General features: G+C 50.0%; 2 protein-coding genes across 2 annotated transcripts; one reads left to right on the top strand and one right to left on the bottom strand.

Annotated features, from left to right (window-relative positions):
• Nucleotides 1–30018: 30018 nt before the first annotated feature.
• HAS1 (hyaluronan synthase 1) lies at nt 30019–41087 on the top strand. Its single transcript, XM_068993132.1, has 5 exons — nt 30019–30027; nt 33526–34269; nt 35885–36110; nt 36868–37000; nt 40412–41087. Exons 1-5 carry the CDS (start codon nt 30019–30021, stop codon nt 41085–41087), a joined length of 1788 nt encoding a protein of 595 aa, XP_068849233.1.
• Nucleotides 41088–44004: 2917 nt separating this feature from the next.
• Nucleotides 44005–53242, bottom strand: SPACA6 (sperm acrosome associated 6). The gene is made up of 10 exons (XM_068992104.1): nt 53029–53242; nt 52724–52801; nt 46666–46734; nt 45939–45962; nt 45490–45567; nt 45246–45352; nt 45164–45166; nt 44638–44794; nt 44308–44518; nt 44005–44038 (listed from the first exon to the last, which is right to left on the bottom strand). The coding sequence occupies exons 1-10, from the start codon at nt 53240–53242 to the stop codon at nt 44005–44007; spliced, it is 975 nt and encodes a 324-aa protein (XP_068848205.1).
• Nucleotides 53243–66710: the final 13468 nt, after the last annotated feature.

Here is a 66710-nt window from a genome sequence, read left to right as displayed (position 1 = left end):
CTGGGGAGCAGGCAGCCTGCAGGTCCTTGAACTCACACCAGTCCTGTGAGCACCTCCACTAGATGACCCCCTTCCTTGAGATCAGCAGTCTTGCTGAACCCCAGGGTCTATTGCACAGGCCCCCCTTCAATGACACCCTCAGATTTCACCAGTATCCTGCTCCTCTGGTTTGAATGGACTCATCCATGTTCAGCCTGGGGAGCCCACAACACTTCACCCAGGGTCCCTTAGAAAGGCCTAAACCCCAAGTACTGGACCTTTCTCTGCCTGGTTCTAGCCTGACCTCCCTCAGAAATTCCCACCCTAAACCCTACCCTCCTGAGATGTCTCAGCTGTGCTGAGTGAGAAGGCTCAAGCTCAGGGCTCCTGAGTGTGGGTCTTGGGGAAGAAGCATCAGAACAGAGAACTTGCTAAAGATGTATTTAATGACCCCACCTCAGACCTGCAGATTCATAACTTCTTAGAGTGGGGACCTGACCTCGAGGGGTTCATAATCACTGAAATGGTTCAGAAAGAATCTGAACCATTGGCCAAGTGATTTCCATCTGTTTCCCATCAGGGTCACGTGACCAATGTTAGGCAAGGACCTCCCTGGTGCCTTCCCCACAGAGTTCTCTCTTGGTTGTGTGGGGGCATCAGTGGGAGAGCAGTTTTACTAAATTAATTAAAATGTCTATATGTTATCACAGATTCTTTAAGTGCTGGAATCCCTGACACACACATCCACAATACTATTTATATCCTTTATTCATTTTTGCGTGATTTTATTTTATCTTATTGTAGTTTGTATAGGTGTCACCCACACTAGGCTCCCTGCCCTTTGGAACAATGGTCCAGGTCAGCTAATTTTTGTAAATCTGTGCACTGACAACCTGTCCTGGCATATAGTCTAAGAAGAGTTTTTTAAATGAAAGATAAGAGTTTATACCTTGGAACTTATGACCTCAACACATACACTGAAGGATTTGGGTAATGGACTAAATAATGAACCATTTTGCATGGCTGTGTGAGCATAAGCAGACATACGCCAAGATGGCTACTCTGAGTGGTGATTTTGAGCTCATTCCTGTGGGCTCCCCTCCCCAGAACTATGAATCTCTATCCTCAGAAAGGGAGTTCCTAAGGGCCCAAGACTCCCTAGCAGAACTGGGAATAGTGGAGCAAATCTGTGACTAGTGCTGTCACTCTGAGTTCTAACTTCATGACCCTCAGGTTCTTTTCTGAGCTCCTTCCTCCCATGATCTCATGAGAATGATTTTTGGTGACTCGATCCTGAGGCTTCTCTTCCTGGTCCAAACGGGGCTCGGGGTCCTGGGAAACACCTTTCTGCTCTCAACTTACGCTTCTACATCCTGCACTGGCTGTGCCCTGAAGCCCGTACACTTGATTATCACCAACATGGCAGTGGCCAACTTTTTGGTTCTTCTCTTCTTTTATCTGGGGAATGACACACATCCTGGGCAACACGGGGTGTAAACTTGTCTAGTACATCCATAGACGAGCCCGAGGTCTTTCTCTCTGCACCACTTGCCTCTTGAGCAGTTTTCAGGCAATCACCATCAGCCCCAGAACTGGTGGGTGGATGAGGCTCAAGGACAGAGCTTGGAAGAACATCCTTTCTTCCTGCTTCCTTTGTTGGATCTCCAACCTGCTGATAAATGTCTTTGTCCCTATAAATTTAGAGGCTCATCGGCATACTCACAATTCAACCAAGCTACGGGATTATGGGCTGTGTTCTTCGAAAAATCCTGAAATGTCTAGTGCTGCAAAATACACCATTATCATGACTTTCCCAGATGCTGTGTTCATGGGACTCATGATTGGAGCCAGTGTTTACATGGTGCTTCTCCTGCATAGACACCACCAGCGAGTGAAGCATATTCACACCCTCAGAAACTGCCACAGCTTCTCTCCTGAAGCAAAAGCTGTTCAAACCGTCCTGCTGCTAGCAAGCACCTTCATTTTGTTTTACTTGACCAATTCTCTCCTTACAATCTATAATGTTTTTTCCAAGTCTCACCTCTGGGTGCGGCACACTACCACCTTTCTAGCTGCATGTTATCCCTCCCGGAGCCCCCTGATATTGTTGCTTCGAGATCTCCAGGCACCAAGATTCTGCTCTTAAATGGTGAAAAGAAAAAATCCCAAATGACTCATGGCCCATTCACAACAGTTTCTCTTTTCTTCAAATAATCTGGTTATTCACTTATTCAAAGCAAAGATATATGGATATCTAGCACGTGACACATACACTCAAGATACTGGAATGTATCTTGATGACGATGGAAAGATTTAGAAGACACTGACTTAACAATATAGAAGCTTTCAGCTTCACTAAGAAGGCAGACAAATAATCAAATGAATATAATTCTGCATAGGTGTTAGTATAATCTTGATGCTTTGTGATTATTTTTTCTTTGAAACAGTTGATGAAAGGGAAGTTGGATAGACATAATTTGGGGACACATCAAAATTTTGAATGGTTTACTAGGGCAATTATTCAATTGTATTCAGGGTCTTCCCCTCCAGTTAAGACTGCCTCCCAATGCAAGGAGCATGGATGGGTTCAATCTCTAGTTGGGGAACTTAAGTTGGGGGACTAAAGATTCCACATAATGCACAGTGTGGCCAAAAATAGTAATAATAAAATGTCTAGCTTCAATAGAAAGTTGTGATACACAAAGCACAGGAAAGTATTTTTACCTTTACACAGGAAAAAAATCCATAGACATTGTCACTGAGCAGTCAGATTTACTACACAAAGACATTAAATCAGCAATTATAAATATAGTCAAGGAACTAAAAGAAACCATCTCTGAAAAACTGAAGGAAGGTATAACAATGATGTTTCATGAAATGCAGGATATCAACAAAGAGATCATGAAAAAAAAAAAAAAGTTTACTGGAGGGGCTTCACAGCAGATTTCAGTTGTAGCAGACAGAATAGGTAAACATGAAGACCAGTCAATAAAGATTATCCATTGTGAGAAATGGAAAAGTCAAAGAGAAAAAAGTGAAAAAGTAAACAGAGCCTCAGAAATCCATGGTACACTCTCAAGCATACCAACATATGCATAATGGAAGTCCTAGAAGCAGAGGAGAAACAATAGTGGGCATAAAGAACATCTGAAGAAATAATGACAAAGGGAAGTCCCAGTGGTTAGGACTCTGCACTTTCACTGCTGCGGGCCTGGGTTCAGTCTTTAGTTGAAGAGCTAAGATCCTGCAAGCCACCCAGTGTGGCAAAGAAAAAAAAAAAACTTCAAAATTTGATGAAAACAATCTATGTATACAATTAGGTCAGCAAACTCCAAATAGCATTAAATTATTTTCTTCCTCAAAGGTTTTAATTTCAGGATACTAAACAGGAAACTGGTTCTTTCCAGAGATGGGTACAAAATGGGTTCTTATTGGATGAATGCTGAGAACATTTCTACAGTGATCTGGGGTATAATAAATAGAAACTCTACTTTCTTCTCCAACTTCCTGCCGCACAAAAAGTATATCACTTCCAAATCAGTTACGTATCATCCAAAACCAGTCACCAGTAGCTTCTCACAAGTTTCTTATTATAAAAATGTTCTTACATATATAGAAACTCATAATACCATGGACATCCTTATACTATCACATAAATTCAATAAATGTTAAATTTTGCCATTTTGTTTTGGGTATATCTTCTAGCTATCATGTATCTATCCATCTCCCTCTGTCTTCTATCCAATTTACTTTTGGCTCAACTATTTTGAAAGTAAATTGCAGACATCACGATCCTTCACCCCCAAATACCTCAGTTAGAATCTCCTAATAATAAAAAATATTCTCCTACAAGCCACAAGGTCTTCATGATGCCAGTCTTTTGAGAGTGTGGTATTGGGAAAGAAAGAGGACCAGATACTGAAGAACATCTGCAAACTGAAAAAGAGAAGCCTAGTTTCAATAAGAATTTTAGCCAAGAAAGCCATAATGATGCTTCCTGAATCCAAAAAGGCAAAAATAAAAACCAAATATACCATGTAAGGCAACAACAGAGCCTTCATTATATTTGAAAATCATCCAACCAGGTTCAGAATCAGGCCCCCCAATATGTAAACTTCCACGTGGTTATCAGATCTTGGGACCGGACAACCACAGTCCTTTAAGTTGGTCAAATTGAAGACTGAAGTTCTCTAATGCCTGTAGAAAAAGACTAAAACAATTGAGTTCATCACTGAAGACCCAGCAGGTGAAAGAGAAGGAGGAAAAGTGGTAGATCTTAGGATAGTATTCCCTCTCTTTGTTAAGATTTTTCTTTTGTAATATTTATTTATTTGGCTGCTGAAATGCTAGATGGAAGTGCCCAAGATGAAAAACGTCAAAGATAAAGAATCGCTTGGATTGGCACTTTGCCGGCCTGGTCAGCCCGAGTATCCAACTCAGCTCTTAGTAGGTCACGTGATCCCCAACGGCCACGCACTGGCCCAAATGGCAGCTCCCATCAACGTAAGGGCGTTGACGAGGCCATATTGCCCAGCGCTAGTTCCCTCCAGGCGTCAGAAACCATCGCTCACTTCCAAAGTGGCCTGGAATGTGAGTGACAGCAGGGACCTGCCACTCACTTCCGCGGAACCGGAACTGTCGGAAGCTTGGCTTCCCCGAGCTTAAGGTCGCGGAATTGGTCTTTGACGTTACTTGAGATTTCCGCGAGCGGCTTTTAGAATCCCTCGTAGTGGAAATTCTGTGGCTTGAGATGTGGTGTGTGGTGGGTACTTGTGGATGATTATTGTTTAAGGCGTCCCCGGAGTTTGAAGGGCGTTTTGGGTGGTTTGGGCCGGCATCAGTCTTGGGGAGTGGGGTTGAGGAAGACACCAGAGACCGTTGCTGTTGACAGTGACAGGTCGGCGCCGGCTCGCACCTCCTAGTCCCTAAGCCCGCAGCCTCCAGGCAGTGGAGAGAGGCAATGGAAGAGTCAGTGATCAAGGGGCCCGTCTGGCCTGTCAGGATAAGGCTTGGGGGTCATTCATTGGAATACCCGTTGTTGGGGTTTGAGCTTCAGAGGGCCTAGTGGTCCGGATGAAAAGAGGTGGCTGGGGAACCGTGAATGGGTACAACAGTCAAATGCAGGGTGGGGAGCTGTGTGGGCTTAGGAAAGGTTGAGAGGGGTTGGAGGTAGAGACCTCAGGTGGACAGATATTTGGGTGTATACTGAGCACTGGGGTACTTTATTTCCCAACATTTTAGACTGAAGAATTTCAAGCATACAGAAAAATTGAAGGAATAGCAAAATGTTCTCCAGTATAGCTGCCACTTAGATCCATGAATTGTTAAAATCAACAAAGGTCCGTCTAGTCAAGGCTATGGTTTTTCCAGTAGTCATGTATGGATGTGAGAGTTGGACTATAAGGAAAGCTGAGTGCTGAAGAATTGATGCTTTTGAACTGTGTTGTTGGAGAAGACTCTTGAGGGTCCCTTGGACTGCACGGAGATCCAACCAGTCCATTCTAAAGGAAATCAGTCCTCAATATTCATTGGAAGGACTGATGTTGAAGCAGAAACTCCAATACTTTGGCCACCTGATGCAAAGAGCTGACTCATTTGAAAAGACCCTGATGCTGGGAAAGATTGAAGACAGGAGGAAAAGGGGACGACAGAGGATGAGATGGTTGGATGGCATCACCAACTCGATGGACATGAGTTTGAGTAGACTCCGGGAGTTGGTGATGGACAGGGAGGGCTGGCGTGCTGCAGTCCATGGGGTCACAAAGAGTCAGACTCGACTGAGCAACTGAACTGAACTGCCATAAATATATGAGTTTAATGTGTGTGTGAGTCAGCCAGTATACACATGTGTTTGTAAACGCTTGAAATCAAATGAATCCTAGCTTTTTATGTCAGTTTTTCCACTGGTTTGTGTGACTTTAGATAAAGTATCAAGTTCTATAAGTCTGTTTTCTCATTTGAATAAATCAATTTCTACCTCACCAGTCCTCCTGAAGGCTCTGTCTTCCTGACCTGCCTGCATGCTCACTTAGTCATGTCATGAAGCCAGGCAAAGCCACGAAGACCCAGAAAAGTCAATAAATAAATGTTATTTTTTTAAAAAGCTAGTGCAGTTGATCCTTGAACAGTGCAGGGTTTAGAGGTGCTGATCCCCTATGCATTTGGGAATCCATATATAACTTGATTACCTCAGAACTTAACTACTAATAGATTTCTGTTGACCAAAAGCCTTACCAATAACATAAATAGTTGACTAACCACATATTTTTTATGTTTTATATACTAGAGAAAAGAAAATGTTATTAAGAAAGTCATAAGGGGAAATTTCCTGGCAATCCAGTGGTTAGGACTCCTGCACTCTTACTGTTGAGAGCCTGAGTTCAATCCCTGTAACATCCCACAAGCCAGAAGTGTGGTCAAAACAAAACAAACAAAAAACACCTGTGATGATAGGCTGATACGCAGTTTCTCCAACAATGAAAGAGAAGCAAAGTTATAAATCAGAAAACTAACACATTAATTTTATACTAAATATCACTCATCTTAGGCCTGTGTAAGGATAGTCTGTCCACTTTCGGTCTTGCACATGATATTCTGCGTGATGAATACTTAGGCAACGATAATGGTGATGACATAAAAACGTCTCACAGTTCTTGCTGTCTCATTATTAGATACGGAGAAGGCAATGGCAACCCACTCCAGTACTCTTGCCCGGAAAACCCCATGGATGAAGAGCCTGGTAGGCTGCAACACATGGGGTCGTGAAGAGTTGGACACAACTGAGCGACTTCACTTTTCACTTTCATGCATTGGAGAAGGAAATGGCAACCCACTCCAGTGTTCTTGCCTGGAGAATCCCAAGGATGGCGGAGCCTGTTGGGCTGCTGTCTGTGGGGTCGCACAGAGTCGGACACGACTGAAGCGACTTAGCAGCAGCAGCAGCTGCATTGTTAGATAACTGAGTACTACTCAGAAACCTATATACAGAATGGATAAACAAGGGCCTACTGTATAGCACAGGGAACTCTATTCAACACCCTGTGATAAACCATGGTGGAAAAGAATATGAAAAAGAATGTAACTGTATGTATAACTGAATCACTTTGCTGTACAGCAGAAGTTAATGCAACATTGTAAATCAGTTCTACTTTGGTAAAAAAAATTTTTTTTAAAGAATGCATGTTTAATCATTAACAGAGTAGAACCAGGATGTGTGTCTTCCAAACCAGTCAAGGGCAAGAGTAAAGAGCAAAAATAGAATAACTAAAAAATACTGTGAACCCAAAGAAAGGCTAATAAGCAGAGTACAGGGAACCTCAGAGATACTGCAGATTTTTCCAGATCACAACAATAAAGATAATATTGCAATGAAGTGAATCACACAAAAGTTTTGACTTCCCAGTGCATATAAAAGTTATGCTTGGGGAGTTATTTGGTGGTCCAGTGGTTAGTTAGAACTAGGCGCTTTCATTGCCACGGCCCTGGTTTTAATCCCTGGTCAGGGAACTAAGATCCTGCTATCATGACAAAAAAGAAAAAAAGTTATGTTTACATTATATTGTAGTGGGTTAAGTGTGCAACGGTATTATACCTTAAAAAGCAAGTTACATACCTTGAGATTAAAATATGTTTTTTGCTTATCTGAAGAAATTATGTATAAATATAACTAAATCACTTTGCTGTATACCTGAAACAATATTGTAAATCAACTATACTTCAATTAAAAATGATTTTTCACTTAAAAAAAATACTAACCATCACCTGAGACCAGCAAGTCATAATTTTCTTTTCAATAGCAACATCAAAGATCACTGATCACAAGGACTTCCCTGGCAGTCCAGTGGTTAAGACTTTGCACTTCCACTGCTGGGGGTGAGGGTTCAATTCCTGGTCGGGGACCTGAGCTCCTACATACCACACAGCACAGACAGAAGAAAAAAGTCACAGATCGCCATAAAGTGTATAATAATAATTTTCATCTGTCTAGTAACAGTAAGTTTTTGGGTGAGGTGAGGGCCAATCTCCTGAAATACATTCCAGATAAGGATATTGGGATTTCTTGGAAGGTTATTTATTCTGGAGGTCCCTGAATACTCACTCTGGAGAAGCTGATGGAGACTAAGGTTCTCTCAGTGACATTTAGCAAAACTTCCTTAATCATGTGTCCTAGCTCCAAGCAGCCACTAGGTGGAAGTCAGTGAAGGTCGCTCAGTCGTGTCCGACTCTGCGACCCCATGGACTACACAGTCCATGGAATTCTCCAGGCCAGAATACTGGAGTGTATTCTGTAGCCTTTCCCTTCTCCAGGGGATCTTCCCAACCCAGGAAACAAACCCAGGTCTCCCACATTGCAGGCAGATTCTTTACCAGCTGAGCCACAAGGGAAGCCTAGGTGGAAACTGAGTTCTAATCTGAGTTTTCATCCACTCTTGGGACAAAGAAAGGTGACATGAGTGCCATCATCAGGTCACACCAGAGCTGTTTTACTTTTGCTGTCTTTTGATCCTCTGGGTTTCTAATTAATTTATTTTTATCTTTTGGTCATGACGTGAGTCATGTGGGGTCTTAGTTCCCTGACCAGGGTTGAACCCATGCCCTCTGTAGTGGAACTGCAGGGTCTTAATGACTGGACTGCCAGGGAAGTCCCTAACCTATATTTTTTAAAAGTACCTCCCCGGCTTTCCCTGGTGGTAAAGAATCCACCCGACAATATAGGAGACAGGGGTTCAATCCCTGATCCGGGAAGATCCCACAGGCCAGGAGCAACTAAGCCCGTGCGCCACAACTATTGCGTCTGTTCTCTAGAACCCGGGAGCTGCAACTCCTGAAGCCCATGGGTCTTAGAGCCTGTGTTCCTCAACAAGAGAAGCCAAAGCAATGAGAAGCCTGCTACCACACCTAGAGAGTAGCCCCGCTCTCCATGAGTAGGGAAAAGTCCACGCGGGAAGGAAGTTCCAGCACAGGCAAAAATAAATAACGTAATTAATTAGTTAAAAAAAAATACCCCCCCCAGGCGATTTTGATGGAGCAGCATTGGCTGTAAATCAACTTTGGGAGACAGTTACCGGGATGGTAATTGCCACCTGGAGAGGCATGAGATGGGAATGTGAGGGGAAAAAACACAGTTGAACAATCCACAGCATCCTGAGATTATGAAACATTTACCTAAGTTCTCTCTTATCTTGTAGCCGTGGTAACTCTTAGGATGGGATGAGATACTTGAGAGATCTCCAGTCTCTGGAATGTACATTCTGGAATGAAGGGGACTTCCTAGATTACTTAAAAAAAAAAAAAAAAGTTCCTTGGATAAACAAGGTCTTATTGTATTGCACTATTCTGTGATAAACCATAAAGAGAAAGAAAAAAAAAAAAAACGTTTCTCGTTCAGATGCACTTAGAGATTCACTCTAGAAGCTCCCATGGAAAATAATTTAACTCTCCTAAACGTTCTCTCCCAATGAAGTCGGAGAGCTGTTCTTGTTTGTTATTCAGTCGCTAAGTTGTGTTCGACTCTTTGCGACCCCATGGACTGCAGCATGCCAGGCTCCTCTGTCGTTCACTATCTCCCAGACTTGGCTCAGATTCATATCCATTGAGTCAGTGATGTTATCTAACCATCTCATCCTCTGTCACCTCCTTCTCCTTTTGCCTTCAATCTCTCCCAGCATCAGGATCTTTTACAATGAGTGGGCTCTTCGCATCAGGTGGCCAAAGTTTTGGAGCTTCAGCTTCAGAGAACTGAGGGTGAGGCAAGACTCATATTTCTCTGCTTTGTGTCTTAGGAGCCACCAGGTGGCACTCGGGTCCTAACGAGTTTTCATTACCCATTGGGACAAACTGAGTGACACCACACCAAACCTAGTCATGCCAGGACTGTGTACTCCTGCTGCCCTCAGCTCTCCCCGTCCTAATTATGAATTGATGTGATACAACAGTTGCATCTCATTGCTTGGAATGAATGCTCAAACTACTGCACAATTGCAATCATCTCACACGCTAGTAAAATAATGCTCAAAATTCTCCAAGCCAGGCTTCAGCAATACGTGAACCATGAACTTCCTGATGTTCAAGCTGGTTTTAGAAAAGGCAGAGGAACCAGAGATCACATTACCAACATCCGCTGGATCATGGAAAAAGCAAGAGAGTTCCAGAAAAACATCTATTTCTGCTTTATTGACTATGCCAAAGCCTTTGACTGTGTGGATCACAATAAACTGTGGAAAATTCTGAAAGAGATGGGAATACCAGACCACCTGACCTGCCTCTTGAGAAACCTATATGCAAGTCAGGAAGCAACAGTTAGAACTGGACATGGAACAACAGACTGGTTCTAAATAGGAAAAGGAGTATGTTAAGGCTCTTTATTGTCACCCTGCTTATTTAACTTATATGCCAAGTATATCATGAGAAATGCTGGGCTGGATGAAGCACAAGCTGGAATCAAGATTGCCAGGAGAAATATAAATAACCTCAGATATGCAGATGACACCACCCTTATGGCAAAAAGTGAAGAAGAACTAAAAAGCCTCTTGATGAAAGTGAAAGAGGGGAGTGAAAAAGCTGGCTTAAAGTTCAACATTCAGAAAACGATCATGGCATCTGGTCCCTCACTTCATGGGAAATAGATGGGGAAACAGTGGAAACAGTGTCAGATTTTATTTTGGGGGGCTCCAGAATCACTGCAGATGGTGATTGCAGCCATGAAATTAAAAGATGCTTACTCCTTGGAAGGAAAGTTATGACCAACCTAGATAGCATATTCAAAAGCAGAGACATTACTTTGCCAACAAAGGTCCGTCTAGTCAAGGTTATGGTTTTTCCTGTGGTCATGTATGGATGTGAGAGTTGGATTGTGAAGAAGGCTGAGCACCGAAGAATTGATGCTTTTGAACTGTGGTGTTGGAGAAGACTCTTGAGAGTCCCTTGGACTGCAAGGAGATCCAACCAGTCCATTCTGAAGGAGATCAGTCCTGGGTGTTCATTGGAAGGACTGATGTTGAAGCTGAAACTCCAATACTTTGGCCACCTCATGTGCAGAGTTGACTCATTGGAAAAGACTCTGATGCTGGGAGGGATTGGGGGCAGGAGGAGAAGGGGACGACACGGGGGCAGGAGGAGAAGGGGACGACACAGGATGAGATGGCTGCATGGCATCACCAAATCGATGGACATGAGTTTGAGTGAACTCCGGCAGTTGGTGATGGACAGGGAGGCCTGGCGTGCTGCAATTCATGGGGTCGCAAAGAGTCAGACACAACTGAGCGACTGAACTGAACTGAACTGAACTGAAAGGTTGGCTGAGAAACCTATTGTTTTGGGCAGATGAATTTCTACCCATCTGGCCATAAGGAAGAGGCATGAATATTGAGCAGGAAGCTGCCAGTCTGTACCGCATCCTGCCCTTTTGTCTACCCAGCATCTTTATATACTCTTCTCCTCAAATGGAAGTAGACCCATCCTTCCTAAGGGGGAGAGTGCCAAAGTTTTATTTTGGAGTTTTAGACTCAATCAGGTCTAGAAGTTACTCAGTTGTGTCCTACTCTTTGCAACCCCATGGACTATACAGCCCATGCAATTCTCCAGGCCAGAATACTGGAGTGGGTAGCAGTTCCCTTCTCCAGGGGATCTTCCCAACCCAGGGATCAAACCCAGGTCTCCCACATTGCAGGCATATTCTTTACCAGCTGAGCCAACTTTGTGGTGAGTATTCTATACATCACTTTGACGACAAAGGCTCATATAGTCAAAGCTGTGGTTTTTCCAGTAGTCATGTACAGATGTGAGAGTTGGACCATAAAGAAGGCTGAGCACCAAAGAATTGATGCTTTCGAATTGCAATGCTGGAGAAGACTTTTGAGAATCCCTTGGAAAGCAAGGAGTTCAAACCAGTCAATCCTAAAGGAAATCAACCCTGAATATTCATTGGAAGGACGCATGCTGAAACTCAACCTCCAATACTTTGCCCACCTGATGCAAACAGACAACTCACTGGAAAAGATCCCGCTGCTGGAAAAGAATGAGGGCAGGAGGAGAAGGGGGAGACAGAGGACGAGATGGGTGGATGGCATCACTGACTTGATGGACATGAGTTGGAGCAAACTCCGGGAGATAGTGATGGGCAGGGAAGCCTGGCATGCTGCAGTTCATGGGGCTGCAAAGAGTCAGACATGACTTAGCGACTGAACAAAAATAGCCAGTTCATGTTGTTGTACAGCAGAAATTAGCACAATATTGTAAAGCAATTCTACTCCAATCAAAAGAATACTGGAGAGGATAGTCAACAAGTGCTATTGTATTGCATCCAAGGCCAGCGGACAGGGATTGTAAGAGTTCCCTGCCCTGGCGGCCACTTTGGAAGCACTTATTCTCCTATACAGAGGATGTACACACCATCTTTCAAGCCTCCTAGTTTGCTCTCTCGTCTTTATTGTTGTGGTTTAGTCGCTAAGTCATGTCTGACTCTTTTATGACCCCATGGACTGTAGCATGCCAGGCTTCTCTGTCCAGGGCATTTCCCAGGCAAGAATACTGGAGTGGGTTGCCATTTCCTTCTCCAGGGGATCTTCCTGACCCAGGGATGGAGCCCTCGCCTCCAGCACTGCCAGGTGGATTCTTTACCACTGAGCCACCAGGGAAGCCTCTTGTCTTTATTGTTCCTTATTTTCTATAGCCACATCTTAGTTGGGCATTGAAGAGAATACATTTCTTGGAGTCGAGAGTGCAAATGAGATGGGTAAACTTCTGTGCATTGAAAATGCAAAAACTTTAGGGGTGACATGGAGGGGGAGAAGATGATGGAGGGAAAACAGTGGAGTGGGTGAATGACTTTTGATAACGAGACCAGGTGATATTCATTTTGAGTTCTTTCTTTTGCCGGTGTATTAAGAATGTGCGTTACACAATGAAGGGCAGTTTGTGAGTGATCCTTTGCAGAAAGCAAGGGAAAAGACCAAGTCCTTTTTCAGACTGATTTGTTGCCAAACAAAGTGGTCAGGCAACCAGTTAGGCAGGGTACTTTGCCAGGCACAGGGGCTGACCTTGCCTGAAACAATGCATTCTTTGCTAATAATCCCCACCTCCTTGCCCACAACCTCCACCTTTAAAAACCTTTCCTTTTCTGCGGCTCATTGAAGTTCCTTTCCATTTGCTAGACAGGATGCTGTCTGATTAATGAGTTGTTCGAGCAAGCCAGTTTGATCTTTAAATCACTCAGTTGGATTTGTGTTGTTCAACAGCACAGAAAACCTTTTGTTCAGACCTCACCCTGTGTGTCTCTAGCTGTTGATTCATATTCTCTGTAATAACCCAGTAATGTCATGAATAAATGGGTGTCCAGAGTTCCCTGAGCTGCTCTAGCAAATTAATAAACCCAGAGAGGAGATGCCACAGGAAACTCCGGGTTATAGTCAGTCGGTCAGAAGCACAGGTAACAACCTGGAGTTGGGATCAGTGTGTGAAGTGGGGGAAAGAGCAGTCTTGAGGGGACTGAGACCTTCTTAATATGATGGAATCCGATGTGGAATCTAGACCATGTCAGAACTGAACTGTAGTGATGGGCCTCTGCAAACAAGTGCCAAATAAAATGTTGGAGACAGAGTTTGGGGTGAAGTAGAAAAGAGTAGCTTTATTACTTTGCCAGGCAAAGGGGACCACAGTGTGTGTGTGTGTGTGTGTGTGTGTGTGTGTGTGTGTGTGTGTGTGTGTGTGTAGGATGTCTGGAAGGGGGCAGTGGGAACATTCTGCTTCTCTGGGTGCTAGTTCTTCAGATGTGTTGAAATTGTGAATATTGAATCAGTTCAGTTCAGTTCAGTTCAGTCACTCAGTCGTGTCCAGCTCTTTGTGACACCATGAACAGCAGCACACCAGGCCTCCCTGTTCATCACCAACTCCCGGAGTCCACCCAAACCCATGTCCATTGAGTCGGTGATGCCGTCCAACCATCTCATCCTCTGTCGTCCCTTTCTCCTCCTGCCCTCAATCTTTCCCAGCATCAGGATCTTTTCCAATGAGTCAGCTCTTCACATGAGGTGGCCAAAGTATTGGAGTTTCAGCTTCAGCATCAGTCCTTCCAATGAACACCCAGGACTGATCTGCTTTAGGATGGACTGATTGGATCTCCTTGCAGTCCAAGGGACTCTTGAATAAGTGGAACATTTATGACATGCGCAATGGCCTGTGTGTATATTACAATTCAGTGAAAATTTTACTGAGAGGAAAAAGGAGGGAGGGGGAGAGAGGTGAGAGACGAGAGAGAAGCAAAGGAGTGAGGGAGAGGAGATGGAGGAAAGAAAAAGGGAGAGAGAAAAAAGAGAGGGAGGGACAGAGGGATGGAGAAGGGAGGAAGGGGTGGAAGAAGCTATTTCCTGGAACAGCGAATGTAAAGGGCACTGAGTTTTAGCATCTTCCACAGCTGAACGGATGACACAGAATGAGTGGATACAGGCATTCAGTAGAGTCTGTGAAAATACTTTCATATCCTTCCCCACCCCAGCCCCATCCACACACCTGGAGGCTGGGAGAAACACCAGCACCACAGACAGAAATAGCCGAGTTCCGAGCACAATCACCAGTGACCTGGGGCAGCTGGACAGTGCCCGAGGCAGAGAGACCACTGTGGACAAGGGTCCTCTGTTGTCAAGACTATTTCCAGGGGCTGGAGCTGGACTCCATCTCCCAAGCCTCAAAGTAGCCAGGGCACATGACTCCTGGGACTCCGACATGACGGCCACCCGTGTCTTTCCCCCTCCCACCCACCCACTCATATATCAGAGGGGGCAACACCAGCCGTGTGTTGAGATGGCTCGTGATGGCTTCCAGACAGCCGTTAACATGTCAGGAATTTTATGAGCCGCTATTAGAAATCAGTCTTGTAGAGACATCTCTGGTGGTCCCTTGGGTAAGACTCCTTGCTCCCAATGCCAGGGGCCTGGGGTTCAACCCCAGTTCAGGGAACTAGATCTTACATGCAGCAACTAAAGATCCTACACGCAAGCCTCCAGGAAGATCAGAGATCCTGGGTGCTGCAACTAAGACCCAGTGCAGCCAAAAAATAATTTTTAAAAATTAAATAAATATTTTTTAAAAAAGAAATCAGTCCTATAAAATTACAATGAAGAAGTGATAGTCAAAACAAAGGTAACACATTCTCAGATTCAGCCCTTCCTAATTACTTTGTTACATTTCGATGGACCCTTGAAGTTTCAACATCCATATTCCGTGTTTCACATTTGCCTCTTATTAACATAAACAAAGATACCAAGAGACACTCACATCATCAGTTGTAAGAAGTAGCAAGTTGCCCAGAAACCACCATGGTATGGAATTTACAGTAGAGTATTGTGTGTTGAAGTCTGATTTGTAAGCTGTGTGCTTTGTTGTTATCATTGTTTAGTTGCTAAGTCATGTCCAACTCTTCTTCGACCCCAAGGACTATTAGCTCACCAGGCTCCTCGGTCCATGGGATTCTCCAGGCAAGAATACTTGAGTGGGTTGCCATGCCCTTCTCCAAGGGATCGTCCCAGCCCAGGGATTGAACCCGGGTCTCCTGCACTGGCAGGTGGATTCTTTACCACTGAGCCACCAGAGAAGCCCCAAAGTATCTGCTACGTATCATTTATAATCAGTAAAATTTATCATAAACATACATATTTGTATACAGACCTACTTTTTTCCCTTGAGAGCTGGCTGTTAATGTTTACCAGAATACCACAGTCCAGACAGCACCTGTGCTTGGGATTCTGGAAGAGCGCATTCAAACCCTGGCTCTGTTAGTACTCGTATGACCCTAGAGACCTCATCCTCCCTTTTTTGAACTTCAGTTTTTCTCTTCTTTAATATGGAAGCTATTATAACTGAGGTCGATGTTTTGCTGGAGCTAATGTCATATACGGATGTGAGAGTTAGACCATAAAGAAGGCCGAGTGCTGAAGAACTGATGCTTTCGAACGGTGGTACTGGAGATGACTGTTGAGATTCCCTTGGACTGCAGGGAGATCAAACCAGTCAATCCTAAAGAAAATCAGCCCTGCATAGTCATCAGAAGGACTGATGCTGAAGCTGAAGCTGAAGCTCCAGTACTTCGGCCACCTGATGTGAAGAGCTGACTCATTGGAAAAGACCCTGATGTTGGGAAAGATTCAGGGCAGGAGGCGAAGGGATGAGATACTTGGATGGCATCATCGACTCAGTAGACATGAATTTGAGCAAACTCAGGGAGATGGTGAAGGATGGGAGAGCCTGATGTGCTGCAGTCCGTGGGGTCGCAAAAAGTCACTGAGCGACTGAACAACAACAACAACGTTGAATACGAAGTGGGTATGTATGTATTCCATGCGGACTTGATATGTATCGCGGCATCCCTCCACGGTATGGCTATTTCGACTTGCAGGAGACAAGCCTGCTCTCCTTCTTGCCTTTTCAGCCCTCTGAGGTCCAGACCACAATGACGTGGCCCTTCCCCCTCCTCCCCACAACCTTCCTTCCTCCGGCCCCACCCTTCGGCAGTCAACACAGGGACAAATCCTTCAGCAGAATTTACTGTGACTCCTCAGACCTGGGGAGGGAGGCAAGGGAAAACCTTCCTTGTAACCCATTCTGGTCCCTGCTGCCTGAGAAGAGGAAGGTCCCCGTGAGCTTCTCCAGGGCAAAGACCGGTTCCTGGTTTACTGCAGGCCAGGCATCAGGCTGATGTATTGGTCTGCTAGGACTGTTGTAACTCATGACCACAAGCCGGGTGGGTTCAAACCACAGAAATGTATTCTCTCACAGCTCTGGGGCCTAGAAGTCTGAAATCAAGGTGTGTGTGTGGGGTGGGAAGGGGTTCTTTCTGATGGTTCTCAGGGAGATCCGTTCGAGACTTCCTCCTCCTTTCTAGTGGTTCCCAGCAATCCTTGATGTGATAAATTAAATTGTAACCCCTGCTCCTCCAAATTCTTAAGTTGAAGTTCTAACCCTCCAGCACCTCTGAATGCGACCTTATTTGGATATGAGGTTGTTGCCTATATAGTCATTTCAGTTAAGATGAGGTCATCGTGAAGTCTGGTCAGCCCTTAGTATGACCAGATGTCCTTAGGAAGAAGGAAACCAGCACACAGATGCACACACAGGGTGAACGTCATGTGAAGATGAGATTTGGGTGATGCTTCTGCAAAACGAGAGAGACAGAGGTTGCCAGCAAACCACCAAAAACTCAAGAAGGCCCAAAAAGACTCAGAGCCTTCAAAGTCACAGTTCAGTCGCTCAGTCATGTCTGACTCTGTGACCCCGTGGACCCAGCATGACAGGCTTCCCTGTCCATCACCAACTCCCAGAGTTTGCTCAGACTCATGTCCATCCAGTTGGATGGTGATGCCATCCAACTGTCTCATTCTCTGGCGCCCTGTACTCCTGCCTTCAGTATTTCCCAGCATCAGGGTCTTTTCCAGTGAGTCAGTTTTTCACATCAGAAGTGGCCAAAGTATTGGCGTTTCAGCTTCAGCATTAGCCCTTCCAGTGAATATTCAGGACTGATTTCCTTTAGGATGGACTGGTTGAATCTCCTTGCAGTCCAAGGGACTCTCAAGAGTCTTCTCCAACACCACAGTTCACAGTTCAGTCACAACCTGTCCAAAACCTTGACCTCAGCCTTCCAGCCTCAAGACCTATGGGGCAGCAACTTTCTCTTGTTTTTAGCCAAAAGGTTGTGGTAAGCTATACAGAAGTCCTGGAAAATGAATACACTTGGCTGACAGACACATCCCTCCAATTTCTACCTCTGTCTTCACATCACCTTCTCCTTTCCGTCTCCTATTTACTAATCTCCCTCAGCCTTACTCTTTTTTTTTTTTAATTTGGTCACTCATTGTTTCTAAAATTTTATTACTGGAATATAGTTGCTTTACAATGTTGTGTCAGTTTCTGCTCTACAACAACGTGAATCAGCTGTATGAATACATATATCCCCTCCCTCTTGAGCCCCCTCCACCACCACCCCCATCCCACCCCTCTAGGCATCACAGAGCCCCAGGCAGAGCTCCCTGGGTTGTACAGCAGCTTCCCTCTCGCTCCCTGCTTTAAACATGGTAGTGCATATATGTTGATACCACTCTCTCAACTCATCCCACCCTCTCCTTCCCTGCTGTGTCCGCATGTCTGTTCCCTACCTCGGCGTCTCATTTCCTGCCGTGCATAAGGTCCATATGTATTTCTAGAGCCCATATATTACACATTAATATACGATAATTCTTTTCATTAGAGTATAACTGCTTTACGATGTTGTGTTAGTTTCTGCTGTACCACAACGTGAATCAGCTATATGAATACGTATATCCCCTCCCTCTTGAGCCTCCCTCCACCACCACCCCTGTCCCACCCCTCTAGGCATCACAGAGCCCCAGGCTGAGCCCCTGTGCTATTACAGCAGCTTCCCTCTAGCCATCCATTGCACACATGGTAGTGTCTATATCCCCACGCTACTCTCCCAGTTCGTCCCACCCTCTGCTCCCCCCCGTGTCCCTATGTCCTTTCTCTATGTCTACGTCTCTATTCCTGCCTTGGAAATAAATTCATCTGTGCCATTTTTCTAGATTTCATATACATGCCTTAACGTATGTGCCTCACTCTGGAAAGGATTCCAGCATTGGATTTAGGTAGGGGTGATCTCACATAAAAGTCCTTAACCTCATCACACCCACAAAGACTTTTCCCACCTGAGGTCACACTCAGAGGTTCAGGGGGTGAGGACTCTGGGGAGGGGGTGGGCACCAGCCACCCCAGGATACGTAGGGACTCGACCCTCTCATGGAACTGCGCTCCAAAATGATGTCTGAGGCGGAAACTGAGGCTATGAGCGAACAAATCACTTTTCCAAACCCACACGCTTCGGTCGGATGTGGGCTTAGAATACAGGTTCCTCCAGCACGCGGCAAGTCCTGAAGCCGGTTCGCCTAGAGCCCGCGCTCCGCAACAAGAGACGCCCCCGCAGTGAGAAGCCCAGGACCCCAACTAACGCACGGCCGCCGCTCGCCCCAACGAGAGAAAAGCCCACGCACAGCAACAAAGACCCCGTTCAACCAGAAACTAATTCATTAATTTAAAATAAAGATTTTCCTTCCCTTTTTAATTGTTATTATTTTTTTTCTTAAAAAGACGGACTTCCCTGGTGGTCTAGTGGTTGAGTCGCCTGCCAATGCACGGGACACAGGTTCGATTCCCGATCCGGGAAGATTCCACAGGCCTCCGAGCAACGAAGCCCATGAGCCACAACTACTGAAACTGTGGGCCTAGGGCCCGCGCTCCGCACTAAGAAAATGACCGCAGTGAGAAGCCTGAGGAACAGAGTGAGAAGTATTCCTGGCTCACTGCAACTAGGGAAAAGCTCGAAGCAAGGAAGACCCACCACAGACAAAATTAAATAATTGTTTCTAAAAAAAAAAAAGAATACAGGTCCCTCCAACCTATTGCTCTTCCATGCTCTGTCCCACAGGAGGCCTTGGTAACAGTGTCTGATGAGTGAGTGAATGTGCTGGGCTGAGTGGCTCAGTTGTGTTCAACTCTGTGTAACCCCATGGACTGCAGCCCGCCAGGCTCCTCTGTCCATGAGATTCTCCAGGAAAGAATACTGGAGTGGGTTTGCCATTTCCTACTCCAGGGGATCTTCCCGATCCAAGGATGGAACCTAGGTCTCCCGCATTGCAGGCAGATTTTTTACCATCCGAGCAAGGATGAAGCAAATTACTCACAGGCCCAGAAAGCAATCTTGTGCAACTGTTTCCTGTAAATAACAAATTATCCATGAATTTGGGAGCTCATTTAAGGCAGTTTCTGGGCTTGGGACCTCCAGCTCTCTGCAGAACATTGAGTATATCAAGACCTTAGTTTATTAGTAAAATGAGGATTATAATACTTGCTTCAAAAGGTTTTCAAAGCAGTTAAATGAGGGCAAGCACATAGATCAATGCTAAGCATGAAACAAGAGCCTGGGGAGGGTGCAGGGGTAATGCCACTTCAGAAGTCATTTTTTCCCTAGTCAGATGGTTCTCAAACTTCACAGAGTCTAAGAACCCTGTAGGGTTTGTGTGTGTGTGTGTGTGTGTGTGTGTGTGTGTGTGTTTGCCACACTGCACAGCTTACAGGATCTCAATTCCCCAACTAGGGATTGAACCCAGGTCACAGCAGTGAGAGCCTGGAATCCTAACCATTAGGTCACCAGGGAACACCCTGATGTTTTGTTGTTCAGTTACTAAGTCACGTCAGACTTGTTCCAACCCTGTGGACTGCAGCACACCAGGCTTCCCTGTCCTTCATTGTCTTTGCTCCAACTCATGTCCATTGAGTTGGTGATGCCATCCAACCATCTCCTCCTCTGTCGCCCCCTTCACTCTTTCCACCAGTTGGCCCAAGTATTGGAGCTTCAGCTTTAGCATCAGTCCTTCCAATGAATATTCAGGGTTGATTTCCTTTAGGATGGACTGGTTGGATCTCCTTGCAGTCCAAGGGACTCTATGGGGCATATGTTTGAGTCATTTGTGGAGTCCTGAGCTCACTGAGTCAGAATATATGGGAGCAGGGCCCAGAAATCTATATTTTTAGCAAATCCACACAGTGGACGCTCTGAGGCCCCTAGACCACTCTGCAGGACGCTTGGATGGATGATAAGAGCAGACGTTAGAGCAGGTTTCTGGGTCTGAGCTTTGGGTGCCTTTCATCAGCTGGTCTGATCCCCATGTCTGTGCTGAGGTTGCCAGGGGAAGGTCGGGGGCCCGCCTGCTGCAGCGTGAGGCAGTCATGCAGACCCTCAGCTGTGGCTGGCTCAGGAACAGCTAAAACTGACCTCCAATTCCATATGCTCTCCTAACCTGTAGGGCTGTCCGTGAGGGACCATTTGTGTGTGTGGACTCAGTCATGTCTGGCTGTCTGCAATCCCATAGACTGTAGCCTGCCAGGCTCTTCTGTCCATGGAATTCTCCAGGCAAGAATACTGGGGTGGGTTCCCATTTCCTTCTCCGAGGTCAGATGGAACCTGCGTCTCTTGTGTCTCTAGTATTGCAGGTGGATTATTTACCCCTGAGCCACGAGGGAAGCACAGGGGACAACTTGAGATGGTCCCATTTTACAGATGCAGAAAGAGAGGCTCAGGGACTCAAGAACACACAAGTGGCCGGCTCCCACCTGGGGGGCCCAGGCGGTCCCTCCTGGTCCCCATCATCCTGTCTTCTGACTCTGATCGTTGTGTGTCTCTACTGGGAGGCTCTTCAGGCCCTAGTCTGTGTGTAGGCACAGGCAGGACTCAACGTGGACAATGGGAACTTTGCTCGGGAAGGGAGCCAGGGAGGCACAGAACCAAAGTCATATGTGCGGAGTGACCCGGCTCCAACAGTCCTGTCGGAGCTCAGAAGGTGATGGACTTGAAGGGCCAGGGTCCAGGACTCCTCTTCAGCACGCACGAGTGCAGATCCTCAACGCCTCCTTCCTCAGTCCCAGGGGTCCAGACCCCCAGTTCCCTCCCCCCTCAGACCCAAGAGTCCTCCTCCCCAGCCCCTCCTCCCTCCAGTCCTCCCCCTGATGGCCTGTCCACCGGCCTCTGCTGTCCCCAGGCTGCATCCCTCTGACCAGGAACCAGCTCCTCCCAGGCCTCAGTCTCCGTCTCTCAAGAGGAGACTCCTCTCTTGTTTTCCTGGAAGAAGAGCGAGCTGCTGACCTGGGAAGCCTGGCCCTGTCTGTCTGTCTCCCTCTGGGAGAAGGGTAGTAACAAAGACAAGCAGCGGGGCTGGGAGTGGGGGTGGGGTGGTGTCTGCAGCTGGAGGGAGGGTTACAGCCTGACAGGGCGGCCCTCTCCTCGGGCCTCAGAGGCCCCCCAGCTTCTCCCAAAGGCAGAGGGCGGACCTGCAGCCATCATCCCCTTCCCTCCGCCCTCCCCTCCCCATTCCAGGATTTCGGCAGAATCTGGAGGCCTAGGCGTTGATTTCGGCGGAATCTGGAGGCCTAGGTGTTTCCCAGAACGCGGCTGAATGGGAGGAATGGCCAGCGGAACCAGCTGCAGCCTGTCCAGGGCTCAGCTCAGAGCGCTGGGACCCAGCCCTGGAACTCCTGGAAGGCCACCCACCTGCTTCCGGATTTGAATACTCACTCATCCTGGGAAGCCTTGTCCAGGGTCCCACCTTGCTGGGAACACCTCCTCCCATCCCTCCAGAGCTGCAGGTAGCTGGGGGGTCCTCAGCTCTGGGCTTTCTCCCCCTCAACCCCTCACTTTCCCGTCTCCCCCCATCTCCCTCCTCCTCCTCTGCCCTCCTCCTTACCCCTCCCCCTCCCTTTCCCTCCTCTCCTTCCCTCCTTTCCCTCCTGTCCCCCTCCCCCTTTTCCTCCTCTTCTTTCTCTCCCCTTTTTTATTTTTCTTTCTTTGACAGCACCCAGAGGCTTGTGGGATGCAGCATTGTAGTTGCCCAACCACGGATGGAACCCCAGCCCTTGGCTGTGAAAGCATGAAGGCCTAACCACTGGGCCACCAGGGAGTTCCATCTTCCTCTTTCCTGCCTCCACCCAGCATTCTGACTCTCCATCCCGGTCTCACTCACTCATTCACCCCGTATTTATCCATCCAACACTTGCTACACAACAGGTACCAGTCCAGACCCAAGGAAGTGGAGTCACCGACGACGCAAAGACCACTGTCTATGAGCAGCTCGCATTCCAACAAAGGAGAGGCAGGTTATACAGGAAAGAGACTCCATGGACAAGTTACGCTTTATATAGAAATCTATGCTGTGGGGAAAAAAGAGAATTAGCAGTGAGATTGAGGAGTCCCAGAGTGGGACAGCTTTCCGTATTAAATAGGGTGGTCAGGCTAACCCGCCTCCCTCCCCTCCTCCCTACTCTCTTCTTCTTCCTCTTCCCTCCCCTCCTCCTCCCTCATTTCCTTCCTCCTCTGACTCTCAGTGTCTAAATGCTCCCAAAGCACTTCCCTTCTACCCAGGACTCCTTGCAGAGAAGTCATTCGCCTGGACTCAAGCACTTAACAAAACACAGACTTCTTCAAGCTGCCTCCCTAGGCCCGGCACCCTCCCTAGTTCTGAAGGGAGGCAAATGTAGTCAGAAGGAGCTCAGAAAGAGGACTTCCCTGCTGGTTCAGTGGCTAAGACTCTGAGCTGCCAAATGCAGGGGGCAGAGGGGCACTAAGACCCACGAAGATCCCACATGCCCTGCAGTGTGACCAAACTACTAACATTTAAGATAAATTTTAAAAGAAGGCGCTCACGAAATATGTTTCTAATGAGCAGTCTTGTTTAAGAACAACTGGACTAGATGATGACCATTTACTTTTATCTCGTTTGTTTCACTTTTTCTATTTCTTATTCAGTGCTCCCATCTCATTTAGTTTATGTTTTCCAACTTCTCTGTCTCTTCTCTTTTTTTTTATGTTGTTTGTTAAGCATTTACGCAATAGAAAAGTTTTTGTATACATATATAAATAATATGTATAATATATGTATTTTAGAAAGCTTATGAATTTTTACCTAACTAAAAAATTTATGACATTTTGATTCCACTTGTTTGACTTCGTATGAATAGAATACTAGATTTCTAATTTAAAAATATGCAAAAAACAAACAAGGAGCTCAGACAAAAAGGGCCAGCGTGCCCGCCCCCACACCTGCTGTCTGCCTCCCTCTCTCAGCCACCCTCAGGGCTTCCCCTCTGGCCTCTGCTCCCCCAGCTCTGCAGGCCCCCGATGCTCCTCCAAACCCACGGCTGCTGCCTGCATCCCAGCTCACATTCCATGCTCCTTTCCTCCCAGAGAAGATGCTGAGGTGAACCCGCCACGCACACACCCTGGCCAAATGCCCCTAGTCTCTCCATTCCCTGTGTCCCTCACAGGCACCCAGAGTGGACCCTGTCCCTCCCCTGCCCCCAGCAAGCCCCTGGCTCCCCAGCACCCAGGACAAAGTCCCAGCCTCTGAAGCTGGCATTCAAAATCCTGCCCAGGGTGGACTGTGTTATGCACCCAGCCCTGTGCTTCTCCCTTTCAGCTTCTGCAACATCAACTCCCAGGTACTTTCCTGACTGTCTAGGACATTCCTTGCCTCGGATGCCCTTCTTGTTCCATCTTTCAACCCCCAGCCCCACCCCCACCTCCCTTACCCTGACTAACTCCTCCACACTCAAGGACTCGGCTCCTCCAGGATATCACCTCCTCCAGAAAGCCCTCCCTGACTGTCCTGCTGGGTTCATGCATCCTTGCTCGCACTGGTCTGTGATCCTCTGTTTACACAGCTGTCTTCTCCACCAGATTGGCATCTCCTCAAGGGCAGGGCCCGGGTCTGAGTCATTTCTGTGTGCCAGGCATCGCCCAGCTGAGAGCCCAGCCCCACCAGGAGCTGGGGGCACAGGAGATGTCCCTCCAGTGAGCACATGTCCTTCCCGCTGCCTTTTCTCCGCTTCAGCCTTATGGTCTCCCCACTTTCGCTCTTTCCGTCCTGCGTTCTGTAAACCACACCCTGAGTTTTTCGATGATGGTGGAAATCTTGGGAGGGTCACTGTGGACCCAGGACAGGGACCCGAGGGCCACTATTGGAGTGGAGGATTCTGGGAGAGATGGCTGTTAGTGAGGAGAGCAGGGGGTGGTCCTGCCACTATCAGCCCCTGCCTCCTGTGCGAGTGCCCGTTTTATCTGTCCTTGTCTTTCAGCTTTTGGCTTGGCTGTTTCCAGCCTTGGTCATCTCTCCCTGCAAGGAATTCTGGGAGACTGGACATTTAGGTCCGAAGGAGGAGAGCATTAGGGTCCTGAACTCTTGGATCCGAGGGAGGAAAAGGCTGGGGTCCTGGACCCCTGGTTCTGAGTCAGGAGGGGCTGGGGGTCTGGACCTCTGGGTCTGAGGGAGGAGGGTCTGGGAGCTGGGGGCCCCAAATCCTGGGTCCTGGAGAAAGACACCATTGGGTCTAAAGTCCTGGTCCCTCCTTCCTCGTCCGCACTCTGGTTTTAGAAACAGCTGGTTTTATACAGCTGCTCCACCCCGGCAGGGCGGCGTGGGGGCTGGGCAGCCAAATGCCCGGCTTCTGAGTGGAGCCTGGGCTCCCGCCAGCCTCCCCCTGGGGTAGAGGGATTGCCCTCCCCTCGTGCTCTGGGCTGGGCTCCCACCGGAGGACCCATCACCCTGACACGGCCAGACACCAGGCGGAGGCTGGGCTCCCAGCAACCGCGTCAGAGACGCCCTGCCCTGGAGAGGGGGCAGGGTACCCCTGACTTGGGGCCTCAAGTAGCCTTCTTCTCGCTGACAGCCAGGCTCAGGCAGAGACCCAACCTGGCTGGGGCTCCCCCACACCCTGCCTGTCTGGGGAAACTCAGGGAGTGAGAACTTGGCACCTTGCAGGGGAAAGTGCCAGAACAGGCGGGGAGAGATGGAGCAGCAGGGAGATACGAGGACCTGGAGACAGGAAAACACAGACAAACAGTGTGTGAGAGAGTGTGTGAGTCAGAGAGAGACACACACACACAGAGCCTCGGAGGTACACAGAGATGCAGAGAGACTTAGAGAGGAGACACACACATACAGATGGACAAACAGACAGATGAACACACAAAGGAGAAACAGGCAGCCACTGAGAGGATCCAGGAGAAACAGAGAATCAAATAATGGGAGACAGGAAAAAACAAAGAGTTAAGGATCCAGACAGAATCAGAGAGAAGGAGATAGATGTACGCAAAGAGAGACAGGGGCAGAGGCAAACCCACAGAGAGCGAGGAATAGAGAAAGAGAGAAAAATGATAAGAGAGAGAGAGAAAGAGACAATAGTATAAGGAAGTCAGGAGGTGCGAAGTCAGAAATTAAGAGACAGACAGAGAAACAAAGCCAGGGAGAGAGAGACCAAGTGTGAGATTTAAAGAAAGACAGATATAAAGAGAGAGGAGATGGTCAGGCATACAGAAACATAGTCAGGGTCACAGAGAGATGTTAGCAGTTCATTCTAAGAGTAGAGAGAATTCAGTTCAGTTCAGTTGCTCAGTCCTGTCCGACTTTTTGCAACCCCATGAACCGCAGCAAGCCAGGCCTCCCTGTCCATAACCAACTACTGGAGTCCACCCAAACCCATGTCCATTGAGTCGGTGATGCCATTCAACCATCTCATTCTCTGTCGTCCCCTTCTCTTCCTGCCCTCAATCCCTCCAAGCATCAGGATCTTTTCCAATGAGTCAGCTCTTCACATCAGGTAGCCAAAGTATTGGAGTTTCAGCTTCAGCATCAGTCCTTCCAATGAACACCCAAGACTGATCTCCTTTAGAATGGACTGGTTGGGTCTCCTTGCAGTCCAAGGGACCCTCAGAGTCTTCTCCAACACCACAGTTCAAAAGCATCAATTCTTCAGCATTCAGTTTTATTTATAGTCCAAGTATCACATCCATACATGACCACTGGAAAAAACATAGCTTTGACTAGGCAGACCTTTGTTGACAAAATAATGTCTCTGCTTTTTAATATGCTGTCTAGGTTGGTCATAACTTTCCGTCCAAGGAGTAAGCATCTTTTAATTTCATGGCTGCAATCACCATCTGCAGTGATTTTGGAGCCCGCAAAAATAAAGTCTGACACTGTTTCCACTCTTTCCCCATCTATCTGCCGTGAAGTGATGAGACCACATGCCATGATCTTAGTTTTCTGAGTGTTGAGCTTTAAACTTAGAAGATATTAAGAAGAGATGGCAAGAATACACAGAAGAAGTGTACAAAAAAGATCTTCACAACCCGGTTAATCACGATGGTGTGATCACTCATCTAGAGCCAGACATCCTGGAATATGAAGTCAAGTGGGCCTTAGAAAGCATCACTACAAACAAAGCTAGTGGAGGTGATGGAATTCCAGTTGAGCTCTTTCAAACCCTGAAAGATGATGCTGTGAAAGTGCTGTACTCAATATGCCAGCAAATTTGGAAAACTCAGCAGTGGCCACAGGACTGGAAAAGGTCAGTTTTCATTCCAATCCCAAAGAAAAGCAATGCCAAAGAATGCTCAAACTACAGCACAATTGCACTCATCTCACATGCTAGTAAAGTAATGCTCAAAATTCTCCAAGCCAGGCTTCAGCAATACGTGAACCGTAAACTTCCTGAGTTCAAGCTGGTTTTAGAAAAGGCAGAGGAACCAGAGATCAAATTGGCAACATCCGCTGGATCATCAAAAAAGCAAGAGAGTTCCAGAAAAACATCTATTTCTGCTTTATTGACTATGCCAAAGCCTTTGACTGTGTGGATCACAATAAACTGTGGAAAATTCTGAAAGAGATGGGAATACCAGACCACCTGACCTGCCTCTTGAGAAACCTATATGTAGGTCAGGAAGCAACAGTTAGAACTGGACTTGGAACAACAGACTGTTTCCAAATAGGAAAAGGAGTACGTCAAGGCTGCATACTGTCACCCTGCTTATTTAACTTATATGCAGAATACATCATGAGAAATGCTGGACTGGAAGAAACACAAGCTGAAATCAAGATTGCTGGGAGAAATATCAATAACCTCAGATATGCAGATGACACCACCCTTATGGCAGAAAGTGAAGAGGAGCTAAAAAACCTCTTGATGAAAGTAAAAGAGGAGAGTGAAAAAATTGGCTTATAGCTCAACATTCAGAAAATGAAGATCATGGCATCTGGTCCCATCACTTCATGGGAAATAGATGGGGAAACAGTGGAAACAGTGTCAGACTTTATCTTTTTGGGCTCCAAAATCACTGCGGATGGTGACTGCAGCCATGAAATTAAAAGACACTTACTCCTTGGAAGAAAAGTTATGACCAACCTAGATAGTATATTCAAAAGCAGAGACATTACTTTGCCAACTAAGGTCCGTCTAGTCAAGGCTATGGTTTTTCCAGTAGTCATGTATGGATGTGAGAGTTGGACTGTGAAGAAGGCTGAGTGCCGAAGAATTGATGCTTTTGAACTGTGGTGTTGGAGAAGACTCTTGAGAGTCCCTTGGACTGTAAGGAGATCCAACCAGTCCATTCAGAAGGAGATCAACCCTGGGATTTCTTTGGAAGAAAGGATGCTAGAGCTGAAACTCCTGTATTTTGGCCACCTCATGAGAAGACTTGACTCATTGGAAAAGACTTTGATGGTGGGAGGAGTTGGGGGCAGGAGAAGAAGGGGACGACAGAGGATGAGATGGCTGGATGGCATCACTGACTCGATGGACGCGAGTCTGAGTGAACTCCGGGATTTGGTAATGGACAGGGAGGCCTGGAGTGCTGGGATTCATGGGGTCGCAAAGAGTCGGACACGACTGAGCGACTGAACTGAACTGAACTTCACTCTCCTCTTTCACTTTTATCAAGAAGCTCTTTAGTTCTTCTTCACTTTCTGCCATAAGGGTGGTGTCATCTGCATATCTGAAGTTACTGATATTTCTCCCGGCAATCTTGATTTCAGCTTGTGCTTCATCCAGCCCAGTGTTTCTCATGATGTACTCTGCATATAAGTTAAATAAGCAGGGTGACAATATACAGCCTTGATGTACTCCTTTTCCTATTTGGAACCAGTCTGTTGTTCCAAGTCCAGTTCTAACTGTTGCTTCCTGACCTACATATAGGTTTCTCAAGAGGCAGGTCAGGTGGTCTGGTATTCCCATCTCTTTCAGAATTTTCCAGTTTATTGTGATCCACACAGTCAAAGGCTTTGGCATAGTCAATAAAGCAGAAATAGATGTTTTTCTGGAACTCTCTTGCTTTTTTGATGATCCAGCGGATGTTGCCAATTTGATCTCTGGTTCCTCTGCCTTTTCTAAAACCAGCTTGAACATCTGGAAGTTCACAGATCACGTATTGCTGAAGCCTGGCTTGGAGAATTTTGAGCATTACTTTACTAGCATGTGAGATGAGTGCAATTGTGCGATAGTTTGAGCATTCTTTGGCATTGCCTTTCTTTGGGATTGGAATGAAAACTGACCTTTTCCAGTCCTGTGACCACTGCTGAGTTTTCCAGATTTGCTGGCATATTGAGTACAGCACTTTCACAGCATCATCTTTCAGGATTTGAAATAACTCAACTGGAATTCCATCACCTCCAGAGATTTTTTTTTTAATCATGAAAACAAGGGCATAGAAACAACGACATGTATGTGTCTCTGGTTCTGAGAAATCGGAGATTCAGACTTCCAAATAATCCCATTCCACTTCTGCCTGTGCCCTCTCTGACTCAGTTGCCCAGACTCCCTGGGGCAGCTGACCCACAACTCTGAGTTCACCCTGGAGATCCTGGAGAGTCAAACCCCAATGCCCCAACCGCCTCCCCAGACCCTGGCACATAAGCGCGTGCCCTGCGCACGCGTGCACACACACACACACACATACACACATCCACACGCAAGCACACGCACGTGGACCAGAAACAACCAGGCATGGAACGTTCAGACCTTCACTCACTGCTCCAGTTCCAGACAGCCGACCTCCCAGACCAGAGCACGCACAGTCACACCCACCAGCATGCACAAGTGTGCATCTCATTTCGTCTGCCAGTGGCCAGTCCCCAGGGAAGCCAACATGGGAGAGATTCCAAGGATTCGAGGGGACGGGCGGGCATTGTGTGTTGATGGGGATAAGAGGGGAGGCGAGGGGGGCTGGGGGTGGGGGAGAAGAGAGAGAAATGGGAGAGGGGAGGGGGAAAAGGGGTGGAGAGAGACAGAGGGAGTGGGGAGAAGGAAAAGGATGGAGAGAAGTCCAGAAATAAAGGGACGAGATGAAGGCAGAGAGAGAGGAGGAGAAATGGAGGAGAGAGACGGGGCCAGGAGTGGGGGTGATAGGGGAGCTTCGAGGGGAGAGGGAAGGGGAGTGAGAATGAGGGGCTGGAAGGGGAGGCCCATCTGGTACTGGGGGGCGGGGGTGATGGCGGGAAGCGGGTGTGGCTGCCGGAGTCTCGGCTGTGACCTCAGAGCCCCTGGCCCAGCTCAGCCCTGACGTCAGCCCCACCTCCCGCCCCCGCCCGCCCGGCTCTTCAAATCTGCCCTGAGCTCTGGGGCAGCAGGGAGACTCGGGAGCAGCGAGCGGGCGAGGAGAGAGGCCGCCCCGGAGCCGCAGCGATGACACAGGTGTGTGCGTGAGTGTGCGTGGGCATGCGTGAGACTGCAGCCAGAAGGGAGGCCTCCCCGCACGTTTGTGCGCACGTGTGCTCCTGTGTGTGACAGCGGCCCTGTGAGTGTGTGCCTTCTGGCCTGAACGCCTGTCAGGTCCAACCTGCCTGTCAACCCGTGTAGGTCCATATGCCCCAGACCGGACCGGGCAGAGAAGAGCTGTCTTTGCACCACACGGGGGTCTAGATTTCTATTTTCTTGTGTTCGGTAAATATTAAGGTGGACTAAATGAAATCGCCCATCTCTGGTCACCCCCAGGAACTCAGGCACAGTTAGGTTTGGGCCAAAGGGTGTCAGGAGGAAGATTCCAGAAGAAATAATAACAGTGGTTAATACTGAGCGATTACTAGCACCAGGCTAAAAGCTGTAACTTAGCTCTGCCCTAGGCAACCCACTCCAGTGTTCTTGCCTGGAGAATCCCAGGGATGGGGGAGCCTGGTGGGCTGCCATCTGTGGGATCGAACAGAGTCGGACACCACTGAAGCGACTTAGCACCAGCACCAGAGAAACATTAAACGAACCGCAGACAGCATTTAAAATTTTCTAGTAGCCACATTAAAAAGGAAAACGAAACAGGTGTGATTAATTTTAATAATAAAATTTTCTTTAACCCATGGTATCAGGAGTCAGCAAACTTTTTCTGTACCGGGCCAGACAGTCAATATTCTGGGTTTTGAGGGCCATATGGTCTCCAGTGTAACTACACAACTTTGGCATAACGAGGAAGCAGCTGTAGACAGTATGTAACCAGATGTGTGTGGTGTGCCAAGGAAACGATGTTAAGAACAATAACATTTGAATTTCATGTAATCTTCTTTATTCCTTTATGTTTATTGAATGAAGTATAATTGATTTACAGGGCTTCTCAGGTGGCTCAGTGGTAAAGAATCTGCCTGCCAATGCAGGAGACGCAGGTTCCATCCCTGGGTTGGGAAGATCCTCTGCAGAAGGAAATGATGACCCACTCCATTGTTCTTGTCTGGGAAATCCCATGGACAGAGGAGCCTGGCCGGCTATAGTCCACAGGGGTCACAGAAGACTCAGACACGACTTAGTGACTAAACAACAAGAAGCTGATTTACAATGTCACGTTAGTTTCAGGTGTACAGCAAAGTGATTCAATTATATGTATATATCGATGTATATGCTCTTTCAGCTTCTTTTCCCGTGTAGGTTATTATAAAATAGAGTGTAGTGCCCTGTGCTATACAGTCGGCCCTTGTTGTTTATCTATGTTATACATAGTAGTGTGTGTATTCATATAATTTTCATGTCCCACAAAACATTATTCTTGTTTTGACTTTTTTCAACCTTCTACACACATAAAAACTAAGCTTTCCAGGCTGTAGTGAAAAAGGAGGCAGGCATTTGGTCCGAGAGGCCGTAGAGGGCTGACTCCCTGCTATATATATAAAAAAAAATATCATTTCAGTACAAATACATGAATGTGGTATTTTACTTTCTTTTTTCCGCACTCAGGCTTCACAATCGAGATGTATAGCACATCTCATGCAGATGCTATATTTACACTGGAGATGCTTGATCTGTATTTTTAGATTTCATAACATTTAGTTGAAAAAGAAGCTTCACAGATCCTACTTGTTCCAAACATGTGTAAAAGCCTTCCAATAACTGAATTAAGGATCTGTTTTAAATTTATTTTTATTTAAAAAAATATTTATCTGTATATTTTTGGTTGTGTCAGGCCTTAGTTGCGGCACATGGGCTTCTCTCTAGTTGTGGCACGGTTGCCCCACGCAGGCTTAGTTTCCCAACCAAGGATCAAACCCATGTCCTCTGCATTGGAAGGCGGATTCTTAATCACTGGTCCACCGAGGAAGTCCCAGTTTCTGAATTCAAACATTTAAATTGAATACAATTAAAAAATCAGTTTCTCAGTGGTACCCGCTGCATTTCAAGCGGTCTATAGCTACAGGTGGCCCATGGGTCACGTATTGGACCCTGCGGAATTATAGCTTTAGTGATTCATTTAACTCATAACAAGCCCAAGAGGTGCAAACTGGTGACAGAGGGAGAAGGCAGTTTAGTGTAGAGGATGGTGGAGCCAGAGGCTGGAGCCTGAGTAACCTTGGATGAGAGAACACACCCACCTGGGTCTCAGTTTCCTCATCTGTAATAGGAAGTGTTAACAGTATTCACCTTACCAGGGCTTGGCACGTGGAAGGGGCTAAACCCCCATTTTACAGACAAGAAAACAGAGGCACCTCCTTCCCTTCAATTATGAGCTCTGCCAGTCACATGTACTGGGCACCTGGCCCTGCCAGCCACTCCTTTTGGCTAATCAGTACTTGGTTTTGCCATCTCTATCGTGGTGGCCAGAAAGATTATCTGTTCCCCCACCCTCACCCCCTGGGGTGCTGGTGTGGAGTAAAGCCAATATATAAGGTTGTGGTTTAAATCTTGGCTTTTCTGACACATTTGTGGTGGCCAAACGGGAAGAGAGGTGGCGGAGGGAAGGGTTGAGAATTTGAGATTAGCACTTGCAAACTGTCACATATAGAATGGAGAAACAACAAGGTCCTACTGTATAGTCCAGAACACTGTATTCAATATCCTGTGATAAATTATAATGGAAAAGAATATATATGTTTAACTGAATTACTGCTGAACAGCAGAAATTAACACAACATTGTAAATCAACTATACTTCAATAAAAATAATTTTTAATGCAACACCCACACCCCTCCCCCCCAAAGAAAACACACAAAGGCTTGACTTCACTGCTTTCCAGGCAGACCTTGGGCAGGTTGCTGCACCTCTATGTGACTCAGTTGCCTCACCTGTAAAATGGGGATGGGACTTCCCAGGTGGCTCAGTGGTAAAGAATCCACCAGCCAACGCAGGAGACACAAGTTCAGTTCCTAGGTTGGGACCCTCCCCTGGAGTAGGAAACGACAACCAGCTCCAGTATTCTTGCCTGGGAAATCCCATGGACAGAGGAGACTGAAGGGCTAGAGTTCATGGGGTTGCAAAGAGTTGGACACAACTGAAGCGACTTAACACATACACACACAATAATAGTACCTACCTCACAGGGCTGTTGCGAGGAAAATAAGTTAGTTTTTGTAAAACGTTTAAAGCATATTGCATTCTTCTCTGAGATGTATATTTTTATCACTATTATTATCTTAACACTAAGAAAGCTTTATGAGATGAATCATCTTCCCTGCCACTAAGAAGGAGGCAGGAAACCCCTGTTAATTCAACCGTGACACTCCGCTGAGTGTAATCCTTGTGGATTTTAAAGCTGTTAAACACGTGGGGGGAAACAGCATCAGAAGCAGGGAAAGCAGGTATTCAGCCTTGATAACTGTTTGCCACATTTACTTTCATGAATGAAAGTAACTGCAGTACCCAGGGGATTCTCTTAATGAAGAGGAGATGTGACCGTTTATCCTGGAAACAAAAGCCAGGAGGGCTTCCCTTCCTGGAGAGCATCTCAGGACTCTTCTCTCCCCCTTTCTCTTCCCAAAGGACGTGCCCAAGCCGAGCCAGGCAGCCCGCCACTGCTCCGGCCTCGTCCGCCGGGTTCTGACCATCGCCTTCGCGCTGCTCATTCTGGGCCTCATGACCTGGGCCTATGCCGCCGGCGTGCCGCTGGCCTCCGATCGCTACGGCCTCCTGGCCTTCGGCCTCTACGGGGCCTTCCTCTCGGCGCACCTGGTGGCGCAGAGCCTCTTCGCCTACCTGGAGCACCGGCGGGTGGCGGCGGCGGCGCGGCGCGCGGCGGCGCGGGGGCCCCCGGAGGCGGCCACGGCGCGCAGCGTGGCGCTCACCATCTCGGCGTACCAGGAGGACCCCGCGTACCTGCGCCAGTGCCTGGTGTCGGCCCGAGGCCTGGTGTACCCGCGCGCGCGCCTGCGCGTCCTCATGGTGGTGGACGGCAACCGCGCCGAGGACCTGTACATGGTCGACATGTTCCGCGAGGTCTTTGCCGACGAGGACCCCGCCACCTATGTGTGGGACGGTAACTATCACCAGCCCTGGGAGCCGGCGGCGGCGGGCGCGGCGGGCGAGGGCGCCTACCGCGAGGTGGAGGCCGAGGACCCCGGGCGCCTGGCGGTGGAGGCGCTGGTGAAGACGCGCAGGTGCGTGTGCGTGGCGCAGCGCTGGGGCGGCAAGCGCGAGGTCATGTACACGGCCTTCAAGGCTCTCGGCGACTCGGTGGACTACGTGCAGGTGAGTGGAAGGCGCCCCCGCCGCGTCTGTGACCCTAACACCCCATCCCACTTCCCTCGGATCCTTCATTCAATTGGAGTGAACCTCTCTGCTTCCTTTGTTCATTCAATGGAGAGATTCTTTCCTTCCTGCCACCATTCATACTTCCATTTATCCATCTAACCATTAGGGAGATTATGCATTCGTTTTGTTCATTCAATGAAGAGATTTCTTTCTTCTTTCCTTCCTTTTTCATTCATTCGTCCATTTGATGCAGAAACTCTCATTAACACGTCCATCCATTTATCCATCCATTCAATATAAGGTTCATTTACCCATTCAGTATAGAATATTCTGTCCTCCTTTCTTTTCCTTCTTTCATTGTATCTTTTTTTCATTCATTTATCTTATCATCCACTACAGAGATCATTCACTCCTTTATTTATTCATCCATTCAATACAGAAGTTCCATCTTTTCTTCATCCAAGGTAGAAATTCTTTCTTTCGCTCATTCTTTCATGCATCCATCTGTCCATCCAGTATGGAGATCATTCATTCATTTACTCATTCACTTAAATTAAGTCATTAAATGTAGAGATTGGTTCATTCTGTTTCTTCATTCATTCAGTGTTGAGATTCTTTTGTTTATCCATCCATTTACCTATCAGTATAGAGATTTATTTGTTCATTTCATCATTCATTCATCCATTCAGTGCAGTAATTTATTCATTAATGCATTGCAACAGTTTTTTGTTTTTTTGTTTTTTTGGTTTTTTTTTTTACTGCTGCATAACAAATTTGCACACACTTGGCAGCTTGAAACAAAACACATTTATTATTATCTCATAGTTTCCATGGGTTAGGAATCTGGGCAAAGCTTAACTGGATCCCTTGTTCAGGGTGTCATCAGGCTGCAGTCATGGTGTCAGTTGGAACTGGGTTTTATCAAAGGTTCCAGGACCCGTTCCAAGCAACCATAGAACTCATAACAGACCGAAACCTAAACACAACCTTCTTTGACCCAGCAGGAGGAGGAGACCCTATTTTATATCAACATCTATTCTGATTCTTTGGACACCCTGAAGTATATATTCTTATTTTACCTGGATTTGGAATAATCTCCCATATCGTGACCTACTATTCAGGGAAAAAAGCTTGCCTTGTCAAGACCAGCAAGAACCTGACTTCTAGACCCTCTTTTAAAGGGCTTACCTGATTAGATTAGGCCCACCCAGGATACTCTCCCTTTTATTAACTTAAAGTGAACAGATTAGGAACCTTAATTACACTGCAAAACTCCTTCACCATTTCCAAATAAGAGAATACAGTTACAGAGTTCTATATCATCACTTTGGCCATTGGCCATATTCTATAGGTTAGAAGCAAGTTACAGATCTTGCCCACACACCAGAGGAGGGTATTTTACAAGAGCATGGGTGTGTGTGGGGGAGGGGGCGGTCATCTTAAAATGTGATAAAACATTGAACATGACTAAAAAACCTCAAAACTATGTTCAGATTGGCTGCAGAGTGTCTGAGCTGGTCCTCATCCCTTGTAAGAGACCATCCCAATGGTCCCTCAATTGCCAGCCCTGTACAAGGATCTCGCCTGAATCTTGGCCCCTTCCATTTGTCAGGTCTGTGACTCAGACACGAGGCTGGACCCCATGGCGCTGCTGGAGCTGGTGCGGGTGCTGGACGAGGACCCCCATGTAGGGGCTGTTGGGGGTGATGTACGGATCCTGAACCCTCTGGACTCCTGGGTCAGCTTCCTAAGCAGCCTGCGGTACTGGGTGGCCTTCAATGTGGAGCGGGCTTGTCAGAGCTACTTCCACTGCGTGTCCTGCATCAGTGGGCCCCTAGGTGAGCAGGGGTAGGGCTGGGAGGGCCGTGGATGGGGTGGAGAAGGAAGGGAGAAGAGGAGCCAGATGGGTTGAAGATGGGATTGAGACAGGAGACTAAGATGGGGCTGGGGCAGGAACTGGGGATGGGGTAAGACTGGAAGCTGGAGGTGGGGATGGTGTCTGATGTTAGGAATGGTCTGGAGAAAGCATGTGGATGGTGATTGGACTGGGGCTGGGCAAAGGATTGGGGAAGGGGATGAGATGGGTTTGGAACTTAAGAACACTGTTGGTGCTAGACTTGAGGCTGGAGATGGGTTTTTTGGATGAGGATGAGTAGGGAGTGGAGCTGAGAATGGATACCAGATTGGGGATGGGTTTGCAGTCAAAGTGGCTATGGGTCAGGGATGGGACTGGGGCAAGTTTGGGATGGGTGTGGGGTTGAGGAAAGAGGTGAAGTTGAGAACAGGATCACGGCTGGAGTTGTCATTGGAGACAGGGTTAAGAATGGGACTGAGGTGGTTAAAGATGGGGCTGGAGGGCCTACAGTGATGGTCCAGTGGCTAAGACTCCATCATCCTAAGGCAGGGGGCCCAGCTTCAATCGCTGGTGGGGGAACTAGATCCCACATGCCACAGCCAAGTCCTAGAGCAGCTGAATAAATAAATAGAAATAAATATTTAGAGAAAGGATGGGGTTGGAATTGGAGATGAGTTGGGCTGGGGATGGTGCTGGCAACAGCAGCAGCTGAGGCTCCTGTGTGCCCCTCCCCCACCCAGGCCTATACAGGAACAACCTCCTGCAGCAGTTCCTTGAGGCCTGGTACAACCAGAAGTTCCTGGGCACCCACTGCACCTTTGGGGATGACCGTCACCTCACCAATCGCATGCTCAGCATGGGCTATGCCACCAAGTAAGCTGAGGGCACTGGGTGGTTGGGTGTGTGCAGGGGCCAATGAGTATCTCAGCAAACACATGTGTATTGCTTCTGCTGCTGCTAAGTCGCTTCAGTCGTGTCCGACTCTGTGCGACCCCATAGACGGCAGCCCACCAGGCTCCTCTGTCCCTGAGATTCTCCAGGCAAGAACACTGGAGTGAGTTGCCATTTCCTTCTCCAAAGCATGCATGTGTGCTAAGTTGCTTCAATCGTGTCTGACTCTGTGCGACCCCATAGACAGCAGCCCACCAGGCTCCTCTGTCCACAGGATTCTCTAGGCAAGAATACTGGAGTGGGTTGCCATTGCCTTCTCCGGTGTGTGTGTTGGGGATATTCCAAACTTAAAGTAAATCATAGGACATTGGGGTCTCTCTAGCAAGATTTCAGAGGAGACAGAGAGAACGCATAAGGAACAGAAGGGGCACTTGCATTGAATCATGAGCTATAGTGTTGGCCAAAAAGTTCCTTTGGGTTTTTCGTAACATACCAGTGAACACTTTGGCCAATCCAATGCATTAAGTGAGACACTAGAGGAGAGTGGAAGATACCATAGGGCCAGGGGTGGCCTTTACATGGAACCATGTGACCCAGTGGACTCTACCAAGTAGGGTGAGGTGAGGGTGGGAAAGCCACCTAGAAGATATAACATGAAATTGGGCAAGATGGCGCCACCACGGAGAGCACAGACTCCCCAGTCTGTGGGAAGAGAAAGACATCAACAGAGTGGGATCAGCTAGTGAGAGAGTGAGAAGAGTCACGTGGGAGAGGAGGGGAGCGCCTAAACCCCAATAAGTGCTCCAGGAAGAAGAGATGTAATTGAAGGAGATTCGGGGTGCGGGGGGGGGGGTGGTATGGCTAGACCACGTGACATACTGGGGAAAGATATTTCTACAAAGTTAGACCAGTGACAGCGCCAGAGAGAACTCAGCATATGCCAAGGGTACCCATACCTTCATGCACTTGACAAATATTCTTCAGGTGCCTCCCATGTTTTCAGCTCTGGGGATGCAGCAGCAAACAAAAGAACTGCAAATTCATGCTTACACTGATCGTGGAGATAGACAATAAGTAAAATGTAGAAGTTGGAGTGGGTGAGAATGATACTCTTGACAGTCCCTTGGTCTGCAAGGGTAGCAAACCAGTCCATCCTAAAGGAAATTGGTCCTGAATATTCATTGGAAGGACTGATGCTGAAGCTGAAGCTGCAATACTTTGGACACTTGTTGTGAAGAGCCACCATATTGGAAAAGACCCTGAGGTTGGGAAAGATTGAAGTCAGGAGGAGAGGGGGATAACAGAGGATGAGATGGTTAGATAGCATCACTGACTCAATGGATATGAGTTTGAGAAAACTCCAGCAGATAATGGAGGACAGGGAAGCCTGGCATGCTGCAATCCATGGGGCTGCAGAGTGTCAGACATATCTAGCAACTGAACAACAGCACATGCTAAGGTGACATATAAAGCCAGGAAGGGGGATAGAAGTTTCCAGGTAGAGAGTGAAATGATAAATTAGGATAAGATAGGAATGGGGGCTGAAAATAGAGCAGCTGGATCAATAGCAAGGGAGAGAGCATCAGGAGAGGATAGAGAGCTCACAGGGTGGAGGGTCCATTCATGAGAGCCTCCATGGTCAAGAATTGTGAACTAAGGAGAGGGAGCCATTGGCGGTTTTGAGCAGAGGGGCAGCATGCTGTTGTAACAGGACCCCTCCCAGCTGTTTTGAGTACGGACTGCAGGAGGAAGAGGATTACCACAGAGGATCACTGAGGATCCCAGGTGGCACAGGGGAAGGAGACTGGACACTGTCAAATAATGCCTCTGGGGACAGGATGGTTTAATCCCTCCTAACAAGCTGACTGCTGGAGGCCACCTCGATGACGTCTCACATAAGTGATTTTAGCTTTGTGGGGGCTTGGCTGGAAACCTGGGAGGGATTGATTAGTAATGTCTGCCAGGGCCACAGGAAGGGAGCTTAATAGTTCCCTTGAGAACCTCTAAGGCATGGGCTCTCCCGAGTAGGAACCATGCCTGGCTCCTTCCTCACCCTGAGGTCTGCCAATAACAGTATTCGTAATAGATTAGTGATAGTATTAGTAATAGTGTCAGCCACTGCAATGATATTAGTAATGCCAAGTTACATTAGTCATAGTAAAAATATTGTAATAGCCACCATCAGTTGAGCAAGTACAATATACTGGTCTTAAGCACTTGGCGTTAATCCTCCTTCAACCCTCATCTATTAGGTAGGAAACATTGTTGACCCCATTTTACATATGAGAATGAGACAGGCTGGGACCTGGGACCCTTCACTGCAGTGAAAGTGAAAGTGACGCCTCTCAGTCATGTCCAACTCTTTGCGACCCCTTGGACTGAAGCCTACCACACTCCTCTGTCCATGGGATTTTCCAGGCAAGAGTACTGGAGTGTGTTGCCATTTCCTTCGCCAGAGGATCTTCTGACCCAGGGATTGAACCCGGGTCTTCCGCATTGTAGGCAGATGCTATACCAGTGCTTGCACCCAAACAAACACCTCCTCCAGTAACAAAATACAAAGAAACTATAAGGGACTAAAAGTAACCCACATGCATGTGCAGCCGGGGCGACTTATGAACACTGAGATACAAAAAGGCCAAAACTCAACTGCCATTTCTGAGGTGTAGGGAGCAAAAGTGGGGTTACCGGGCCTGATCCCCGCACAGTGCACCACCAAAGGGGTGGGCAGACCACCAAAACTACCCCTCCACCTGATCTACTGATCCGTTCCTACCCTCATCCCACTTAAGGGACCAGCGCCTCCCCAGCCCCACAAGGGAGGGAGCAAGCAAGGGAACATGTTACTTGCAGCAGGAGTACCAGTAAAGGCTTCCCTGAATTCCTCCACTGGCCTTTAAATCAATTCCTGTTGGATAAAGAGGGGTTTCCCAGGTGGCAAGTGGTAAAGAATCCACCTGCCAGTACAGCAGGCATAAGAGATGTGGGTTTGATCCCTGGGTTGGAAAGATCCTCTGGAGAAGGAAATGGCAACCCACTCCAGTATTCTTGCCTGGAGAATCTCATTCATGGACAGGGGAATCTGGCGGGCTACAGTCCATGGGGTCCCCAAAAGCGCACACACTTAGATAAAAAGTCCAGGGACCAGGTGGGTATCAAAAACCCTGAGGTCCAGAAAGAGAGCCGCTCAGTCGTGTCTCATTCTTTGCGACCCCATGGACTGTAGCCCACCAGGCGCCTCCGTGCATGGGATTCTCCAGGCAAGCGTGTTGCATTTCCCTCTCCAAGAGAGGCTGAGCACACGTGCCCCAGGGGCCATTCCTGGCTCGGATCTGTCCCCAGGGGCTCCGAGGAGAGCCGCGCCGACAGCCCCGTCTCTTCCCTCCCTCCCAGGTACACCTCGCGGTCGCGCTGCTACTCGGAGACGCCCTCGTCCTTCCTGCGCTGGCTGAGCCAGCAGACGCGCTGGTCCAAGTCGTACTTCCGCGAGTGGCTCTACAATGCGCTCTGGTGGCACCGGCACCACGCGTGGATGACCTACGAGGCGGTGGTCTCGGGGCTCTTCCCTTTCTTCGTGGCGGCCACGGTGCTGCGGCTCTTCTACGCGGGCCGCCCCTGGGCGCTGCTCTGGGTGCTGCTCTGCGTGCAGGGCGTGGCGCTGGCCAAGGCGGCATTCGCGGCCTGGCTGCGGGGCTGCCTGCGGATGCTGCTGCTCTCGCTCTACGCGCCCCTCTACATGGGTGGCCTCCTGCCGGCCAAGTTCCTGGCGCTGGCCACCATGAACCAGAGCGGCTGGGGCACGTCGGGCCGCCGCAAGCTGGCCGCCAACTACGTGCCCGTGCTGCCCCTGGCCCTCTGGGCGCTGCTGCTGCTCGGGGGCCTGGTCCGCAGCGTGGTCCACGAGGCCCGGGCCGACTGGAGCGGCCCCTCCCGGGCGGCCGAGGCCCGCCACCTGGCCGCGGGCGCCGGCGCTTACGTGGGCTACTGGGCCGTGATGCTGACCCTCTACTGGGTGGGCGTGCGAAGGCTCTGCCGGCGGCGGGCGGGAGGCTACCGCGTCCAGGTGTGAGGCTGGGTGCACGGGGCGCTGGCCCGGGGAGCGGCCCGAGGGGACTTAGCGGGGTTCCCGGAGCACGCATTTGCTGGGTGACCCCCTGGGCCTCAGTGGCCCTCCGTGGCCCTCCTCTGTGAAGTGAGGGGCTCGACCCAAGACTTCTCAGCCTAGACTCTTTTGGAGGGGTGGGCTGGGACTTCTGGGTCTCTTGGGAGGGGTATTTATTGATCAGGGTGTGGATTTTTAGGGATAGGGCAAAAGGGGTCCTCACAAGCTGTCCTGGGGCCCCTGATTTCTCTGTTCTTATTTAACCTCCATTTGTACTGTGTATTAGAATATAATAAAGAATTTAATTTATTTTCTTCTCAGCCTACTCTCCTCCATTTTTTTCTAAGGGGGGGGCGGGGGCTGCATGGTTAAGAACTGAGGACTCCTGGCTGGGTCTTGGGGCTTCCCAGGTGGCGCAGTGGTAAACAATCTGCCTGTCAATGCAGGCGACTCAGGAGACATGGGTTCAATCCCTGGGTTTGGAAGGTTCCCTGGAGAAGGAAAGGGCAACCTGCTCCAGTATTCTTCCCTGGAAAATTCCATGGACAGAGGGGCCTGTTTGAAACTAGACAGGATACCCTCCTTTCTTTTAGCCTGGATGTCCTCTTTGGGAAACAGGGATAGCAATGCCATGGATCAGGATTATTTTGAAGGTGGAATTTGTCAACTCTTCATTCAGGTACTATGGAGCACCTACTATCTGCTGAACACTGTCATTTCACTTCAATCATTCTTTGATTCAGTCAGTCAACCACAAAACACATTTACTAAGTTCCTATTGAATTCCACACACATTGCCAGGTTTGCAAATACAGAAGATATTAAGAGTCTGAGTCAGCTTTCCAGGAGCTCCTATTCCATTAAGCAAAGAGAGTGTTATCCTTAGTTAAGGATTCTCAGGAACATAATCCATTAGTCCTTGGTACCTCAGATGGTAAAGAATCTGCCTGCAATGCAGGAGACCTGGATTGATCCCTGAGTCGGGAGGATCCCCTGGAGAAGGGAATGGCAACCCACTCCAGTATTGTTGTTTGGAGAATTCCATGGACAGAACACAGGGGTCCCAAACAGTCGAACACAACTGAGCAACTAACAGCCACATAATAGTCTGTATCTCTTGATCCCCTGTGCCTGTCTTGAGGGTGCAGATTTCTGTCTGTTCTGATTTCTTCATTGTTGCGTCTACAGTGCCTTGAAAATGCCTGACGCATAATAAACGCTCAGTATTTTCTGATTGAATGAATCAGCGAAAAGGAACATACTGGTGAAGAATACTATGAGAGAGCTTACCTTTTAGGTGGGGAAGCCATAAAACCAAACTGAAAAATAACTTTACATCAGGTCTGAATGAATGCTGTGCACAAGCAAAAATAGGGGGATGTCGAGATTTTCTAGGCTACCCAGTGGTTAGGACTCCAAGCTTTCACTGCCAAGGGCCCAGGTTCAATCCCTTGTCAGGGAAATAAGATCTCACAAGCCAGTCACACAAAAAGTAAAAATAAAATGGGGGGGGGGTATCATGTGGGAGGAAGGGAATAGTCAGAGGTATAATCTGAGCTGAGACCTGTGAAGTGAGAGGGAGGTGGCTTCATGAGGGTCAGAGTAATCTCATTTCAAGTAGGAAGAACTGCACATGCAAAGGCCCAGGGACAGGACTGAGCTTTGTATGTTCCAGGGACCTGCAAAGAATGGTGGGTTAGAGAATAAAGAGAAGGGTGATAGAGAAGGGGAGTCAGGCACACCAACATAGTGCCTGCCCACAGAGTTGTCCTGGAGATCAAATAGGTTCATGTACATAAAGGCTGTTCAGGGGAAATCATAACTGAGCTAACTAGACAAAAAGGAGAAGAAACATGATTCTAGGAAGAAAATAGTATGTACCCTAGATCCTGGATAGAACAAGAGGAATAATGGTGAATACAGGGGGTGCTTTGGAGACCTTGAGGGGAGGTGGATTTTGGCCCAGTAGTAATGGGAGCCACTGAAGGGTTCTGGACAGAGTGACCTGACCTGACAAACTTTAGAATATCACTCTGGAGATTGGAACTGACATATACAAACTACTATGTATAAAAGAGATCACTTATAAGAACCTACTGTATAGCACAGAGAACTCTACTCAATACTCTGTAATGACATATATGGGAAAAGAACCTAAAAAAGAGTGGATATGTGTATATGTATAACTGATTCACTTCGCTGTGCAGCAGAAACTAACCAACACTGAAAATAAACTATACTCCAATAAATTTTAATTAAAAAAATTAAAACCTTAGCCAAAGTAGCCAAAAATAATAACACTCTGGCTGCTTTGTGGAGAATGGATCGCACTGGGACAAGGCTGAGCCCACTCTCAGCCAGGGAGACCAGTGTGGATACTGCTGCAGAGATCCAGGCAAGAGATGGTGGTGCACCACAGAGCAACTCCATAAGATATTTAGGAATTGAAAAGGCTGAGACTTGGAAATAGGTGAGACATGGAGGAGAAAGTAAATACAGCTTAGGTTTCCAGTCGAGCAGCTGGGTGGATGGTGATGCACTTGATGACAGCAAGAAAGTTCTGGGGGAGGAACAGGCTTTGGGGGCGACACGAAGGTCTTTATTTGAGGGTGACTGATGCAAGCATAAATGTCCAGGACACTGCCGGAAATCTGGGGAGGGGCCTGGGCGTGCACCTAAAGCCCTCAGCACAGGGCCCTGCCCTGCCACAGCGGCGCCTCTCACCATCATTATGGGGGCATGTGCACCTGGGCATATCCCGCCCTTCCCCCTAAGTTGTTTGTAGCGATCACTTGCAACGATGAAAGAATCTAGCGAGCCAAAATATATTCTTTATTTTAAGGATGAAAACAGGATAAGGAAGAAAAAAAAAAAGATACCTTTGTTAGTTGCCGCTGCAGTACCATCGAAAAAACATCCTGGGGAAACAAGGCGATGTTAGTGTGTGGCGGGGGAAGAGGCTGGGGACCAGAAATTTGGGTCCTGGAGCCTAGGTTCCAAAGGCGGGTGATAGGGCTTGGACTCTTGGATCTGAGACACCAGGGGCTGGGGGTTATGACTCCTGAGTAGGAGGGGGCTGGCGACTCGGAATTCCGGATCTGAGGGAGGAGGGGCTGAGAAACCCAAACGTCCCAGTCTCAGTAAGGAGAGAGCTGGAGGCTGGGACTCCGGGGTCCCGGGGACTCACCACACCAGCACGGTCACACTGGCTGATGCTAAGGCCACAAGGGCCACGAGCAGGCACTGATTGCCCGGCGTCAGAGCCTCGGGCCTGGCCAGCAGCTCGCCCAGGCTGGGCCTCCAGGGTTCGACCATCTCCGCCTCCTGCGGCACCCAGCGTAACACTTCCCGAAAAGAGACCTGGAGCTCGGTCTCCGCGCGCGGCGGCGGGCCCGTCACTGCGGGGACGCGCACGTCAGCCGGGCGCCAGCCCCACCCCCCGCCGCGCAGCCCCGCCCCCTGTCCCGCCGCGCAGCCCCGCCCCCTGTCCCGCCGCGCGGCCCCGCCCGGCCCGCACCGTTAAGAAAGAAGTAGAGCCGCGCCAGGGGGCGCTGGTCGTGCGTGATCACGCAAGAGAAGGTCCCGCGGTGCGTGGGCTGCACCGGCCGGATCCGCGCCAGGTAACCTTGGGCCCGCGGAATATCTCGGAAGTAGGTTGGATCTTGAGTCCGGAGCTGCGGGACGCTCGGGCTGAAGCGGCGAGAGGCCGAGGGCAGCCGGCTCCGCCCCGAGCACAGAAGAGAGTCTTCCGCCCTCTCGGCAAACCGCTACGTGAAGCCCCGCCCCTAAGCCAGGCCACCGCCCCCCACCACCCCCGAGCCCCGGCCTCACCCTCTTATTCACCGAGCGTTCACGCACGACCCCGCCCCCTAAGCCTTGACTCCGCCTCGTGGGCCTAGGGTTTGCTCTCCCGCCTGAAACTCCTACGAATAACCCACCCCTGGGCTCTGTCACTGCATTTTGAGCTTTGACCTTACCCCCAAATGCCGGGACAGTCCCCTTGCACGAAGCATGAGTCTAGACCGAGCCTCCTCGAATCCCACTCCCTGCCCCCTGACTCTCCATTCTCTAGTGAAGCATAAACCGCCTCCTAAAGCCCTTCACGCTGGACCCGCCCCGACTCACACCTCCTGCGAACTTCCAGGAATAGGTGATCTCTTCCTTAGGCAGCTGGAAGTTCACAGTGCAAGAGAACATGGCCTGACGACCCCGAGTCACCGTCAGGTCCTGAACTGAAGACAGGTCTCGCATCGCCACCTCGGCCCGTCCACGTCCAACCCTCCCCCCCCCCCCCCAACCCCAGCCCCTTCCTCGCTCAGCCCTCTCCCAGTTTTTCAGGTTTCTTGCCTTTCAAGGCCACGCCCCTCACCTGGGCAGTCAAGCGGGAGGTCGCAGACCTTGGAGTAGCATCCGCGGCAGCGAAAACGCCGGGTGACCTCCTGGAGTCCTGGGTGGTGGGAACGCTGGGTCTGGGGTCCATCTGCCTCCCCTGGCCAGGGTCCCTTCAGCCACCATAAGGTCTATTTAACTTCCCGGGGTTCTCCTTGCCGGACAAAATCTGGACCCCGCCTTTCCCGCGCTCATTGGCTGGCTCTCACAACTCTCCAGCCTCTAGGACCCCTATTGGTTTGCCTTGTTGTTTTTTTTTTTTTTGGACCCGCCTTTCGTGAGATTTGTGAACTGGTTTTCTTACTCTTCTCCTGGGCTCGCATTGGCCCCTTCGGATCAGAGGCACCCGTGCCCTTCCAAGAGTCCCAGGTTTCGGCCCTTACCACCTCCCTTCCCCCCGCAATTCTGAGCTTTGAATGACGTGCTTACCGCAGGGAGGAATGCAGGCCTGCACTGCGGAGAGAGGGGAAGCGTTACCACCCTGTAAGTCGCGGCAGGTGCCCCCTTGAAACTCCCCTAGAGGAAACGTTTCGGGGCCGGATGCATTCATTCCTACAAGGGACCAGAGCCAGGTATGCCGCGCTCTACCAAAGGGGCGGGGCCAAGCCTGCAGCTTCCCCCCTGTAGGCGGGGCCAGGCCTGCGGTACTTCACCTGGGGACCCTGCCAGCCCTGCAGCATTCCATAAAGACGTCAGGCACATGCCTGCTGCTGGCACCCAGGAGGCAGGTCCAGCCCCGGTGTATCCCATCGAGCGGGACGGGCCTAGATCGCAGGCGATCATCGGAGGGGACAGAGCCTAATTAGGGCGTCCAATTAGAGGTGTGGTCAGGCTGGACGTAGCCCACTAAGACGCCCCGCATGGAAAGGAAACCTGTCACAGAGTGCCTAGGGTCAGACATTGATCCATGAAGAGGCCCGAGCTAGTCTGGGACAGGATTGTCCTACAAAGCGGTCCCAGCTAGAGGTAACCTTGCCTCGGAGGCGGGGCCGGACCCAGAGTGGTCCTAGCAGGGTAAGAGGCTGTGCCCAGCGTGACCCACAAGGGGAGCTCGGCTCAGAGATCGGGCCGGGGGTTTGGCTTGATGGGAGCGGATGGGGGTCTTCGGAGTTGGGTTTGATAATTGTGCCTGGGGGAAGAAGACAGTCTATTTTACCTTCCTTAAGCTGCAATATAATCTTCTGCATTTTCTCCGCGGCATGAAGGAAGGCAACCCGAAAGGACCCTGGAGGGTGGACGGAGTCCTTGTGGTAAAGACCCTTCCCCAAGGCTGCCAGAGCTTGACAGGCCTGGCTGCCATCATGTCTGTGCCCCTCCCCCAGCCCCTGCTATCCCCAGGTCTCTGGTATATGCCACAGCCTCCTACTCTTATCTGGATGGTGGCACACCCCCAAATCTCCTTCTGCTGCCTCTGGACTAATCAGCCTCTGGACTAATCACTCTGACAGGACTCCGCATCCGTGTTATCTTATTAAGGAGAAAAGGGAGGATAAAGGTCAAATTTCTCCCATGGCCTAGGAGGCCCTGTGTAGACTGGCCTAGTCTCGTCTCCCTCTGCATGCTAAGTCGCCTCAGTCTTGTCCGACTCTTTGTGACCTCACGGACTGTAGCCCACCAGGTTCCTCTGTCCATGGAGATTCTCCAGGCAAGTATACTGGAGTGGGTTGCCATGTCCTCCTCCAGGGGATCTTCCTGACCCAGGTATGGAACCCGCAACTCTTAAGTCTCCTGCAGTTCATTTCCCCTAGTAAGGAAAGCATCACGCTCTCTGCCACCTCAGGGCCTTTGCACATGCTGTCTTCAGTCTCCAGCACACCTCCCCCCGCCACTCCTACTCTTCCTTCCTGTCATCCCTCATGTCTTCTCCTTAGAGGTTTTCTCTGACCACAAATCTAATTTAATCCAGTCCCCTATCTTTGTCTCTAACAGTACTCCGTCTGTTCCATTCATAGCTCTCACCAGTTTGCAAATACATATATTCATATATACATAGTGAGCATTTAAGACTGTCTCTTAAGTAAGCAAACAAGTCCTTCTTTAGTGCTGTGTCCTCAGAAACCAAGAAAGGGCCCCTGAGTCTTAGGAATAAGCATGTGTAGAATGAATTCCAGGATTCAACTGGAATGAGCACCACAGCTGGAAGCCTGGGGCCACAATTCATCCACTGGATGTGTTATATTTGGCCTGGAAAGTGTTTTTAAAAAATGACCCAGTTGCCATCATATGAAGTTTGGGAAAAGTCACATAAAATGTTTGGCATCCCTTTACAAAATCTGGAAGAGCTGTAACAGAGGCAGTATTTCCATGAGGCAGCAGTTGGCTGGAGCTTAGCAGCAGCCACCCACTCTAGACAGGGCACACACCCACTTTTCCAGAGTTCCCAGTCTCTTCATTTCTACCCCTCTTTCACTCTTTCTATGTTCTCTGCTCTTATGGATGTTTGAGTTTTCACCACTGTAATGGCCTTCAAAAAAAAAAAAAAATTGGGGGACTTTCTCAAAGTGGATGGCCGCAATGATTTACAGGTGGAGGTGGCTGTGGAAGTCAGAAGTGTGGCAGGATTTTGTTGTTGTTATTTAGTTGCTAAGTCAGGTTTCAATTCTGTGATCCAGTGCACTGTAGCATGCCTTGCTCCTCTGTCCATTGGATTCTCCAGGCAAGAATACTGGAATGGGGAGCCATTCCCTTCTCCAGGGGATCTTCCCCACCCAGGGATCGAACCTGGGTCTCCTGCACCACAGGCAGATTCTTTACCACTGAGCCACCAGTGCTCATGTGGCGGGGGGCTACGGGCTGAATTCATCTCTTCCAAACTGATACAGTAAAGTCCTAAGCCTAGTCCTTCAGAACGTAACTGTATTTGGAGATGGAATCTTAAGGTGGTAACAACATTAAAATGAGGTTTTTCGGGTGGGCCTTAACCCAACATGACTGATTTCCTTGGAAGAGAAGGAAATTTGGACACAGACACAGAGGGAAGACAGTCATTCTGCAAGTCAAGGAGGGAGGCCTCAGAAGAAACCCACCCTGCTGACACTGACACCTTGATCCCGGACTTCTGGCCTCCAGAACTGTGGGCAAATACACCTCTTTTAGTTAAGCCACCCAGTCTCTGGTTTTTTTGTTACAGCAGCTCTAGCAAACTAATACACAGGGATTGCCAGTTGCCTCAAAATATCTATTTTCTCCTTAATAACATATCACCACGTTTCAGCTGAGAAAGCACCCCGACCCTGCCCCAGTTAAAAGACATTTCCCAACCTCCCATTGTAGCTAGCTGTGGTCATGTGACCTAGCTGTGGTCATGTGTCCAAGTTCTGATGGTTGAGATGTAAGTTTAAGTGTGATGTGTTGAGTCACAGAAAGTAGCCTTAAAAGAGATATGGTGCCATTTTATTGCCCCCTTTCCCCTTCTTTCATCCTGTTGCCTGAAACTTAGATTTGATGGCTGCACTCTAGCAGTTATATAGGACCATGAGGATAAGTAGTATACCCTAGGATGGTAAGGCAGAAAGCTGGAAGGGTACTGAGTCCCCAGGAAAATGGAGCTGCCATAGTAGTCTTAAGTGCCTACCTTAAGACTTATTTTATATGGAAAAAATAAACTTCTACCCTGCTTAAGACATTGCAGGTTTTAACCTTAGGTTAAACCATACATAAAGGGAGGGAATTGAGGATTCTGATAAGAATCTGGCTGAAGTAATGATCATAGAAGTGATGGTAGAAGCTGGAGAGAAGGGGGCTCTGAAGCCAGGAAGCAGGTGCAAAATGAAGGGTCAAGGACTTAGCAGTCTCTTCTTGGCCACAAGGCAGGCAGCAGCTGTGGTCTGGTGATGGCAGTATGGTCAGGAGGATGTGGTCCGAGTGGCGTGCTCAAATGAGATGCCAGGATGATGTTGGAGAAGGCAGCCAAGGAATATCTATGGGCCAAACCAAATGGCTCTTGGGGGACGGTGTGTGGGATATACCAAGTCAGCCAGGGGGCAGGCGAGAAGCATGGGAGTAAATAGGGATGGTGCAAAATGTCCAAAAGGGCAAGAGGCAGGCTTGTGTTAACCACAAAGGGGCACAAGTTATAGTCTCCCCAAAGAGGTGCTTCACTGGGAGCCTCGACTTGCTGATCACCTGCGTTTGAGTCCTGTCTGTCCCAACTATGCGCACACCTGTCTCACTTCCATGCTACCCATCAGATGCACTCCTCCCTATGTGACCTTGGCCGGGTATTTAACCTTCCTGATCCTTGTTTTTTTCCCTCATTCATAAAATGGGGACAATATCGGTGTCTACTTCACAGCATTGGTGATGAGGATTTCATGTCATACAATATAAAAGTCTCCTCCTCCCAAACTACATGCTAGGTACCATTAAATGACCATAATGCGATGTCTGTGTTACAGAATCATCAACTACTGGCATTATCACCCCCTAATATGAGATGGGGAAACCCAGGCACAGAGAGGTTAGGAAATCAGCCAAGGTCACACAGCTAGATTGGAACCCATGTGGCCAAACTCCAGAGTCTCCACGGGTGGCCACTACCTGCAGTAGACACACTGCCCTCCACACGACACTAACAGTGTCAGCAGCCACCACCGGGAACCACTGTGAGTCTATCTGTCCATCTCTCCGGGCCTCCATTCAGGAGAGACCCAGGAGTCGTCTCGATTCTTCCCATCCCCATCATCCTACATACATCTGGTCCAGACAGCCCCTGGGTCCATCCAGGGGAGCCCCAACTTCCCTATCTGGAAAATGGAGCTATAAAACTCCACCTCATGGGGCCAGTACAAGGACATTCTTTAGGAGGATTATTAACATAAATCACACTTTGCAGACACAGCATCTTCCATGCAAGGGGCAGGTTCATCTCAGCCCCCACCAACCATCACAACAAGTTTAAGACACCACTGACCATCTCCTCCCTAGGCCTTCCGCGTCTGCTTTTGACCCACATGGCCTTAGTCAGAACCCCTCTTTCCTGTAAAATCCTCCAAAGGGTTTCCCCACATCAAGAGCAAGAGCTGAAGTGATCATTGGGTATGAAATGGAAAGAGGGGGTCCTTTGGCTAAAGCTGGCTCAAGGACGCACCCTAGCGGTTCCCAAAGTGTGTTCCCAGCACAGCAGCAGCAGCACCTGGGAACTTGTTAGACATGTCCATTTCTGGGCCCCACCTCAGACCTAAGGCTCAGAAACAGAGGGTGGGGCCCAGGAGCCTGCATTTTAATAAGGTCCCAGGAGATTCTGACATACACTATGGGGCTGGAGAACTACTGGCCTACATGGTCCACTCCAGCCCCACTGGCCCCAGGGCCTTTGCACTGGCTCTTTCCACCACCTGGAAGCTCTCTCCGCAGATCACCTGCACAGCTCTCTCTGTTCCCCCTCAGTCTTTGCACAACGGGATCTTTTCATTTGCACCTCCCCTGATCAACCTGTTTAGTAAAACGATCACCCCACTGGCCACCCCCCTTTCTCTCCCTCTTTTGTTTCCCTCCATAGCATGGATCACCAACTGACATCTATGGCATTTCACTGATTACGTTTAATAATCAGTGCAAGCAACCTGAGGGCAGGTGGCTTGCAGTTTGGGTCACAGCCGTGTCCCTGGTGGTGTTCCTGGCACAGTCAGTTAAATACCCATGGAACGTAAAGCCCCAGCTTCTCCCAGCCCCCAGACTCTCCCTCCAGTCCATCCATATGGCCCTCGAGGATCTTTCTACAGCCTGAGCTGACCCTGCCCTTCCCCTGCTCACAGCCTTGTTTCTTTGGGACAGTCTCAAATCTCCCTGACTCCCAGCTGTACCCTGGACGTCCCCCAGGCCCCTCGCAGTCACTGCAGCCTCACTCAGCTGGCCAGCAGTCACTGCAACCTCACTCAGCTGGCCATCTACCCCTTCTCCTGCTCTTCCTCCCAGGGATGACCACTGCCCACTCAGACACGGAGCCAGACCCGGCACACAGTCCCTAACCCTCCTCTTCCCCTCTCCCTGAGCAGCTCATCAGACCCAGGCCTGGTCCTCTCTTCTCCACTTTCACAGATTCCCCACCGCAGGTCTGGCCTCCTTCACCACAGCCTCCACCCCAGGCCTCCCAGCCTCCACTCCCTCCCCTGCTCCAGTTGGTCCCACACACTGCCCTCAGGGTCTTCTGCACCCAGAGCAGGACTTGTTTCTGCTCTTTTCGAAAACTTCTGATGTAGGGGAGAAGGGCATTTCCCAGAATTCTCCCCCCACCCCCACCCCCAGCTCTGAGTTCCCCAGCTCTCCCTTTGTGGGTGGGGGAATCTGCAGCTGAAGTCTTCTCCATGCCGCACCTCCCCCCTGCACTGGGAGCCCCCCGGATGGATGGGAAGCTCCTCATGTTTGGGGATCATGTTTGTCAAAAAGCTCACAGGCAAGAGTAGGAAGCAAAAGAAGTAATAGAACTGAAATGTAGATATAAGTGTGGAGCCCCCAGACCACGGACACGGCCATGAACGCTTCCCCACCCGTAGTTCCAGTCTCCAGCATGCAGGGGCAGGGGTTGGAGGGAGTCCTGTGTCACGTGACCACTGTGGCCTGGTGTGATCACTGTTCACCCTGCCCCTCAGCCACGAGGGTCACCCCAGCCCTGTGATCCCTTCACACTGTCACACGCATGTGCTGATCATGTCTCCCTCCCTCAAGGTTGTCACATGTGCCTGTCTCCGCAGTGATGCTCTCCCTCCGTGCTCCCACCTGTCTTCTGGGCCCCCTAATAGCCTCCATCGGTCAAAGATGTGGAATCACTTTGCTAACTGTAGGGAATTTTATCCTAGAGGAAGCTCTCCTCCCTGAAGTCTGTCTCCACTGCTGGAGCCCCCTCCGTCTCACTGAGTTCCCACACCTTGCCGGAAGGCAAAGTGCTTGTCCCCTTTCTCAGATGGGTAAGTTGAGGCCCGAAGTTGGGGATGGGGGCAGTGATGCATCCAGAATCTCACAGCCAGGGAGAGGGCAAGCCACAGAGGGAGGGCAGGTTTCACCTCCCTGAGCCCCACTGGCCTCAGACTCTCAAGTTCATTCTGCCCTGAACCCACCAGGCCCTGCCCGTCTCTGCTCCCTGACAAGGTCACCCAGCTCCCTTGGCATCCTACCATCAAGATCACTGTCACGTTCTGGGCTTTCTCCCCCGTGCCCTCCGCCCCACAAAGGCTCAGACATCCATATCCCAGTGCCATGGACCCTGCCCCACTCACCCTGGGCAGCGGCCATCTCCTGGAGGGAGTGGGTCATCTGGGTGAAGGCATCGTGCAGCTGGCCCCTCTCCTCGTAGTCTGGTGGTGGGAAGCAGGGGCTGGGGGGAAACTGCTTCCCCCGGCACCATGTCCCCGAGGTGGTCATCCCTCTGTCTCCGAGCTCTGCTCCCCACGTCTCCATTCTCCCATCTGTGTGTCTCGTCCCTCTCAGTCTCTCCAGGCCTCTCAGGTCCCTCCCTCCACCTACCCTCGGACCCCCCTCCCATCCCAGGAGGATGCTGGGGAGCAAGGGGCAGTCTCCTCACTGATCTCAGTGTCCAGCAGCCCCTTAAAGGCGTCTGCGAAGGCCTCCTCACACTTCCCGAGGTCGGGGCTGTCCAGGCCGGCGAAGATCTGGCAGATCTGGAGACGCTCCTCGTAAGACGTGAAGCAGAGGAGACAGGCCCAGGCTGAAGCCCCAGAGACCACAAGGGCCGCCAGGGAGGGCAGGATGGCGCTCCAAGGGGCCAGCCAGGCCATGGCGGAGGGTCGCAGCCTGGGGGAAAGCTGGTGACTTTTGTGAGGTCACTGTGGTGCGGGGGAGGGGCTCAAGATGCACGGGTCAGAGGTCAGGTCTCAGTCACCAATCCAATGTCAGGCTCCCCCTGTGGGGGTTTTCAGGGAGGAAGGGGACAGGGGGTCGGGCTGGCAAGCCCCAGGCTGGTGGTTGGGCCGGACGCCAGGCTCCCAAGAACCTCACCTGTGACCCTGGACGTCCTCACAGGTTAAAGGGTCTCAGGGACGCAGAGGCCGGCAGTGCACTGTGTGTGGGGGGGCCTGCCAGGCCCTGGGGTGGGGGTGGGGGTGCCGGGGAAATGAACATGGCACAGAGACACCATAAGGGCCCGAAAGACAGAAACTAGGCCACAGGGAGACACCAGGAGGCCAGAGATCCAGAAAGCACCATAAGAGACTAATGGAGACAGTTTCAGAGGCCGCTGCACAGAGACCCAGTGGAGATGGAGAGACAGAGAAAGCCAAGCAGAGATTTCTGGATGGGAGAGAAACTCTCTGAAGGAAAGGGGAGAAAGGAAAGGGATGAGGACAGGAGGGACAGCCCCGCTTCTCTCCCAGGGTCCCTGCGGCAGCCCCCCCTCCCCAGCCTGGCCGGGTGGGGCAGGGGACCAGGGTCCAGGGGTCCCCGCCGGCCGTCCCGTGCAGGGCGCAGCCTGGGGAAAGCTAGGAGGCCGTATAGTGATCTCCTTGGGTGTCCTCCTCAACTATACAACCTCCTACCTCAGCCCGGGGGGCGCGGCAGGCGGACAGACAGACGGATGGACGGACAGACGGGGCCGGGGAGGGCGGGGAGGGCCGGGGGAGGCCCCAGCCGCGATGGTGAGCCCCCGACACGGACCCACAGACACGAGCTTGTGTGCGGCGAAGGCCCCGCAAGGTCGGTTCTACGGGTGGGTGCCAGGACCCAGGAATCCGGGCCCCCGGCCCCCTCCTCCCCAAGGAACCCAGGAGTCAGTCTCTCGGCCCCTTCCTCCCCGAAGGTCCCCGGAATCCAGGTCCCCTAGCCCCCACTGCTCCCTGAGATTCAAAAGTCCGAGTCCTCAAGCCCCTCTTCTCCCCAGGGGACCCAGGAGGCCAGGCCCCCGGCCCCTCCCTCAGTCCCGGGAATCCAGCCAGGCCTGTCTCCTTCGGAGAAGACGCAGCCCGGCTTCCCGGATCCCGGGTCCGAGGGAACTTCTCCAGTTTCAGAGTTTGGCCACTTGGGCCAGCTCCCTCCCTGACCCTACCTGTCAGATAATCGGAAATCCAGAAGCAGGGCGGAGGCCGCCCAGGGGCTATAAACCCGTGAAAGCCTGTCTGGGTATCTGCTCCTCTCTCACCCCTGCTTTTGGCCTCTCATCAAGTACCACACTGACATCCGCGGATGCCGCCCCAGGCCTGTGTCATCTCTCCGGCTGAGCGCGAGGTGCCATCGGCACCCCCATTTCGCAGGTGGTAAGGCTGAGCCCCAGCCAGCCGTAGGCTGGGGTGGGGAGGGTGGCGGGGGCAAGAGTGGGAGGGGCCAGGCCTTCCAGGCAAGAGGGCCCAGCACCCGCCCTCCCCAGCCCGGGGCTGAGTCTGTGCACCTGAGAACCTCCGCCTCGGTCCAGGGCTCCAGCGGTCTCGCTCCCGCCGTCTCCCGCTCCAGCTCCATCTTCCCGGTCCTCTCTCCCGGTCCGGCCTGCTCGCCCTCGGCCTCACCTGGTCCCCATCTCCTGCAGCCTCCGTGCGCTCCTCCCCGGCTCTGCGCTGCGCATCCGCGCCTCCCCCCGCGCGCGGCCGTCCCCGGCTCGCAGGGGCCTTTCTCAGGCCGCGTCTCCCCGCCCTCCCCCGCCTTGCTCTCTCTCCTCTCCTTCTTTCTGCTTCTTTCCCTTTCCCTCCGGCCTTGCCCCCTCCCCTGCTCCGCCCTCCTCCCCCTGTCTTTGTCCCTTTCCTCCCTTCTCTCCCTCGATTTCCCCGTCTCTCCCCCCCCCCCCCAACCCTCTTCCCCCTGCCTGCCTCCCTCCCTCGTCTCCATCTCCCGGCCTCCTTCTCCCCCTGCGTCTCCCTCCTTGCCTCTCTCTCTCTCTTTCTCCTTCTCTCCCTCCCGGGTCTCTCGCCTCCCTCCACCCCCCCTTCTCCTTCCTTCTCTCCCTCCCCCTCGCCGCAGCTCGGAGCCAGGTCTGGAGCTGGGGGTGGGGTGGGGGTGGTTCGCGCAGGGGCCCAGGGCCGGGGTAGCGACCTGCTGGGGAGGCGGGGAGGCGCGGAGGGGCGGGGGAGGCCGGGGGGAAGGGCGGAGGGGGGAGCCCAGGGACGGGTCCGCGGACCCCGCTCGCATCCCGCTTCCCTCCTTCCCGGCCTCCCCGACCCTCCGGCAGGGGCGCGCGCCGGGCCAAGGTGGGGAGGAAGGGGAAGGGAGGAGGCGGCCCCCGCCCCCCCGACCCCCCCAACCTGGCCCGGAGCCCAGGCCCGGGCTCCCAGCATGCCCCGGGGCTGCCGGGGGCCTGGGGAGGGGGTGCGAGCCGAGGGAAGCCGAGCGTCCTCAGGGTTCGCGGGGCCGCAGCATCGCCCTGCGGCTGCGGCATGTCTCTCCTAGGGAAACTGAGGCCCGCAGAGAGCGGAGGGCGGGGGGGGCGGGGGTCAGGACCCGATCGAGGTCACTGCACCGGGCCTCGGCGGAAACGCGGACTCCCCGGGCCCGCAGGCCCGACCCGGGGAAAGGGTTGGCGCAGGACTTCGCCCAGGTCTGGGCCCCCCTCCCCCTCCCCGCAGACCCTGGGGAGCCCCCAAGGGTCAGAGAGCAGACCCAAACAGTCTGGCACCATGGCAACCAGTGGCCCCGCCCCCTTAACCCCCAGAGGGCTGGACTCCAGCTGGGGCCAAAAAGGAGGAGGTGGGGACACCTGGGCTAGGGGGAGAAAGGGTCTGGGGGCCCGAACTCTGGGATTTCATGGAGAATCAGGGGGCTGGAATGTGGACCCGGCCCCCCCCTTCCTCCCTTCCAAGGGCTGAGGGAAGAAGAGGCTGGAGGCCCAGACTCCAGGGTCCAGGGCTAAAAAAAGGGGGCTGGGGTTCGGACGCTGGAATTCTGCGGGAGGCGCCGGGTCGCGGACGCCCAGGTCTGAGGGAGGAGGGGGCCGGGGACTGGAATCCCGGTCCCCGAGGGAGCCTGGACGCTGGGCCTCTCCTGCGCCAGACATCCCCTGCCCCCGCCGCTGACCCTGGCCTGTCTGGCAGCCCAGACAACCTCCCCCTCCTCGGCAGCCCCCTCCCACTGGCTCGGCTCACCCTTGACCCCTCAGAGCCCCGCAGCCCCTTCCCTGCCCCTCCCCCGCCCCTCCAGCCAGACGTTAACCCTTCCGAGGCCAGAGGCACCTCCAGAGCCAGCCTCTCCCTTGAGCTCCCCTGAGGGCGCGGGAGGGCATCCCTCCCGAGTCTCCTCCGGCTCCGAGCCTCTCTAGCTATCCCAGCCCCATCTCTCCCCTCCCAGTGGAATCTAGGAGGTGCCCCTGGCCCGCTCCTCCTCCTGAACCCCGGAATCCAGGCCCCCCCCAGTTCCCACCTACAAGGATTCGGGACTCTGGGTCCCCAGCCCCCGCCTCCTCCTCCAGGAACCCAGAAATCCAAGGACCCTGGAGTCCGGGCCCCGGGTCCCACACCCCTGCCTCTCCGTAGACTCACGGCTCCACCGCTCCCGCGTCGGGGGAAGGGTCTCGGCGGGCAGCCCCCCGGGGCCGGGCCGAGCCGGGCCCCGCTGCCGCCGCCGCCGCCAGCTCTCCATCCTCTCCCCGCCTCCGCCGCCCGACGGCCTCTCCCCTTCCTCCCGGCGTCCCAGCCATCCTCCTTCCCTCCTCCCCGACTCCCTCCGGCTTGGGCCTCCTCCCGGTTCTGCGGGCCCGGCTCCCCCGCCCGGGACCCCGGCGGACCAGCCCCCTCCCCAGGGGGGCCCCCGCCCCGGCCCCTCCCCACCGCCCGGCCCAGTCCGGCCTGGCTTCCACCACCGCCACCGCCCCCCCCCCCCCCCGCCCCTGCCCCGGAGCTGGCCCCGGTCCAGGGGAAAAAATTCCATCCAGCCCCGGGGAGGAGGGAGCGGGGCGGGGGAGGGAGCGGGGCGGAGAGGCCGGGCCGGGGAGCGTGACGCAGGGAGGAGGGAAGGGACAAAAGGGGCCGGGAGGCGGTAGGGTGAGCCGGCGGCGCTCCCGCTCCTCCCTCCCTCCTCCCTCGGCCGGGGCCGGTTCTCTACTCTCCGCTTTCTTTCGTCCCCTCCACCTCTCCTCCCTTTCCTTCACTCTGCCCGCCTCCTCCTGGCCCTGTGCTCCCCCCACCCCACCCCCCGCCCCCGTGTCTCCGTCTCCGCGTCTCTCTTTCTCCTTACATCACGCCCCCCGCGCCCCTCCATCAGGGTCTTCTCCTCTCCTCGCTCTGTCTCCCCCTTTCTGCTCTCCCAGCCTCCTTCCCCTCCCTCCGCTTCGGTTTCTCCACCCACCCACCCACTGGGGGACGGAAAGGTGAATCAGACCCAGATCTGCCCTTGCAGTCCGAGCTCACAAGTCTGATGGAGGAGACAGGCCCAGACGCAGACAGTTCCAATCCTGGGCGATCGGGGTATGACCAAGGGAGGGTCCAGCGGCTTGTGGGAGCCCCGGGGTATGGGGCAGGAATCCTTTCAGCTGGCGATAGCCGAAAGGGCCTCCAGACAAGGCGGTGGTTGTGACCTCCAAGAACTAGGAGAAGTTAGATCTGAATTGTGAGAGAGAGAGAGAGAGAGGCGTCCGTAAGGGCGTTGCAGGCGGAGGGCACAGCTGAAGCAGAGGCCCAGAGGAAACCAGGGGGGCGATTCTGGGAGCAGGGCAGGCGGTCAAGTCTGATGGGAACTCAGGAGCCTGCAAGAGGCTGAGATGGTGGGCGGGGCCAGGTGCCCAGCGCTTGGCTGGCCGGGGGCGGGGAACTTTTCCATGTGGGTGTCTGGGAGCAAAGGGAGGGGCAGGGTCAGATTTGGGGTGTCAAAGTGATCCCTCTGGGGCCTGTGGGGGATCCGAGGCGGGGACCCTGGGGACCCAGAGGAGGGGCTGGGACAGAGAATGTGAGGAGGGTGATGAGGATGGAAGAGGTCAGGAAGATAAAACAACCAGGAGTGTGGCCCTGAGACTGCGGGGGCCAGGAGTTGTTCTGGATGGGGAACCAGAGGGAGAAGGGGGTGCAGAAGAGGGCAGGCACTGTGTGCCGATTGGGACCTGGTGGACCTTAGGGCCCCAGAGGACATATTGAGGACACATTGAGGGAGTGGTGAGTGTAGGGTCCTGGGGTTCCAACATTGAAAAATGCCATCTCCTCCTGCCCTGTCCCTGGCCACCCACTCCTCTCTGGGGACAGCTCATGCTTACCAGTTTCTTATGAATCTTTCCAGAAGAATTATATCCTTCTGTACTTGTTTATTGGGCTTCCCTTAAGGCTCAGCTTAAAGAATTTGCCTGCAATGCGGGAGACCTGGGTTCGATCCCTGGGTTAAGAAGATCCCCTGGAGAAGGGAAAGGGTACCCACTCCAATATTCTGGCCTAGAGAATTCCATGGACTGTATAGGCCATGGGGTTGCAGAGTCCCACAGGACTGAGCGACTTTCACTTTCACACATGTGTTATACTAACCCCCTCTGTTTTGTCCCCAGGTGCGATCATATTATTCTATGTTTTTTTTTTTTAACACTGTATCCTGTGTTATTCATCCATGTGTGTGTGCTAAGTCGCTTCAGTCATGTCCAACTCTTTGTGACCCCATGGATTGTAACCCAACAGGCTCCTCTGTCCATGGGATTCTCCAGGCAAGAATACTGGAGTGGTTGGCCATGCCCTCCTCCAGGGGATCTTCCTGACCCAGGGATCAAACCAGCGTCTCTTATGTCTCTTTCATTGGCAGGCGGGTTCTTTACCACTAGTGTCACTTGGGAAAACCTTATTCATCCATTTTTGTCATCAACTAGGAGGGGTTTTTCACATAAAGAAACTAATGATTATGAATATAGTTTTTTTTAAAAAAAACTATAATTTCTTCCAATGCTCTGAAGCCTCTCTACCCAGATATTTGATAAATACTTCTAGGTTCTTTAAATTTTCTCACTAATTACTAATGATAGGAATAATAACAAATGGCAATCCTTTCTCGAATGTCTACTTAAGGACAGTTTTCTGGGCTGAGTATTTGTTATACATTGTCTCAGTCAACATTTTGGGGGTTTTTTGGCCTCACCCTGCTACTTGTGGGATCTTAGTTCCCTCACCAGGGATCAAGTCAATGCCCCCTGCATTGGAAGCATGGAGTCTTAACCACTGGACCACCAGGGACTTCCCAGCAGCAGTCTTATTTTTAAGAATTGTTTTATCTCCATGTAAGGATGAGAGAACTGAGATTCTGAATAGTGAGTTTCCCATGCTTACAAGTGAATGGCAGAGCCCAGGCCATTCACCCAGGCCTCTCTGGGTCCATGTGCTATGCCATTTCTTTGGAGACCGGCTGCCCCTGCGAAAATGTCCAACTTGCCTGGGGTTGCTGTCCAGCATAGGTTAGACTTGTCATGCACACAGATTCACACTTGATAAAAGGATCTTTTGTCAGACCCTACACCTTGACTTGGCATCCAGAATGACTGTCAGTCTGTTCTCATCTTCAGATGCCCTGCGTTCATATCAGGACAAAAACCACACCACCATGCTCTCTTCTTGTGCTTGCCCTGATTCCCTTGTTTGGTGATTCTCGACGTCTGGGTCTGTCTCTGAGAGTTCACTGAAGGCACCGTGGAGGTCTGAGTCATCTCGATGTCCTCAGTATCACTCAGCATAGGGTGTGGCTCAGAGGAAGGGCTCAGGAAAACGTTTGCCAAATGAATGAATGGAGAGGTGGATGAATAACAAGTGGTTTATGGGTTAGGCTGAGACTTGCCTAAGTTCTGGGATAAAAGAACTTAATTCCCGTTAGTTCCTGAAGCATAAGACCTCTGTTACCATTTGTTAGTGACTCATAGGAAGCACTGTTTCCACCGTTCTTTGATATACAGAGTTCATAACTCCCTTGACACCTAATACTGAAATATTGCCACTTCCACACATCTCTAAAACTCAAGATTCACTGTTCACTCCCATCAGCCCCTGAGACTCAGAACCCACCATTCGCTCCCATCAGCCCCTGAGACTCAGGGTCCACCACTCCCATCTGCCACTGACACACAGTACCACAGTTCTTGTCAGTCCTTGATACCCAATATCCGTAATTCCTATCCCACTACAATACAAGGTGACCACCATTCCCATCAGCTCCTGAGACAGAAGTTCTACCTTTCCTATTATCCCTTTAGAACAGCATGCCAATGGAAAATAAAAACTCCCCGCCCTCCACAAGGCCGTCTGCAATTCCCTGGAACAGAAACTGTGAGCCAGGAAGACACTTCAGCCTGCCCTGAAGTAGGTCTGAATCAAGGACTCACTTATTAATGCTGTAGAAATGGGGACACGAAGGTTATGAACTTCCCAGGTAGCAAAGAATCCTTCCATGGGAGGGATCAACCCCAAACTGGACATAATCTTATAGCGTCACCAGAGAATGCTTCCAAACTCAAGACAGTACCCCACAGCACCACTTAATCCCCACAGGTGTGATAATCCTCAGACGGCAGATCACCCAAAATATTAATACCAGACGATCCAAATGCAACAGGTGCTCCCATCATGCTGTTAAGTAATCCCAAATGGCAACTTACCCCAGTGGATTTAGGAACTGGGGAGGGGGCCACCTTTTCTGTGCATGTCGGCTGGTGGTGGGAAGAAGATGACAATTTTTCAATTTACTTTTTACTTTTGGCTGTACTGGGTCTTTGTTGCCGCATGAGGACCTTCTCTAGTTACGGTGTGCAAGTTTCTCATTGCGGTGGCTTCTCTTGTTGCCAAGCATGGGTGTGTAAGCTCAGCAGTTGTGGCTCGCAGGTCCAGTTGCCTCATGGCACATGCAATCTTCCTAGACCAAGGATCACACCCATGTCTCCTGTATTGGGAGGTGGATTCTCAAACACTGGACCACCGGGGAAGCCCCAGAAGATGACAAATCTTAGTCCCACTATTAACTCTTTCCTGGGTGGAGGGTTGGTGTGGTTTTTAAGGGAGGGTTTCTCCATGGCCTATTTCTCTCCCTTATGGCCATGCCTTCTAGTCGTCTGAATGGTGAAGGGCCTTCAACTATTCCACTCTTCACATCTCAGCAAATGGGAGAGAGGATGGTTCTGAGGTTCATGGAGAGTGGAGTGGGAGTGGATACCGTTTTTTCAAGCTCATCAGCCATCCACTTCTCCTTCTTCTGGTGATAGAGTCTGCCTTTCCCATGAGAAACCCATTCCAGGTGACTCTAACAAGGATGTTCGCATAAAATGCCCTTCCTCCTTCCCCCCTGGACAAGTGACCCAATATGGGCCAATCAGAATGATCGTTCATTCATCTGTGATCCCCTAGTAGAGATGACTAGAATCTAAGATTTTTTTCATCTTTTAAAATATTTTAAAAACTTTTATTGAAATGTTGATTCTCACTTTGTTAGTTTCAGGTGCAGTGCAATTCAATTATATCTTTTCCCTTATAGATTATTACAAAATATTGAACACAGTTCCCTGTGCCATGTAGTAGGTCTTTGTTATTTGTGGTTTTCTACATGTAGTGTGTATGTGTTAATTCCAACACCCTAATTTATCCCTCCCCTTCCCCTTTGGTAATCATAAGTTTGTTTTCTGTCTGTGGGTCTATTCCTCATTTGTAAATAAGTTCATTTGTATGACTTTTTTTAGATTCCACATGTAAGCGATATCATATGATATTTGTCTTTGTCTGACTGACTTCGCTTAGTGTGAATCTCTAGGTCCATCCATGTTGCAGCAAATGGCATCATTTCATCTTTTTTTTTTAATGACTGAGTAGTATTCCACTGCGCTTCCCTGGTGACTCGGTGGTAAAGAATCTGCCTGCAATGCAGGAGACCTGGGTTTGATCCCTGGCTTGGGGAGATACCCTGGAGGAGCAAATGGCAACCCACTCCAGTATTCTTTCCTGGAGAATTCCATGGACAGACAAGCCTGGTGGGCTACAGTCCATAGAGTCGCACAGAGCCTGACATGACTGAAGCGACCAAGCAGCAGCAGCAGTATTCCATTGTGTATATAAACCACATCTTCTTTATCTATTTATCTGTTGATGAACACTTAGATTGTTTCCACATGTTGGCTATCTTTCATAGTGAGGCAGAGTTTCACTATTAACATGATGATAATTGCTCCTGAAGTGCCAGGAAAAGCAGCTAGACAGGAAATTGAAACAAGCAGTGTAAATGTGAGAAATGAAAAGACAAAAGTGTCATCATCTGCAGATAATAAGATCCCCTACTGAGAAAGCCCAAGAGAATTTACAGAAAAATAGAACTCATTATCAAGTTCTTTGAGTTGGCAAACTATAAGTTATACATACTAGTTAAGATCTGATGAAGAAGCAACAAGTAAAATTAGATCCCTGTCTCACACCGCACACAATATCATTCCAGGTGGAACGAAAATAATTTTCCACTATTTTTTAATGGAAGAAAGTGATCGAATTTGACAAATGAATTAATCTGCTGCTAATGGGAGTGATTTTGTTTTCCCTCCAGGGGACACTTGGCACAGGCTGGAGACATTTTTGTTTGTCCCAGCTGAGTCAGGGAGGGGGATGCTACTGGCATCTAGTGAGTGGAGGATGGAGATGCTGCGAAATATCCTGTAGGACATCTTCCCTCTGCCCCAGAACAAGGATTGCCCAGTTCCAAATACCGATAGTGTTAAAGTGGAAAAGCTGTGGTGTAACACGACACCTTAATGAGTTATTGTATTGCTTCTAATAGATTTCCAGTTACTTTTTGGATGTCCCTGGTATATAATCATACTAACTGCAGATGATAAGGATACATCCTCCCATTTTTTATTCCTCTTATTTGGTTCTTTTTAGTAATTGCGTTTAGCCAGCACTCTCAGAGGAGGAAGAGATGGATAGATGGCATCACCGACTCAGTGGACATAGTTTGAGTAAGCTACGGGAGTTGGTGGTGGACACGGAAGCCTGGCGTGTTGCAGTCCATGGGGTCGCAAAGAGTTGGACACAACTGAGCAACTAAACTGAGCATTCTCAGAACAATGTTTCCACCAAGAAACTGAATGATACTTCTCTGTTTGGGAATTCCATCATTGCTCATTGCATAAGATTCTACTTCCTACCACCAAGGACTTAAAGGCTAGATACTTGCTTTTCCTGAAACTGAGTGACTAGTGTGTATATGTCTGCACTGAGACTCCATAAAGACCTCAGGAGATTTCCCAAGTGGCTCAGTGGTAAAGAATCCACCTGCCAATGCAGGAGACACAAGTTTAATCCCTGGGTTGGAAAGATCCCCTGGAGTAGGAAATGGCAACCCACTCCAGTATTCCTGCCTGGAAAATCCCATTGACAGAGGAACCTGGTGGGCTACAGTCCATGGGGCTGCAAAGAGTCAGACATGACTTGCTGACTAAACAACAACAAAGACATCAGGAAGGGTCCTGTGCGCCCTTTGATGGCCTTGGCACTGAACCAGGCTGTCCCTTGGAAAACTTGGCTATGATTCTCCTCCCACTGTTTCCTTGGGTTTTGACCCATTTTCTAAACTTGGAAGTTTAGCTTTCTCATCCTCTCTGTCAGCTGCCCAGTGTCCTATGAATGAACCCCCTTTTTGCTTAAGTTAACCCAAATTGGTTTCCTTCACAACCAAGAATCCCACAGTGAGAATGTTAAACAGTAATTGTGATTGCTTGCTTAGTCACTGAGTCGTGTCTGACTCTTTGTAACCCCATGGACTGAACTCCGCCAGGCTCCTCTGTCCATGGGATTCTCCACGCAAAAATATTGGGGGGGAGGGTTGCCATGCCCTCCTCCAGGGGATCTTCCCAACTCTGGGATCAGACCCAGGTCTCCTGCATTGCAGGCAGATTCTTTACCATCTGAGCCACCAGGGGAGCCCAAGAATACTGGAGTGGGTAACCTAACCCTTCTCCAGAGGATCTTCCTGACCCAGAAATGGAACTGGGGTTTCTTGCATTGCAGGTGGATTCTTTACCAGCTGAGCTACCAAGGGAAGCCCATTAATTGTGATAGTGAGCTAATTGTCTAGTTTCTGACTTAGTTGGAAATAGTCTCTCGTCTGTACACATTCATTAATCTATTCATAAAACACATTTTGACATTCATGAGTTCACTCCTTTATCTCTAGTTCCAACCCAGTACCAGTTGGGTCATTCTGGTCTTCTGCCTTCCCATATGTGTAAGCCCCTTCTTTGAGAAAGGGAAACCAGTTCTCCACTATCCATAATGTGTTTACTTATTTGATTCTTTCCTCTTTTTTTTTTTTTTTTTTTGCAGCCATACGATATGGCACACAGAACCTTACTCCCTGACCAGAGATTGAACCCAAGCCCCCCAGCATGGAAGCTCAGAGTTCTAACCACTGGACCACCAGTAAATTTCCTTGGTTAGTTTCTCTTGAGTGTAACTGGTTCCCTGTCTCAACCACCATTCAATCCCAGTTTGGTGGTGGACACACAGGGCCTTCACCACTGGACCACAAGGGATGTCCCCAACTTTTCATTCTTTTTTAAAATTTATTTTGAATTGGAGGATAATTGCTTTAGAATGTTCTGTTGGTTTCTGCCACACAACAACATGAATCAGCCATAAGTATTCATATGTTCCCTCCCTCTTGAAGCTCCCTCCCACCCACCACTCCAACTTTTCTGATTTTATGTATTTATTTTAATTGAAGATAACTGCTTTACAGAATTTTGTTGTTTTCTGCCAAATATCAACATGAATCAGCCAAAAGTATACGTATGCCCCCTCCCTCTTGAACCTCCCTCCCAACCCCACCCCAACTTTTAATTTTTATCTTTAGTTTACATTGAATCGGCATCATCTGTTTGTGGACATTTTGAAATAATTTGACACGATTCTGTCAGCTTATTGTGTAGTTACTAATCTATTTAATCCCTGGAGAAGGAAATGGGCACCCACTTCAGTATTCTTGCCTGGATGATCCCACGGACAGAGGAGGCTGGCAGGCTATAATCCATGGCGTCACAAAGAGTTGGACACAACTGAGTGACTGAGCACAATCTATTTAACATCTTCATCTCTTCTTGAGAATATTTTTGAAATTTACATGGCCCTAAAAGATTATCCATTTATCCTCAACTTTCCAGTTTTTGGCAATAAACTGAGCAAAGAATTCTGTGAGTAGTTAGGTTCCTCCAGAGCTATCCCCTTCTCTCTTACCACTTTCATGCTTGCTTCTGTCTTCTGCACACTGTGTGATTGTACAGACCTTGGAGTCCATGCCGCTGGTTTTCATTTTCTCTGTGCCAAGTACTGTATTTATGCTCGTAACTACATTTCATTTTTAATTGTCATTATTTTTTTCCCTGAGCATTTCTAGTTCTGTTTTGATTTTGTTGTCTTACCATTTTGTTTTTTATTGTTGTTTAGTCACTAAGTCAGTTCCGACTCTTTGCAACCCCATGGACGGTAGCCCACCAGGCTCCTCTGTCCGTGGGATTTCCAGGCAAGAATGCCTTGCCCAGGCAAGAATGCTGGAGTGGGCTGCATCATTGCTTATATCTAAAAAGATAATTTTCTTTAATGTCCAATAAGTGCAAAGCTGTAAAAGTCTGCCACCTTTTGTTTGAGAAGGTTAATCAACTAAAATACTCTACAATTTGTTTCATGCTACATTCCTTTTGTATTTTATTATTTGTAAAATATGGAGGGAGGGTGGGGGAGGAATGAATGGGGAGTTTGGGATTAGCAGATGCAAACTACTGTGCATATGGGATAGATAAATGACAGCCTCGACCTGTATAGCACTGGGAACTATATGCAATGTCCTGTGATAAACCATGATAGAAAAGAATAGGAAACATATACACATATATATATGTATCTGAATCACTTTGCTGTACAATAGAAATTAACACAGCATTGTAAATCAACTACACTTCAATAAAATAAATTTCTATAAAATTTTATTTTTCAAAAATGTGTTGAGGGACTTCCCTGATGGTTCAGTGGCTAAGACTCCGTGGTCCCAATGCCAGGGGCCCAGGTTCAATCCCTGGTCAGAGAACTAGATCCCATATGCACAACTAAAGATCCCAAGTGCAGCGGCTAAGACCTGGAGCAGCCAAATAAATAATTTTTTTGTTTTAAAGAATGTGTTGGAAGAAACTGGAGATCCTTGAATTTACCAGTCGATTTGCTGAGTGCACATCGTCCAGCAGGGGGCAGTGTTGGACTTTGTCTTCGTGCCTCAGCGCGAGCAAATTCCCTCCTGAGAAAGGAAGTTAGAAAGTAAGCCGCTGGCTGGAGGGATTTTTGTTGGATGAGTCAGTGTATC

Source organism: Capricornis sumatraensis, chromosome 20 (assembly GCF_032405125.1).
Source record: "Capricornis sumatraensis isolate serow.1 chromosome 20, serow.2, whole genome shotgun sequence".
Lineage (NCBI taxonomy): Eukaryota > Metazoa > Chordata > Mammalia > Artiodactyla > Bovidae > Capricornis > Capricornis sumatraensis.
The sequence above is the reverse complement of the archived record's forward strand: the minus strand, read 5'-3'. Positions and strand labels throughout refer to the sequence as shown.

Excerpts from the sequence above, each read along its gene's own strand:
- SPACA6 (XM_068992104.1), bottom strand. The coding sequence starts at position 53,242 with ATGGCCTGGCTGGCCCCTTGGAGCGCCATCCTGCCCTCCCTGGCGGCC. Across the intron at positions 52,802-53,028 it reads GCTGCTGGACACTGAGATCA|ACTACGAGGAGAGGGGCCAG; the intron begins GTGAGGAGACTG and ends TCCCACCACCAG. Across the intron at positions 45,568-45,938 it reads GGCCTGCATTCCTCCCTGCG|GACTCCAGGAGGTCACCCGG; the intron begins GTAAGCACGTCA and ends CCCACCACCCAG.
- HAS1 (XM_068993132.1), top strand. Across the intron at positions 36,111-36,867 it reads CTGCATCAGTGGGCCCCTAG|GCCTATACAGGAACAACCTC; the intron begins GTGAGCAGGGGT and ends TCCCCCACCCAG. Across the intron at positions 37,001-40,411 it reads AGCATGGGCTATGCCACCAA|GTACACCTCGCGGTCGCGCT; the intron begins GTAAGCTGAGGG and ends CCTCCCTCCCAG.